This window comes from Papaver somniferum, chromosome 2 (assembly GCF_003573695.1).
Source record: "Papaver somniferum cultivar HN1 chromosome 2, ASM357369v1, whole genome shotgun sequence".
NCBI classification, from domain to species: Eukaryota; Viridiplantae; Streptophyta; class Magnoliopsida; order Ranunculales; family Papaveraceae; genus Papaver; species Papaver somniferum.
The window spans coordinates 122,853,993-122,926,081 of NC_039359.1; the positions used below are offsets into that span (position 1 = coordinate 122,853,993).

The 72,089-nt window shown below is 37.5% G+C and overlaps 2 protein-coding genes across 2 annotated transcripts; both read right to left on the reverse strand.

The window, feature by feature from the left end:
• Positions 1 to 34,566: 34,566 nt before the first annotated feature.
• Positions 34,567 to 36,645, reverse strand: LOC113353886. The gene is made up of 3 exons (XM_026597355.1): positions 35,876 to 36,645; positions 35,263 to 35,772; positions 34,567 to 34,770 (listed from the first exon to the last, which is right to left on the reverse strand). The coding sequence occupies exons 1-3, from the start codon at positions 36,089 to 36,091 to the stop codon at positions 34,627 to 34,629; spliced, it is 870 nt and encodes a 289-aa protein (XP_026453140.1). The 5' UTR covers positions 36,092 to 36,645; the 3' UTR covers positions 34,567 to 34,626.
• A 2,837-nt stretch (positions 36,646 to 39,482) lies between these two features.
• Positions 39,483 to 43,004, reverse strand: LOC113349011 (uncharacterized protein At2g34160-like). Its single transcript, XM_026592936.1, has 5 exons — positions 42,737 to 43,004; positions 42,437 to 42,485; positions 40,456 to 40,518; positions 40,294 to 40,358; positions 39,483 to 39,859 (listed from the first exon to the last, which is right to left on the reverse strand). Exons 1-5 carry the CDS (start codon positions 42,851 to 42,853, stop codon positions 39,761 to 39,763), a joined length of 393 nt encoding a protein of 130 aa, XP_026448721.1. The 5' UTR covers positions 42,854 to 43,004; the 3' UTR covers positions 39,483 to 39,760.
• Between the last annotated feature and the right edge of the window lie 29,085 nt (positions 43,005 to 72,089).

Genomic DNA, 72,089 nt, shown 5'->3' on the forward strand with positions numbered 1-72,089 from the left:
AGCTTGATTAATAGAAGCTACTTGGAGCCGTTTCCTGTTGTTAGACCTTTCCTTAGCTGAACTCTTAGGCCGATATAGTGACAAGGTACAAACATGTAGCAGAATGAGTTGTACCCAAGATGATAAGTTGGCCGGATTAGCTAAAACCTTGTCGAGGCAGGCTTTCAGGACTCTCGAAAAGCTAAGCCTGCACTGATGGGGGATCGACAAGACCGTAGTAAACTTCCTTTGGAAGGCTGCATTAAGCAGCTCTGTGATAGTTAAGAAAAAAAATCCAATTTAATTTTGTTAAAAAAATTTGATTATAATAATTTTTAAAAACAATTTTTTTCTTTTAATGAAAATAATAGGTTTTCTCAATTATGATTAAAGTAATCAGTCATTAAGAAGATTGAAAAATGGTGGATTGTTATGGAGTTAAGTCCAAGTTTTGTTTTCTTTAAGAAGCTTCAGAATTTGAAAATTTTCTTGAAGAATTGGAATAGGGAGGAGTTTGGTTCTGTTAAGAAGGATAAGAAGGAAATGACTTTGAAGATTGATAGCTTGGATCAGCTGGAAGAGGGAGGAAGGCTTACTTCTTTTCAGTTTCAAGAAAGAGTTGAAAGTGCATTGAATCTCAAAGAAATTACCAATATGGAGGCTAGGAAATGGTACACTAGAGCTAAACAAAATGATTTTAAATATGGAGATTTTAATACTTCTTACTTTCATAGGATTGCATTCTCAAGGAAAAAACGAAATACAATTGTGAAGCTGGAAATTGATGGGGAGGATTGTTTTGAGCAGGATAAGATCAAGTTTGAAATGAGGAATTATTATGCTCTTTTGTTTACTGAACAAAATGATGTCTCATTTTCTATGAATAATCTTGATTTTCCTAAGTTAACAAGTGAAAAATGTAATTGGATGGAGAGGGAATTTTCTGAGGAGGAGGTGTTTGAGGTAATTAAACATTTTGGAAACAATAAGTCTCCAGGACCTGATGGGTTTTCCATGGAGTTTTATAAGAGTTGCTGGAATATATTGAAGAAGGATTATGGAAATGATGAAGGAGTTTTTCACTTATGGAGGATGGGATTGGAGGCTTCATTGCTCTTTCTTGTCTTTGATTCCTAGGAAGACTGATTCTTGTTTACCGGAAGATTTTAGGAATTTAAGTTTATTAGGAAGTGCTTATAAGATCTTATCTAAAGTTCTTGCTAATAGATTGAAGAGGGTGATGAATAAGCTTGTGTCTGATTTCCAAGGAGCTTTTACCAAAAACAAACAGATTTTGGATGGAGTTTTAATTGCAAGTGAATGTATTGATAAAAGGATGAATACTAAGGTTCCAGGTTTGGTGTGCAAGATATATATAGAGAAGGAATTTGATAATGTGAAATGGAATACTTTGTTATGCATCTTGGAGCATCATGGTTTTGGTGCAAAATGGATCTCTTGGATCAAATGGTGTATTTCTGCTTCTCACATTTCTGTGCTTGTAAATGGAAGTTGTATAGAGAAGTTTAAGCCTTCAAAGGGCTTGACACAAGGAGATTCTTTGTCTCCATTCTTGTTTTTGTTGGTGGTGGAGATTCTTTCTAAACTGATGAAGGATGCTGAGATGAGAGGAAAAATTCATGGCTTTGAAATGGAGGAAGAGGGATTAGTGGTATCTCATTTGCAATTTACAGATGATACATTGATTTAAATCAATGCAGACGAGGAGGATTTTAGAAGACTTCTTATTATTCTAACTACTTTTGAAATGATTACAGGTTTAAAGCTTAATCTGGAAAAGAGTTCAATGGTTAGTGTTGGAGCAGACAACGTTATTAAAGACTTGGCAATGGAGTTGGGATGTAGGACAGAGCAACTTCCAATCAAATATTTAGGAATGTCATTGGGTGCACAAATGTATGCGAAGAAGTTATTCAAATAATTGAAATGAGACTTGAAATGTAAGGAGAGTTTTGAACAAGGCAGGAAGGCTGGTGCTGATTAAGAGTTGTTTGGCTAGTTTGACATTATACTTCTTGTCTCTGATACATATGCCTGCTAGTGTTAATCTAAAACTGACAAGACTGATAAGAAATTTGTTGTGGGGGTCTGGTGTGTCAAATAGGAAGATGTGTTGGGTGTTCTGGATTAAAGTGTGCATGCCAAAGAGAATGGGTGGTTTAGGAGTGAAGAATCTAAGATACACAAGTAGGGCTCTGAAAGAGAAGTGGATCTGGAGGTATTCAAAATAAAAGATGCTTTGGAGAAAAGTGGTTCAACAAAAATCTAAAAATCAAGAGGAAGCTTTGATTCCAGTAGATGATGGTAAACCTTATGGAAAGGGAATGTGGAAGACTATATTGAAGTCAACTGTGTTTCTACAGGAGCATTTTATTTTCCTGGTGAAGAATGGAAGGGGAATAAGGTTTTGGTTGGACAAGTGGAATACTAATGGACCATTGAAGAATAGGTATCCTGCTGCTTACAGGGCATGCAGTAACAAAGCTTGTTATGTTGCAGAGATGATTCATGAGGGGGTATTATGTCTGAAGTCAAGAAGAAATTTATCTGCTCAAGAAGAATTAGAATGGAATTTACTGTGTAATGAGCTAGGTCATGTATCGGTGTTGGTGGATGATGAGGATATTGTTTCTTGGATGGGAGAGGAGTACACAATGAAGAAAAGTTATGCACTACAGAGAAGACATACCTTATAACTTTGACAAGTTCTTATACAAGGTAAGTTTTATGCTTTGGGAAAACTTCCATGACTCTTTACCTACTTTGTTTATGCTGGAACATAAAGGGGTAAATATACAAAATACTATATGTAGTATATGTAATAGAGAAGAGGAGACATTAGATCATATTTTTCTGCGCTGTGATTGTAGCGCCCCCAAAGTTAGCAACTGACTGATCCAAGAAATTAACGAATAAAGAGGCACTAAGGATCTAAAACATTTACTTAAACATTTAATTAAGAAATGTGTTATAAAAACTTAACCCAAAAACTAGCCCGGTCTGAAATATATATACAAGAACTCCTCTCAAATGATACTTATACAGTAGTCATTTGGTTTACAAATAGAATATACAACATAACAAACATAACAGAAGTTAACCAACTAACGAAATCAACCCTTGAAGCTTTCGCTGCGCAACTCTGATCTGTCTCTGAAACTGAAAGTGGGAATGGGTGAGCACATCATCCCTAAAAGGGGTGCCCAGTAGGAATATAACATTTAACTTTCAAGAAATCATGGCAAGACATGGAAAACATGAAAATGTTTTCCCAAACATCAAAAAGTGACCAAGTCACTGTAATAAACAAACATGTATATGGACAAACTCCTTCTTCAAACAATGTATAATATAGTTGTAATTTCGAACTCGCAAATCACACCTAATAGCTATTGATGTCACCAATTCCTAACTCGCAAACTGATGACCAATAATAAGCATAAAATCTCGAATTCATGTAGATATAAATGGGAAGGAGCGTATCCTATATACCACAGGTGGAAATTCTTATTTCCCATAACAATTCATGACGACAAAAAAACATTACAAGTCCTTTCCAAACCATGGAAAGATTAAAAGAGTCAACAGAACTATCATAATACAAACTAAACAAAACATGGAATGCACAGACAGTAAATACATGAGTTTGTAAAACGTAAACTTTTGTAAAAGAAACAACAATGGTTTCAAAAGAGTTAAATGTAAATTCCCACCTCTTTTGATGACAATCCACGCCTACCTCGAGATCCACGATCCACCGATTCATCCTTTGAATCGATCGCTGTTAATAAAGACTAACTGTTAATCACACAAGAACTCTAAGAATTTAGCCAAAAAGGCTCACAACATAATTTCATACAAGTTCCAGTTATAAGCTAAGTGAACTATCTAATGGTTCTAAGCCCAATTATTATTCTACACTTTTTATTTATCTATCTTTAGTATATCTAAGGTTTACTAATTCAATTAGATTGTTTCTATAATCCAATAGCTAAGTCTTATAAACATCTACAACTTTGTAGAAGGAATCAAAGACTAATTCGGACCATAAGGAGTCCAATCCATCAAACTAGGAAAACTAGCCCTATGTCCAAGTCCTTTAAACCAGCCCATTAACCTAAGGCCCAATCCATTCAGGTTAACTAACGGTCAAAGGATTCAACTAACAGTCCACATCCGTCCAAGGTCAAGTCCAGGGTTAAACGGTCAACGAGTCAAAATCCACCGAGTCAAGTCGGGTCAACTGAGTTAAACTGATTCAACTCAGAGAAAACCGAGTCAGCCAAACTAACTCAAGGCCAAAGCCTTTGCAAAGGCCAAAAGCTGAACTGCACCATAATGGTGCATCACCAGTCTCAACACACTAAACTAAGCAACATTCCTCCCTGCCATAACTTCATTTCTAACTCTACTCCATTAACACTTCAAATCTACTAAACTAAAATTATACATTTATTCTTAAACAAACTTTGAATTTCAAATACAAATACAAACTAAGCTTACATGCAATTGCAGCTCTAAGCTCCTACAAGAGATATTCAACTCCACACACTCATCTACCTTCATTCTAAAGCCTCAATCACATAATCTTCTTTTGCTGGATCAGAAACCTTATAGTTCAATCCACTAACTGCAGGTCATCTACAGAACTCATACACATCCATTCTCTACTCAATTCTAACAACACTGAATTATAACACATCTCAGATTCATCTTCTTTTCACAACCACCATTAACTCAGCTTCTTCTAATTTCAGTTCACTCTCTCATCTGAACTGTCAAACAACTCATTAAACCACAAACACACACACCCAAACCAATTCTAATTCCATCTCCACCAGTCTCTAATTTCTATTTCTATTTTGGTACACAGATTATCCATAAATCACTTTAACTGCACAACAAACCTTGTTCTAGCTGCCACCACTTCATTACCCTGCCAATTTCATTCTCCTTGCACCTCATAATTCATACCACTAACACCACTATGCCATCTCTTAACTCAATCTAAACTAATACAACTCATCAATAACTCAACTCGCAACACCTGCAGTCACAGATACACAAACAACATCATATCTAGCTACTAATCCCCTCTAGACTGCCATTACAACACCAGCAGACCTCCAATGCCATCCCTGCATTCAATAACATCACAAGGACCACATAACAACATCAATATCCCCATACTTCATCTCAGAGTCACATTCAATTCTCAGAACACATATACCCTTCTATAAGACTCTTGTTCTTCACTTGCATAACTAATTTGCATCCACAATCACAATTCCATTCTATAATCATCTAAATCTCAGTTTCATCATATCTTCCTCAACATCCATAAATTCATTTAACTGAAATCAGAAGCTTTACTAAGATAATGAGAATAAATTACGTCAAAACAGATTCTCTCAACCAACTGCAATCAAACCCTTCTTTAATCTGATTCGACTTAGTAATACATCACCATCTCATCCCTAATCCATCAGTTCATCACATTCAATTCCCGATAATCTTTATTACAACAGAGTCAAACCCTAATTCTTCAATTTGGGGAAGAACAGAAACCCTAATCTCCTTAATCTCGAATTGATCTTCAAAACAACCCTACATCTCCAATTAAACAACAACCCAGTTGTTATTTATCCTTCAACGACACTATATCATCATCAATTTTACACTAACCCCAACCTCAGAAACCCTAACCTCTAATTCACTTCCCCCTTTCGAGTCTGAATCATCAACAAACACCATAACCATCACCAACAACTACTGCATAACCTTTTACACCTCCTATCGATCACAAATCTTCCGTTTGATTCTCGAAATCGACTAAGAAGGAAGAACAGGAGAAGAAGAGAGAAAGAAGAAGAGAAAAAGAAGAAAGAAGAAGATAAGAAAGAATACGAAAGAAGATATGATTTATCTTCTCAGTGGTGTCGATAAGACCAAGCCAAAATACTGATACACCCAGCAAATTGGATAAGGGCAGTCCCAGTCGGTCCAGTAGCAAAAAGACTATTTTTCCCTTCAAACAAATCTGATGATATCTTCTTCGTCCATTATCCGAATGACACGTTCGAGTAGTCCATTCTGCGTAACTTTTCGAGATTTATCCATCGGTACTAATTTCACATCTAGTTCGTTGTTAGATTAATTTCTATTAATTAATGTTCTTGTTAAACTAATCGTGTTATTAGCGGCTAAGACGTCTTTTAACTGGTCTAATAGCGTTGACGTGCTTGAGGGTCCTTACAGTGATCTCGAAAAACAGGTTTGGGACTACTTTGTTAAGGCCTGTCATGCGAACTGGAATCTTCCTGCAACAGTTCTTGATTTGTTTCAATATTGGAAAGGTGTTGTTCTAAATGGCAGAAGGAAGGAAGTTTGGGAGAAGCTCATGTATGCAATCTTATGGCATTTATTGAAGACAAGGAACTCCATGACATTCAGAGGAAGGAAAAAGCTTTTTGAAGAAGTGTATTTAAATATCAAGCAATCCATTATTCTTTTCCGCTTTGAGAAAGATGGTTTTAGAGGGTATTCTGTAAGTCCAATTTTATTTTAATTGGGAAACTGTTTTGCACTTATAATGTAGTGTTAAGCAGTTTCCAAGCTTTGTAACTTAATTTCGTTTTTCATCTTAATATAACCTTCTATATTTCAAAAAAGAAAAAAGAACTTTAACAATCACCCATAAAATGGATTATGGGCTTAATAATTGATCAAAAACAGTTACCAAACGACCCTTATATGTATTTTCTAAATCTTTTTTATTTCTCTACTAGGAAAAAATACACTTTAATTCTATAGCGTATAAATGTTGTAATTTCGAGTGAGTTATCACCGTGTACATTGGTCAAGGACCAAAAAAACTAAAGAACTACTCTCATGAAAGCTCTTCCAGCAAGGTCATCATGGATCAACATACGAATAGCATCCGGAGGTTGATTAATCCATACACCCTCTAACTCCCTTGCTGCTCTACTTTGGCTAACCAATCAACCACTGAATTCGCCTCTCTATATCTCTGTTGAAAGATAATAGATTCAAAATTATCTTTTAGAATACTAATATCTCCCACAAAAGCATATAAGCTCCATGGAGCTTGAACTTCCTTGTTACACAGTTGGATAGCGTAAGTCGAATCACTTTCAACTTCTACCTTCTTTAATCCCATTTCGTTAGCCAGAAGCAAACCATTCCTTATAGCCCAAACTTTTGCCACATTGTTGTCATTCTTGTAGATGTGCTTAGCATAACAGGCAAGAAATTCATCCTGATCACCACGCAAAATCCCTCCTATACCTGCAAGGCCTTGCTGATTTGAAGCTCCATCACAATTCAGTTTAGCATGATCTAGTCCAAGATACATCCAAGGTACTGGCACATCAACAGTTCTATGTTGAACCTGCCCCATCCTTCGTGTAACACCAATAAATTCTCTAGCCTCCTTTAAAGCTCTGGCAAGCACCCTATTCGGCAAAAAAGCAATCCTCCTAAATATCCAATCAATATTTTTATTTTGCAGAAGTGACCCATTTAAACTTCTAATCTTAGATGATTTATGCATTTTTCTTGTAGGACATAAGTATTGCGGTAAAAAGTTGTGAAAAGAAAAAGTTTTGCTTAATATTATGAAAAGAAATGGACATGAATACTTCGCTGCAACCACTTTTGATTTATTTAACTTATATTGTATTATTAGATTTTCTACACATGTACTTCTACTTACATAATTTGACCAAAATCTAGTAAAATAAATTCACCAAGATCAAAAGATATATTGATATATAAATGATGGATAATTCCTTTTCATTTCTTGTTTGCAAATAGCAAGCTATTGTCTTCTCAATACTTTCCTCCAGACACCATCGACAGGTCAACAAATCGAGCCGTCAAGAGTTTTGAGATACCGTCAGCTTCTTCATTAGAACAATAAGAAGACCCGTTATCAAAATTCTTCAAGTAACTAGATGGATCATATGATGCCCGAATTCCACGAGTTGAAGAACCAAATATTTTCTTCTTTTCTTTGTTTATTCTTCTCAGCAGTACTCTCCACTTTGGAGTACTGGATAACTGATGGTGATTCAATTTCAACTTATTATAGTCGAACATAACTGTGGCTGAATCATCCCCGGGTGCCATCAAAAAAGTGTTTTGACCTGAGCCGTCCTTTTTGCAGCCAAATAGTGATTGACATATATGATAACTAATGCCCACCATGGTAATGCAAAGAGAGCTAACACTAGAAATACGAATTCACAAAATGGTTATATTGCTGTGGTATTTTGTTGTTGTGCATTTTAGTTAAGTTCACCAGCTATTTATATTTATAGATGTTCTTAATAAAGTTATTGGAAAGTATATTTACAGATGTTCTTAATAAAGTTATTGGAAAGAGCTGTCGAGTCCGCATTGAATTGATCCTCACTTCAATTCACTTTCGTGCAATGAACCTATGTGTAAATTGTGAGGACCTAGGTGAACAAAGGGATTATAATAGTAATACTTTTGGATTCTTTAATTCATTTGTTTATCCAGTGAATTGTTCCGAACTTTACGGGAATAAGATTTTCTTCGAATCGAAATTATATTTGGCCGGCTATTCTAGTTTTGCTAAGGTTAACGAACAAGGTTATTATTGGGGCGTCACATTTTAATAGAGGGGTTTCATTTGGATTTTTAATGTCCAAGAAAATAGTTAGATATACTAACACATATACAAAATGTCTAGATTATCCTTTAACTAGAAGTGATTTTACGTCTAGGTTTGGATTAATTCCAACCGTAGAATTTTATTTGCATTTAATTTTACGTCCAGGTTTGGATTACTTCCAACCGTAGAAGCTCATTTTACGTCCAGATTTCTTTTAATTCCAACCGTAGAATCCGATATTACGTCCAGTTTTCTTTTAATTCCAACCGTAGAAGTGATTTTATGTCCAGGATTGGATTATTTCCAACCGTAGAAGTGATTTTACGTCCAGGTTTGGATTAATTCCAACCGTAGAATTTTATTTGCATGTAGTTTTACGTCCATGTTTGAATTAGTTCCAACCATAAAAGCTCATTTTACGTCCAGGTTCCTTTTAATTCCAACTGTAGAGTCTGATTTTATGTCCAGTTTTCTTGTAATTCCAACCGTAGAAGTGATTTTACGTCCAGGTTTGGAATATTTCCAACCGTAGAAGTGATTTTACGTCTAGATTTGGATTATTTCCAACCGTAGAAGTTTATTTTACGACCAGTTTTTCTTCCCACAAAAACCTTGTCCCAAAATTCACCAAGTATACAACAAAATTCATTAATTTAATTTTTATCTAATTAAATTAAATTAAAATTAACTAAATAAGGGTTGTTTAGTCATTACAAAATTATTAGAAATAAGGGTTTTTGATATTACTTATGAGTGATCCATTTTTATCCTATTAGGTGACGCCTCTCTAATGGAATGTGACGCCCTAATAGCCTTCTTAATAAATTAGATAGTAGTGCCGACCTTATCTCTATAGCTAAGGGTGATTCTAAGCAATTCCTGCCTCTTAGCTTATATGCTAATTACGTAAAGAGAGAGCTAAATTCTTGGGTTGCTACGCATATCAATTTCTCAGATTTAACATCTCCAAGCACCTGGCAGTACTATGTCTCTGGCTGTGTGTGAAACACGTGTAATGAACATGCATGTAATAACCGGAATATGCTTTCATGCAAATCGAAGGAAAACAAGATCGGAGATATGTGAAGTGTGTTGGTACGTCATACATAGGAGTGTATAGGGGCGGAACTAGGTTTCACATGTAGAAGGAGCGTGAACTCAACAAAAATTTTGCTCCCTACTTATAACCCCTTTCTATGTATAACACTCATACTCACTCTGTTTCTTAAGAAAAGATACTTTCACTTTTCAATTTAACTTATTTTTAGGTTAAAATGAAAAAATGAAAATATCTCTTTTTAAAAAATGGAGATAAATTTATTTTATTTATTTAGCACATAAACAAAAATAAAGTAATAGCATTTTCTTTTTTTGGATGGCTAGAGGCAGGGAAAGTCAAGTCCTGATCAGCCACTAAGTGTATATCTAGTTGTTTTTAAATTGAATAACTCTAAATACTTTTTCAATAATGTATTAGTATAAAATAAAACAACATTGATATTTAATGTTTTTAACAGAAATATTTTATCCCACGTTTTTATACAAATATAATAGGATATATTGGATGTTTTTTATCGGTGTCGTTGAAACAGTTTGTAGGGGTATCATCTTCGATTATTGAGATTCAAAAAGGTTAGAAAAAAGAGTTGGAGTGTTGGGAAGTTTGTTATTAAAAGTTAAAAATCTGGTGAAACCTCTGGTTAATAATTAGCATGAGGATACATTCCATAAAATTCAAAAAAATGATTACTGATTTGACCGTCGGATCACACAAATAATATTCCCCTACTAATATGGCACCCACCTTTAGCAATCATGAAAATGTCATCCATCCACGTGAAGCCGCTAATGGATTGATATTCTACGGTGAGTTAAGTTACTTTCTGAATACGAAAATTTCACTTTAAAGTGTCAAAGTTCCTATAAACCAACTCCCAATCCAAAATTAGTAAGGTTTCACCTATTTGTCACCTACATTTTTCTTATTTACTACCCTCACAATTCCATTTCTAAAGTGATTTTACTTTTTCATATTTACCAACTACAAAATTCAAATTTGTTAGAGCGCTGCTCAGTCGAACTCACAAATTTTGCTATCTCAAGCTTGTTGTCAAATTTAGTCGCACAAAACTATATCTTGATTTTTAGTCTACATTTAGTCAAGCCTCGTACTAGGATTAGAAGTGTGTAGTGCAGTATCAGACATCACTGAATCACCTATTGAAGACAGAGATCAACCGAAGACATTTGGAGAACTTGATCAACAAAATCTATATGAAGACTTAAACATTCTATTTACTACATGATCAACATTCTATCTTTATGATACTAAGTCGTATAACTACGTGGACTTTAAACATTGCATATAAGAAGTTTCGAGTCAAGATTGTCTTGTTGAAATCTCGAAATATGATTCAAGCAATAGTCATTAACAACTTAAAAACTTCACTTAGCGATTCTTGAATCCAGGTCCGACTATCTTTTACATTGATAGTTCATGTATCCTGATCTTTCTTTTCTGTTATCGAGGTTTTTGTAATCTCTTTCAGGCGACATAGATAGAAATCAAAAAGTTCTCTTCATCTCAAACTTTGTGATTCCAGAAGATAGATATTCGATAATGATGCTCGTCTAAGATTGTTCCTGTGAGGTGGTTAATAATCTGGTCTGCTCTTCGTAAGTCATAATCACCGGATTTGTGATGTTTGCTAGCTTTTCTACTGCAAACATATTTCTCCACCTTGATCTCATGATATAAACGAAAATCAAATATGCTTATCTGTTTTCTCCGCAATGTGTGCTACAAGAATAAACAAAATTCCTGCAAAATTAGTCCTCTCTTCAATTCTCTCATCATTTATGTCTCTTCTCTTCAAAAAGGAAAAGAAGTTTTTGACGAAATTGAAGAGTGGTGACAAGTTAACAAGAACTTGAGAGGGTACGATGCGATGCAATGGATAAGTACAAGCTATTTTACATTATTGAGAGGAAAAATCATAGTGCAAATACATATTTGTTCTTGATGATGCTCTATTGAAGAACCATCCACCATAACCATGATTCTGCTCCTGCCTTTGAAGATGAACATAGGTAGATGGATAAAAAGCTCAGGGTTAGGTTTGCTTTCTTTCTCTTCGTAGAGGCGATAGATGAATGAGGCACAATCTTTGATTTCGTTTCTTTTGTGATTTTGGTTAAGTAGGAATTGTGAAATTAGAGCTCAGTGAATGATTTCTTTGATTGGATTTCCCCAATTTTGAAACCCTAGAAATTAGACTGAGATAAAAGAGATGGGGAAGCCACTTGATTTAAGAATTATTTTGGGTTTGGAAAAGAAAGAGGAGATGGTTGAGAAATAGAACATAAGAAGGTGGTTGTGATTACGAGAAGGTAAGTGGACGGTTATGATGGTTGTTGCACTGGTAGTGAGATGGTGGCAGAAAAAGAGAAGGGAATGATAGTTGCGGTGATGGTGATGGGTATGTTTACAGCTAGTTGAGATGCCACCTATGGAGGAGGAATGGAACACGGTTTCATGAAGGGAATTTTGGGTAGTAGATGATTTAATAAAGTGAGGGTACAATTGTAAATTAATTAACCATTAGATTTAATTTAATTTTTTGCACAATTATTAACCAGAAGTCAAGACCTAAATCGAGTCAACGCCAGTCAATGACTATTTCAGGTACCAAACACCAAGCTGGACAAATGTTAGATCAAACTCAAAAACTGGACAAAACTTGAGTACCAAAAACAAAATAATCCAAATCTTAATACCATAACATTAAATTGGACTTTAAATCCAGTGTCGTGGGAACTCAAAATCAAAATAAGATAAAGTGTTTACGGACTATTTGTATTGAAAGTTAAAACAAACATATACTGTTGTTAGCAAATCATGAGGTTTTTGAAGTATATCGACACAAGAAATTGACCTTACTTGTTCACAACTTAAATAATGTACTAATGTGACTACAAAGGTACAATATTGTCCTGATCATGCAGAAAGTAATGTCAGATTGTTAATGTATACCACAACAAAAAAAGAACGGTAAAATTTGGAAATAACATACCTCTCACGTTATACCATGGATATTTAAGCTAATTATACTATAGGTATTTGCATTGTTATATGCATTTCAAAACACATATTTAATGAATATAAACGTGATTATCAATCAAAACGTGATTTTCAAAAGACAATAACATGTTTTGCCACAACATTCATACTTATTTGATCCTCTTTTGCAAACTCTGAGTGTTAATAGTTTGAATGACAGTTTAGTGATTAATTAAGCTTTGAAATGTCAAAAATGAGCTAGAATAAGAGAGAATTCATCAAACAAGTGAATCGTCAAGTTTTTTTTTTATACTAAGATGGGAATTTTTATTAACAGTTGGAAATAGTTACACCATTCATGTCATCTTGTAATGTTGCCATTATAAAGTTTGGTGGATGCTGGATCCAACTCCTACTTAAATGAAAAGAGCGTGCATGCTTTGACAGCTTATCTGCTGGTTTATTATGATGTCTATTAATGGACTTGCAAGCCCACAATGGATACTTTCTAAAGAGACTAATAATATCGAAAATCCTATTCCGCAGCTTGTTGATAGTTTCTCTTAGCTGCTGACACCACATTCTGAGCATCCAATTCAAAATACACCCGTTATATGTTGAACTCCTCCGCCCATAGCATAGCCTGCATCATACCAAATCCAGTACACATTATGTATGAGTTTTTATATTTGTTTAATGGAGCCAAATTTTAAGGGGGGAAAAATTCAAACCAAAACTCCCAAGATAACATACACTAGTTTTATAGTTTAACATAAAACCGAAACTCCCAAGATAACATACACTAGTTTTCTAGTTTAATAGTTTAACATAAAAAAAAAAACTTGTTCTCGCTTTATAAACCATATACTAACTTCTCCATACCATGGACTGCGACAACATCTTTCATTTTTTCAATTAATTTCCACCAACATCTCATATACGGGAAGGAAAAAACATATACTCACCAGCTCTCAGTCTCATACTGTAACTCTTTGATATTATTTTAGCCATGACTTATACGCCCAAAACAGTTAGTTTTATAGGATAGCTGGACACGAATGTCCGATTATTATTTTCATTACTTTCGTTGAAATGACATATCAAAGGGATTAATTGTGACTCATACAGACGGCGTGTTATCTACCTACTTTCATGAATGAAACATACTTAGTTATAGTTCTAATCATTTATCTTGGTATGCTGCACAGTTGGAGTATGGGGTAACAAATGTTTGGGTCATTAGTGAGTATTGCAAACTCTGATTAAGCTAAGAACATGAGTGCCAAAATTCTCGAAATTGGCAATTGAAATTCACAAGGATGTTTCATGAACTAAAGAGACGTAGTATGTCGACTATCAATATGTTTTCATTTTTAAAAAACTTCTATAATGGACTTGGTAAAAGGGGGGAAAACAAAAAATATTCCTGTTTGGTATAGTTTTCAAAAACAGTTTTCTGTTTTTAAAAACACAGAAAACAGAAAACAGGAGAAAACGCGTTTGGTAAGGACAATTTCAGAAAATGTTTTCTATCTGTTTTCTGTTTTTAAAAACAAAAAAAATGAAAACAACAAATTATTGTTTTCTGTGTTTTCTCTTTTTTTCTTTTCTTTATTCTTTTCTTCTTTTCAGAACAAAGTAAGAGATGGGGAATGACTGCAAGTGAGTCATGGCTAATATCACTATCTCTTAGACGAATCTTTACATTTGATCCGATTTAGTTGGTTTTCCTTGTTTTCAAAAACAATTTACCAAACAATTTTTAGAAAATGAAAACAAGGAAAAAAGGGTATGTTTTTAAAACAGTGGAAAACTATTTTTGAAAACTGTTTTTCAAAACTGTACCAAACAGGCCCTTAGTATTCTATTTTCTGTTTTTAGAAACAAAACTAGTCATAAAAACCCAAGGTGACCAAACTTGTGGTATAAAAACCCCATTCAAATGTTGGGATCCATTAAAACTCCATCTTAAACAAAATTGATACAAAAATCCCAAATTTTTAAAACTTGATACAAAAACCCCAAATTTCAAAATTGGTTTCATCAAATTCTATGATGTTTCATCAAATTCTTTGGGGTTTTTGTGTTACTTTTGTTTTGATGGGTTTTTTATGGATGGATAGTGACACATTTGGGGTTATAACTCGCGGACCGTTTTAGAAATGTGGAATTATCTGTAGATAATGTGCATAATTTTACGCGTTGGAGAATTGGAAAACCTATGAATAATGCGCAACCTTTTTGGCTCTTCGCCTTTTCAAGAGCTCGGTTAATGTGGCTTGTGGACTATTTAAAACGTGGTTTCGGGTATTTGTATTATTTGAACGCAAGGTTTTATTTTCCGTTTTTCATTTTTAATTTCTTGAAACTGTCCTTTCTATCTCAAAAAGGGACTTCCCTAGAGGTCACATAATGACATGAGGGCAATTCTTAAGGGAGATATAGATATAAGAGTACACAAGTGAAGGCTCAAGGATATTGCGAGGTATCCCCGAAAACACTAGGAAAATCCTCCTTTGGCTCTGGACACTGTTGGACAACCAATTGTATAATGTTGTTTGCGTCCTAAATAAGATGATAAGTAGGTCCATCCGTCGATGAATATCATTTTTCTTCAAGCCTTGATATGGCCGTAAATATAAAATAAGACATAACAACAACAACAAAACTAACCATTTCTGTTTCCAAATGACTTGTGAATTCAAATGACTTGCGAAATCCATTCATGTGTAATGCATTACTTGGTCTGATGACTCTTATGGTAAATCACGTATAATTTACGTGTAAAAAGTCATCTCTCGTTCATAATCAAGTCACTCAACACCAGCCTCATAATTTATCTAAATCAATCTCAGCAGGTCAACTGAACACATTTGTATTCATGAGGATTATGAAAGTTCTATGTTTCTCCGACGATAACATGGTTATACTAATTCAGAGCTGAAATATTCAAGAAACTTTAAAAAATGACTTGGATGCATTACATTGACTAGTAAGGTAAGACAGTCTGTGAATTTGGATTCTTTTAGGATATAATGATATGATATCTTTTCTCCAATTCTGATAAGAATTCACCATTTTGTAACGAAGATCAACGCCATTTCTGATCGTTATAGAGATTATTTACATCTCTAGGTTCCCTGCTCCTTTATTTATTTTCCTCCTAAAATCAAACACTGAAATTCAACGTAATGTTAATCGATTTTGCTATCACGTCGACTTAGAGGTACTATGGGGAACAAGTTGTCACGCTGTGTACGCCCCTGTTTCACAGTCTATCTGTCAATTGCGCAAGAGTGAGAGTTTATCTGAAGTAAAGCAATTTTTGTCATAATCTTTCTTTTTTTTTTTTCTTGATGGGTTTGATAGTTCAGATTTCTAGCAGATTATTATTTTTTTGAACTGTGGGATTATATTTTTGGAAACTTGAAACCAAGAATGACACCTTATTCTTCCTCTGCCACAGGTTTCTGCAGGTTTGAGAGAACTATTGGATGGCGAATCAGTTAATCTCATATTCGGAATCTGTTTCAATAGAAGCCAGGGCTGGACAGGTTTGTTTCGCTATTGCATGCGTAGTAGTGAATTCCTCATATGTTTATAGGATCCATACTAATGTATTTATTTTTTTATTTTTTTTGAATTCAGTGAGGGAGAACAATTTGCATTACATAGACCGTAAGGCAAAAAATAACCCCAACGCTTACGAAAATGCCATAACTATTATCGGCAGAACAATAAATGACATCCATGCGGATAATCAGTCAATATACTGCTTTGGCTTTGGGGACGGTACTGCCTTCGCTTGATGCTTTTGTGATTTATTTTTCGATTTTCTTTTGAATTTTGAGGTCAGTTTTATTTTCTTGTTACAAATTTTCACAGCTACGACACATCACATGGAAATCTTTAAATTTTTTAATGAACCCTGCGAAGGAGTCGATGAAGCATTAACGCAATACAGACATGCTGCGAAAACTGCACGACCTACAGGTAAGTTTCTTTACTTTGTCCATCGTTTGAGGCTTGATCTTCTTTTCCTTTTTGTGGCTAATAGTTTCAATTAACTGCGGCAGAAAGAGTATCCTACGGTTCAATTATTCGTAAGGCTACCTGCATTGCTAGTGAAAAGCGTGACCAGCACCATTTGTTGGTTATACTTGCTAGTGAGCCGGTACGTTTGAACTTTCATCCACATTATACCTTGACATCTGGTGCTTTAATTAAGATCATAGAATTTCGCATCAGCCATACTCCAATGGTGGTTACAGGTATCAAGGAGTTTCGATACGAAGCGTGGACAGCTAAGTCTTGACGAGAAAAATACTTACCATGCAATCGAGGACGCAAGGTTTGTTTTTCAGGACTTTTACCAACTTCTAATCTCCGTTTTCTGCTTTTAGTTTGGTCAAGCCATTGTTTATTTATGGACAAGTTCATTGCAGAGAGTTTCGCTTGTCAATCGTTCTGGTTGGCGTTGGGGAGACAAATGCCAACATGAAAAACGGACTTGGGATCTCTCGTTGTTGTAGATACAACAGTTTCAAGGTATGTAGCCATGTTAGTTTCAGATCGATGTTATATTGCAGTTCATCCATAGGTTTGTCCAGCTATAACTTAATTACTAGCTAGCGAACTCCAAGTTTCGAGTGATCCTCCCAAAATTAAGTAGCTCCTAGCTAGCGAATTCCAATATCAGAAAATACCTAGTGCAACTCAAGGTTTAATTGCAATTCTTATTTATTTTGCAGTTTGTGGACTATACACAAGTCATGAGAGACTCACCCACTGGGAGAAAAGAGATAGATTTTTGTCTTGCGGTCACTGAAAATCTCCCTAGGCATATTACACAGACTGCGAATTTGTCGAGGTAATGATGAATATTATTCACCTGTGTTAGAGTATCTGGGTTCTGTCTTAAAAAGCTTTCTCTTAGTTTAATATTCCCTCCGATTTTGAAAAAAAAAATACTATCATTTTCTTTTTCAGTCCGGCGGTAGTATCTGTTTTCCAGATACGGGGGAGTATTTTTTTTTACGTGAAAGTAAGTTTTGAACCTTGAACATTATATAAGCGTACTAATAAAAAAAAATTTGTTTTTATGTAGATCTAACTTAGTCCCGGTTGAAGTACCTCCATCCAATGATTTTCTACCTTAATTTGACGACTTCGTCAAATACTACCCAGCTTTGCTTATCTGATTTCTATGTATATACACCGTTTTCCTTTATTTTTATATGTCTCTTTATTGCAAGTGATTGATGTAATTACAAGTGACAACAAGTAAATAAGTAAATCGAAATAATGTTAGAGCGTAGTGTAACAAGAGAGTGTAACATAAACTCTTTGCCACAATTTTTTGTTAGTATTTCTGTTAAGATTTGTTTTACGTTTGTTTTGTTAGCTCTCCTAACAGTGACATGTTTGACAGTCTGTCAATTGAGTATGTAATATAAATAATGGACTCTCCCCTCTCTCATTCTTTAAGAATAATGAGAGAAGAGAGGAGAAATGAGTTGAAATAGTTCCCTGATATGGTATCAGACTGTGGGTCCATTTTTAGAACATAACTCTTCTCTGCTTTGAAACTTAATTTCTTAGTTCAAAGGTGAATTCAGATTCTTCTCCAACTTTTTAACATGTTTCTCTAACCTTCAAACCTCCATTAAAAGTTAATTCAACAAACTATGTCTTTCGGAAGTTTCGGACCGCTTCATTACTTTATAGCTATAATGTTTTTCGATTTGTTTGATGGCTCTTTTGTTACTCCAATTAAGTATCTTAAGTCTTCATATCTTGGTTCTTCTACAGTTGAACGAGACTCTACTTCTTCTTATGTTGATGATGAATTTGTTTCAGCTCCTGCGTATGTTTCTTCGCTCAATCAAGATCAAGCAATCTATCTTGGTTAATATCTGCATTAGTTGAAGAGTTTCATGTGCAAGTTCTTGGTTGTAAAACTTTTTGCTACCATATGAAAGATTATAACGTGATTATAATGCAAATACTAAATCTAGATTGATGCAGCTTAAATCTGAACTTTAAAAGCTCAAGAAAGGATCTGGTTCGATGATTTTTTTTTCTTTAATGGAGCTAGATTTGTTTCTCACAAACTTGCATAGATTTATCGTGCAGTTCCTAATGAAGATTTAGTATATCATGTTCTTCAACGCTATTGGCAGAGTAGAATTTTTTCAAAACTTCTTTCAACATTCAATAATTGAAGAATTTAGAACCTATTACTTCTACTAATCTTGGATTACGACATGATGAGAAATCTCGAGTTACATCTTCTATTTGAATCATGATTTATTATTGCTTCTGCTAATGCAGTTCATCAACAATCTGCTTCTACGATTCCAATATCAAATAATTCACCTTATTATCGAGGTAATTTTTAGAGCATCGCTCGGTTGAACTTGCAAGTTTTGATATCTGAAGCTTGTTGTCTATGTTATATGTGCAAAACTATATCTTGATTTCTGGTCTGCTAAAGTCAATTCTCAGACTAGGATTAGAGTATGGTAGTTGAGTATCAGATATCACTGAATAATCCTTGAAGATTGAAAACTGAAGAACATACGAAGATATTTGCGAGAACTTCATCAACAAAGAAGTATGTGAAGAGTGACCTATTTTATTTACTCATGGCATATACCATTTTATTTTATGAGACTATGTCGTATGATTTTAGTAGATTTAATATTGCAAACAAGAAATTTCGAATTCAAGCTTGTCTTGGTTAAACTCTAGAAATATGATTCGAGCAATGAATTCTCATAGATCCTTAGCAATCTTAGTTAGAATTGTTCACAACTATTTTTGTTTCAAGTTGATCATTTGAAAATTGTTGAAGCAACAATGCATATTGTTAGAGCACTGCTCGGTCGAACTCGCAGGCGTTGCTACTCAAGCTTGTTGTCAAGTTTAGTTTCCAAAACTATAAGTCTTGATTTCTAGTCTACTTATAGCTAAGTATCGGATTAGGATAGAAAGTGTAGTTGAGCATTAGACTTCACGGCGTTCATCGATTGAAGACGAAGAACTACTAAGGGGATCTTGTGGAACTTCATCAACAAAAGGTATGTGGAGACTTGAACTCATCTATCACTCAAAAGTTTATCTACTTTGTCTCCTATTTGAGACAAAAGTCGTATAGCTATATAAACTTCGATTATACACATTTGATATTTCGATCAGAGTTTAACTCGCTTACATATTTCTCGAAATATGTGTTGGTAAGCTTTCGCTTTAACCAAATTCATCTTATATTCTTGACGAAAGTCAAAAGATAATCATGTGAAAATTTCCTGGTAACATCTTACATGATTTGTGTAAGACAGTCATTTGATGTAGACTCAGAATGTTTCATATTGATCATTCAATCATTTGAAAATTGCTTTGAAACTAATAGTTTGTGTGAGACAGCTATTGTCGTCTTCCGATAATGTTTCAATGGTTGAAATGAGAGTTTAGAACAATTGGATATAAGCACAGTATGCGTACTTTCATATGTGTAATCCAAATCCGGGAACCATGGTATGCATACCCGTATGCGTACTGATTGGTTTAGTAAAGGTCTGGAAACCAAGTACGCATACAGGTATGTGTACTGGCGTGAGGTTCAAGTTCCGGGACTTTACTGAGGTTGGTGGTATGCGTACCAGTTCGCGTACTGGCGAACCCAAACTCAGCCCGGCCACTAAGGTATGCGTACCCGTTTGCATACTTGAGTGGATTATGTTCTAAAATGGGTTTGTTCATGAACTAATACATTTATATAATAAGGAATGAAATCTTTTGAAAACCGTGGCTATAATGTTCATGAATTGATTCGAGTGAATCAAAATCGATTTTGCTTCAATTATGTCTTGTATACTTCTATGAGAATATAAACAAGAGATATTTTGTAAAAGGGTCGTATGTTTTGTGCCTAATTAGGGTCTGGATCGTAGAAGATGATGTTGATGCATTAGAAGTATTTTGTTTTGCTAAACATCTGGAACATTGGTCGAATTGCGTTGACAGTTAAATATCCTAAATATATTTATCTCTCTAGTCTCTTTTCCATTTTTCTTCTGTTTTTATGAATTCCTTTTCGTCCACTTTTTTTTTCCCTCAGTAACGTGAAAGTTTCAGTGAATTTTCTTCTTTCTTCCCCTTTCAAGTTCTATCATCTTCTTTATTACCGTCACATCGTCACTCCCTTGTCTACTCCCACTACTTCCATGAAATATCAGATGATTCTGAATAATTAAAGTATACCAAAAAAATCAAGATTTAGTAAAGAACCAAACGCATACTTTAGTTCGATCAGATTTGTTTAACAAAAACATAATTTTAAAAAATCTTCTTTTTTTAGCCCTGAATTTCAGCATTCACCCCATTCATAAACCACAAACTAAAGAGAGGGGAAATTGTACTCCTGATTGCATAGATTCAAATTAATTAAACCAAAACCTTACTAGAATCAAACAATGGGTTTTCCTGAACAAGTACCCAATCTTCAAAACCCCATTAAACCAAAGAAAATCATTTGATTTATTTTATCCACAGAGAAGAATGAATGGACATACGAATTTGTGACCTAATCTAGTGCGTAAATACAACGGAGAAAAACATTAGTGAACAATCTTCTTATGGATTCGGTGAAAGAAGATTTGTCTGAAAATGTAATTAGTATGTGTGATGAAATGTTTCTGTGTAGCTTGGTTACGGTTAAGGTATGATGTCAATTAACTATTTTACAAGGGCATTCTAGTAAGCAATTTGGATGGTCAAAGTTAGTCTACAACCCTAATGCATCAACTGCACGTTCTACGACCCAGACCTTAATTAGACATAAAGGTTACGACCCTTTTACAAAATAACTCTATAAACAATTGAACAACTCTAGAACTACTTTCATTTGAGTCATTTGAACTAGTTATGGTGAAGATGAATAAGGTTGATATGAAAGTGTTCATATGGCTGACTTCGGTTAACTATTGTTGAGCTAACAAAGGTGTACACATTTAGGTATAGTTACCCATATCTAAATGAAGTCACTTTTCATTTGTGTGTAACAAGCTAAGTTCGATCTAACGGTTGAAAGATATTAGCTTGAGTCTAATCAGGTTTTCATCTTACTGTGAATATTGAATGTTTTGTTACCAAGGTAACATTGATTGCAAACCCTGATTTGAAGACTATATAAAGGAGAACTCTAGCAACTGAGAAACCTAATCCCCACACCTCCTGTGTGATACTAGTTAGGACTAGAGTCAATTCTCCTTTAACCTTAGGTTTTTCCAAAACCCTGTAGGTTAACGACTTGAAGACTTCATTTGGATTGTGAAGCCAGACCCAACTATTTTCTCTGTATTTGCGTGTTCTGATCTTGCTGTTTTCTATCGTGATTGAGTACTATCTTCTATAAGATTTGCTCGAGATTTAATCTCCGATGGGCAAGATTAAAAGTAGTCACAAACATCTTCGTCTCATCGTTTGTGATTCCACAATATCTTGTTCGCTGTCATACGCTTAATATTATTGTGATGTGATTGATATTTCCAGGCTGTTCTTCGGGAATATAAGTCTGGTATATCAATTGGTTCCTGATCACCTTGATTTATCAAAAGACGGAACAAAACTCATAGGTTTATCTGTGGAAGACAGATTTATCTATTCAATAGACTTTTCTGTGTGAGACAGATTGGTTTATCAATTCTATCGTAGCAACTCTTAGTAGTGGGTGAGATCAGCTAAGGGAATCAAGTGCGTAGAATCCTTCTGGGGTTCAGAGACGTTAGGAACGCAACTGTACCTTGATCAGTGTGAGATTGGTTAGGGCACAACTACATTCCAGTCTGAAGTTAACTTGGAGTAGGCTGGTGTCAGTAGCGGCTTAATACAGTGTGGCGTTCAAATCTGGACTAGGTACCGGGGTTTTACTGCATTTTCGGTTTCCTCGTTAACAAAACTTCTGGTGTCTGTGTTATTTCTTTTCCGCATTATATTTGTTTATATAATTGAAATATCACAGGTTGTTCGTAAGTTAAATCAATTGTGAATCCAACCTTTGGTTGTTGATTAAATTGATTGACACTTGGATATTGGTTTTTGATACCGTCCAAGTTATTTCTTATATTCAATCGGGCTCGTAAATTCCTATTTGTTTGATTGCAGATTGAATTGAGAAATTGAGATATAACTCTTTGATATACTTTTCTTAAGATTGAGTCTGACTGTCTGGTTGATTCTCTTGAAAGTATATTGGAGTTAGTACATACAGATTGGTAAGCGATATATTGGGTGTGGTTGTTAGACCCATGCTTTTTCACATAATGTTTATGGCTATCGCTAATGTTTCAAATTGAATTATGAGAGAAATAGAACCGATTCGGGAAATGCAGCTGGTAATGTTTGCAAACCCTTTACATATGATTCGGGAATGGGGGGTTTGTAGACCCCTATGACCTGACTTTGCGAACTTTACTTTCAAGGTTTGCAAGCCTGATTTGCAAAAAAACCTATGGGCCGACTTCGCGAACTTCCAAAGGTTTGCATACCTATCCAGTTCCTGTTTAGCAGATCGGTCACCAACTATTTTATATGATTATATTCATTTTTTCTTCAACTCTTACATACACTTCTAAGACAACTTTATTAACAAAATCACTTTGGACTTGGATCATTGTTTAGTTTTGAGTGTTATTGAATACCACTATGTTCTTGTAATTTCAAAGACATGCTTGTCGCTATGAACTATCATCGTGCACGGTTCTAGTACCGGACCATATTGCATATTCTTTTGTGTAATTTCAAGGCGGACTTTTCACATGCTTACATGAATTCCTAAAATGAATTTCATCTAAATTGAGAAAGTGCCTTAGATTTAATTCAAAGCTGTATGTAGCCTTGAAAATATATAAATAAAGAGATCATTGCAACACGATTTCTTAATCCCTGTCACTCTTAGATCCTAGTTGCAAAGCTAGAGTCGTCCTATATAACTAAGGTTTCTTTACGAAATTGTATTCTAAGTTCAGACTTTGACGATTTCAATTAGATATTGTGAATCCCGGTCAAACTATATTTTTACTTGATAGTTCTTGTAACTGGATCTTATTCTAATGGTTATTGTTTGAGTGTTTTCCGGTTGAACCCACCAAGCGTTGGTATCTGATGTTTGGTTGTCATATTTTAGTTCCAAAACTTGAGTTGCTTGATTAGATTACTAGAGACAACTTCGTTAGGTTAGACTAGCAATTCTAGAAATGTTGAGACAAACTCGTGTTACTCTGAAGAACCGGAAGATATGTCGATATCAATGAACACATCATCCTTCTGTTCGAGGTTAGTAATACAAGACTTGACTTGTTTCCATTTCTATCTATGTTGCTTTTAAGTTGTTTATATTGAAAACATAACATGTGAAGTTATATATATGAATCTCTAATATTAGAGACTTGATCACTACATTAGAGCAAGATGGAATAAACCTAAAAATAAAATGCAGGAAATTCAGTAAACTCATGGTTTTTATGAGGTGAATTGTACAGTCGATACTTTAGCTAAAATGGGTGCAAGACTCAATACAGATGATAATATTATAGTTTCGGTAGACATGATTCTTTAAGTTTTATAGAGATGCCAGATACAACTTATTACAGATTTTGTAGTTAGACTTTTTTGTTACTTGCTTTTACTTTTCCATGTAATTATTTAGACTAGATTATACTTAAAAAAACTTTTTATAATTCATTTAGAATTTAAATCAATAAATTTTTTGGATTAAGTAACAACAACTAGTAGCCAATATTTTTGAAAGACTGGAACAATTTTGTCCCCAGAAATGGCCAACATTTAAAGGAATTTTATGTTGTTTGCTTGCGGTGCAGTTACGATGTGGTCAGACCACATACTTCATCTTAGGTTTATAACACGTATTAATAACCGACCTTTTATTTATTTTTTCCAGGGCTTTAGAGGAGGCTATTTTATTTATGAAAACTAACTTTATGGTTTTTTATGAGAAAAAGTATGGAATTTTTGTAGTTTAAAACTAACTAATAATATGTGTTGATAAATAAAGAGGGGCCACGTACTCAAAGTACGTATGTGGCCCGACCACATCATAGCCATAGGAGTTTGCTTGCACGAAGAAACTAATATATGAATAGAAGATATACTAGTAGTTCCTGAATAGTATAAATTTGAATTTGAATTTTAGTTTCGAAGTTAAAAGAGAGCACAGGTGCACTATAATGATGGTTTGGTTGGCAGCTTTGGTTCATAAAGGAAATATAGATCTTTTTATTACTATTATTTATTTATTTTGATAAACAAGGAACATTTTGATTAATGGGATTTCGAGGTTACAATGAGTTTAAGATCGAAAATAAGAGATTACAAAATAACAAGAACATACCATAAAAGTAGAATGCCGAGAAATCCAACAAGAGAATGAGAAGGATTGCCGGAGTAAGACAAATACTAAATCGGAGGAAGAATGGTCTTTCTCGGAATTAAATTCCAACCATTTAGTTTATTTTTCTTCTTTAGAAAGATGTGCTCCCAAAATAGGAGTGATTTGTTCAAATCTCTTGTAGCTAGTGATGAAGCTTCCGTCGTCAAATAAATCTTCGGTGAAGATTCTGTCACCGGATAAGTTGATGATGAAGATTTCGCCGTCGGAGAAAACAAGATGAATATTTCGTCGTTGGAGAGTATCACTATTGATCTTAAAACTCAACCAAATAACTAAGAATCGCCATTAAAGCGAAGACAAACCTCAAAAGAGTAGATACAAGCACCATAATAGTGTGGATAAATAGAAAACATGACAACAACTAAGTAAAAACTACTACCTAACCTAGAAAACAAGAAATAGTAAAGAAATTTGCTCAGATCTGGTCCAAAATGGACTAGATCTGATCAGAGAAGTGTTGTTGGTGATGATTTTGTTGAAGAAGAAGGAGTAGGGAGGGGAGCGAGTGAAGAGAGTGTTCATAGGAAATATAGTTTTTACAAAGCTGCTTCATAGTGGCCAATATTTAGATTATACTTAGTAGTGTTAGAGCATTTCTCGGTCGAGCTCGCATGTGTTGCTATCTCAAGCATGTTTGTCAATGTTAGTGATCAAAACTATAAGTCTTGATTTCTAGCCTACATAGTTAAAGGTCTCGGATTAGGATAGAAAGTGTAGTTGAGCTCAAGAACTCCATGGAAATCATCACACAAGACGAATGACTACTCAAGGAATTGGTGGATATTCATCTACTAAACGGTATGTGGAGACTTGAACTTATTAGTCACTCAAAAGTCTATCTATTCTATCTCCTACTCTTGAGACAAAAGTCGTTTTGATATATAGACTTTCGTTATGCACATTTGCTATTTCGAGCCGAGTTTATCTCGCCTATCTATTTCTAGAAATATGTGTTGGTAAGCTTTCGCTTTAGCCGAATTCATCTTTACCTAGTGACGAAAGTCATGTTATATTTCAATCACTTTGAAAATTGCTCTGACGAAAAATGGTATGTGAATAACGACTATATCTGTCCTCTGAGAATGTTTCAATGATTGAAATGAGAGTTTATATTACATAACCATTAGTAGGATATAAGCATTATTGTGGAAACACATATATGTATAAGTCCTTATTCCTTGAACCAAAGTTTGCGAACTTTGTTGATCAAGAGAAATGGAAGTGGCGTGAGCCAAGTCCGCGAACTGGCGGAAGTTCTCGACCCGAGAATTTCTGTTGGAGTTTGTGAACTTCTTCCATGAGCTTAAGTCCGCGAACCCAGTCCGCGAACTTGAGAAGGTTATATCTAAAACCGGTTGTTCTTGAACTCATGTTTATTTAAACTAAGGAATGCTTTTGCAAACCGTGGCTATAAAGTTCATGAACCGATTCGAGTGAATCAAACTGTTTTTGCTTCCATTGTGTATTGTGTAGTTACATAAGATGTAAGTAATTGAAAATCTCTTTAACTAGTTCATTTGAGTCATTTGAACTAGTTATGGTGAAGAAGAATATGGTTGATATGAAAGTAATCATATGGCTAAGCTAACATTGATTGCAACCCCTGATTTGAAAACTATATAAGGGAGAACTCTAGCAACTGGAAACCTAATCCCCACACCTTACATGTGATACTAGTTGCATAGCTAGAGTCGATTCTCCTATAACCTTGGTTTCTTCTTTTAAAACCAGGTTAACGACTTAAAGATTTCATTGGGATTGTGAAACAAGACCGATACTACTTTTCTTGTAGTTGTGTGATCTGATCTTGCATCTTCTCGTTACGAGTACGGTTGTAATAATTGGGCGAGATTTTATATCTCCGATAGGCAAGACAGAAAAGTAATCACAAACACTTCGTCTCATCGTTTGTGATTCCACAATATCTTTTTTCGCTGCGTCGATTAAGATTATTGTGAGGTGATCAATAATACTAGGTTGTTCTTCGGGAATATAAGACCGGTTTATTGATTGGTTCCTGTTCATCTTGATTTATCAAAAGACGGAACAAAACTCGTAGGTATATTCGTGGGAGACGGATTTATCTATTACCATAGACTTTTCTGTGTGATACAAATTTATTTATTAAAGTCTTCGACTTTGGGTCGTAGCAACTCTTAGTTTTGGGTAAGATCAGCTAAGAGAATCAAGTACGTAGCATCCTGCTGGGATCAGAGGCGTAGGAGCATAATTGTACCTTGGATCAGTGTGAGATTGATTGGGGTTCAACTACAGTCCAGACCGAAGTTAATTTGGAGTATGCTAGTGTCTGTAGTGGCTTAATACAGTATATGTTCAATCTGGACTCAGTCCCGGGGTTTTTCTTCATTTGCGGTTTCCTCGTTAACAAAATTCTGGTGTCTGTGTTATTTCTTTTCCGCATTATATTTGTTTATATAATTAAAATATCACAGGTTGTGCGTTGTTCAATCAATTAGAATATCCGACCTTTTGGTTGTTGATTTAAATTGATTGACACTTGGATATTGGTCTTTGGTACCATCCAAGTTATCTCTTTTGATAAAGACTCGCAGATTTCTATTTGCTTGAGTAAAGATCAAATCGAGAGATTGAGATATAAACTCTTTATATACTTTTTATCAAGATTGAGTTTGACTGTCTAGTTTATTCTCTAGAAAGTATATTGGAGTTTTTCCATACAGATTTCTAATCGAATTGTTGGGTGTGGTTGTTGTACCCCCGCTTTTCAATTGGTATCAGAGCAGGCAAACACGTTTATGACCTGACAAGTCTGTGTTTGTAGCGATCTGAGTATGGACGATAGTATCTCTGATAAACGCGTCACCAGAAATAAAGGCTTTGTCTTGTCTATTTCTATTAAAGAGAAAGATTCCTCAATCTCGAATATAGACGAACCATGTGTTCCAACAAGACAAACAGGCTCTGACATGAGTATTTCCGATTACCCTTTAAAAGAGTCTATTTCTCTAAATGAACGGGAAACAACTGAAGAGAGTGTCTTGATTCTAAATCTTGCTAGAATCCAAGCTGATAGATTTAATCGGTTAAAACATCATGTCAATGTTCTACTTGGTGTAATTAGAGACTGTAATTTCATAGAACATACTGAAGACCATTCTTCACGTATGACTCTTGAGGCTAGCCTCAAAAAGGATTCTTTGGAAATTGAACATCGGTTGAGTAAACTCTCTATTCAAGGATGCTCTAAGCAGTCCAAGTACTTCTGCTAATCCTAAAAACGTTCCATCTCCAGAAGTAAAATTGGAATCCCTTCTTGTTGGAAAGAATGTGTCTGAATTACCTATTGATCAAGGATGTTCCACATCACATGGAAGGAAGAAATCTCCTAACGAGGTTGTTAAGACTGCTTTGTCTAATCACTTTTGTGATCAGAAAGTATGCCTTTTTTGCAATGCAAAAGGCTCTGCTAAACAAAAAAGTAACTCTAGGTTTAATAAAACCTCCTTGGTTCATCTTCAACACACCTTAGACTTAATTCTCAAAGGTGTAACTGACATTCGTATGTCTAAACCAGTTGGTTTTCGTACTTTCCCTGTGTATGTTACCAGGAAGGTCAGTTCAATGAGTTCATCAAATGCTCTAAAGCAGAATAATAGTCTTAACAAGAATCGTCCAAGGAAGGATCAAGTCGTTTCCTCTGGGAATAACATTTCCCTTAATGTGAACGAAATTCCAATAGAAAGAAGAAAAATTAATGATAACCTGATAGAGATAATCGAAGGATATAAAGAAATTGTCGACAGGTTGTCATCCTCCGCAAGTCAAAATTCTTCTGGTAAGAACTCTAACTATGTCTCATATTTTGATGACAATAAGTTTTATGATAATTTCTCACATAAAAGGGAATCTCTCTTTAGATTCAGAAGGAAAAAGAGACTCGATCATAAACACAGTTCTTTTAATGAGCTCAGAGCTCATACTTGTGCTAATTAATCACAAGGGTTAAGAACTTGCTCATAAAAATCATGTTGAGCAAGATGTGTAAAAATTAGGTATACTATGGTAATTTGGTGTTCTTCTTAGTTGAGTTATCCTCTTATCGTCTATAGCTAAACTAGTGCATGCAGAAAATATTGCCTAGGATGTATTTTTGTTTTATCGTTTCTCTCTTTGCATTTCTTTTGCATCTTTGTGAGCTGCTACAAGTGTGCTCTAAATTTCTCCTATGGTAAGGAATTTGTTGAGCCATTTCTCATGTAGCAAAAGTTCTTTTGTTGTTTTAGTCTTTATGGGACATGTTGTATTCGTATGTGTACACGGGTTACCATCACGAGTCAACGGTTTGCAAACCCTAAAGGTCTTCTTCCCTAAGAAACCATATAAATACCAAACCTATGAGTCACTTTTGCATACTCTAGGTTATTTTGGCTTATCAAGAATGTCGTCCTCTTCACAAACGTGTAGTTTTGCTAAAGGATTTCTTGATAAAGGTATTGGTTTTGAATCTGAAGGGAGGAAGAAAAGAACCCTTGTATATGAAGATCATCCTAATGCCTCGTGTTACTATGCATATACTCATGAGAATGTTGAGAAGGATGATATGATTTCTGCTGAAGTGGTCCATGACTTCCTTAAGTATTTTGAGGAAGCAAAACTGCAGCTCGTTGATACTCTGAAAAATCTTGATGTGTTGAAAACTGAGTTGAAAAAGGTTTCAAATGACCTTGGTCTCATAAAATCTCACATAAATGATCTTCATAAAGAGAATCTCTTCTCTGAAGATGCGTCGGATGCTGCTAATCACAAGCTCAAAGACGCCAAGACTCATGAGGATCCTGAACCGTCTATTTGACCTTAGTTCGTGTTCGGACATGGCTCTGGAGTCTGCTTTTGTTCCTTAGCTTATTGATTTCTAGTAAATCTTTTTTCTTGTTTTTATTAGAAGAATAACTAGAGTTTGGAATAGCCATTATTGTGATTACACATAGCTATGCCCAACGTTTTCATCTTCATGTTTTTAGATTTATTGGTTTAAATTCTAAACTTGTTTGGAAGATGATTTTTGCAGTATTAATCTTTATGGTTTTATATATTGCAATATTGTTATGGGATGTGTGTGTTTACGTATGTGAACTTGACGTCCCATATCTTGTCAAAAGTAAAGTCTTTCGTAAGTCGATATGCATGTATTGATAAAAGAATGAATGGAATTTTGACAAATACAAAAGTTAATCCTATATTGTCAATTATTGATGGAAGATAGGTTAAAATATTTTGTTTGCAAGGACTATGTCTATTGTATGTCATTGTGCAAACAATGATGGAAAATAGAATGAATCCTTGTGTATTCTGTGTATTCCGCAGTAATTGATCTTCCCTGATCCATATTTTATGTATTATTGTGAGGCTCCGTAAAGTGTCTTATGTTGATCATTAAACAACCAAGTTGATTATTTTTGATTAGCTATATTGTTGTTCCGCAAGGTACTTTATGTCGAGCATTTTCAACTAAGTTAATCATCTTGTTTGGTTATTTAGTTGTTGCTCCGTAAGTTTTCTTATGTCGAGCATGACCGATTAAATTGATTACTTTTGTGATTAATTTGGTTGTGTATTTCAAATAGACTAATTATGGTTTTTTTGTGATTAATCTAATTGTATTTTTTAAGTCTCCATAAGTTCACTTATGTTTGAGCATTTTTCGATTAAATCAATCATGGGTTCTCTTGTGGTTAATTTAGTATAACTTTTTGGATTCAAATTCATACTTGTATGTGATTTTTTATGTCCAAAGAAATCCTTATTTTCTTTCGAAATTAAGGTCGCTCTTGTTGTTCTTTCGGGAATGACATTTAATGGGGGAGAGTTCTTTTGAACTTGCGCTTAATTGCCATATCTTTGTGGGGAGTGCGGTTGTGGAATATTATAGAGGTTATCTTGTATCTTTATAAACTCCTTGATGAATGCATTTAGCTTCGGCTTTATGATTGCATCTAAAGAACAAAGTTGATATTTTTGCTTTCTTTTGGTCAGGAAATGTCTCTTTCGTAAATTTCATTAGGATCTCGTTCTTGTACCTTTGCCAATTTTAATGACAAAAAGGGGTAGAATTAATATGTAGGTCACACTACAAATACATATGATTTTCGGATCATTATGTAAGGGGGAGTGGTTTCCATGTGAGATGGAGTATTGACTAAGGGGGAGTGATACATATCACCATAGTATTGTTGTTGAAGTTGTGATATAATTGAACTTTGATGTTGTGTAATGATACTATGACACTGTATAACTATGATTAAGAACTATTGTTTTCTTATTGTTATAGCTGCGGATTTTCAATAACGATGATGCTAAACTTACAACATTTGGGATCATTGGAGTACTTGGAAGTGACGAAGATTTCGAGTAATGTTGAAGATTAGGCATGTGGAATAGGAGCTACAAAAGTTAACTTATTTATTTTTTGTATTCCATATGTATTAATAGTTTTGCCACTAAAATTGACAAAGGGGGAGATTTTTAGAGCATTGCTCGGCCGAACTCGCATGTGTTGCTATCTCAAGCATGTTTGTCAATGTTAGTGATCAAACCTATAAGTCTTGATTTCTAGCCTACATAGCTAAAGGTCTCGGACTAGGATAAAAAGTGTAGTTGAGCTCAAGAACTTCATGGAAATCATCATACAAGACGAAGGACTACTTAAGGAACTGGTGAATCTTCATCGACTAAAAGGTATGTGGATACTTGAACTTATCTGTCACTCAAAAGTCTATCTATTTTATCTCCTACTCTTGAGACAAAAGTCGTTTTGATAAATAGACTTTCATTATTCACGTTTGCTATTTCGAGCCGATTTTATCTCGCCTATCTATTTCTCGAAATATGTGTTGGTAAGCTTTCGCTTTAGCCGAATTCATCTTTACCTAGTGACGAAAGTCATGTTATGTTTCAATCACTTTGAAAATTGCTCTGACGAAAAATGGTATGTGAATAACGGCTATATCCGTCCTCTGAGAATGTTTCAATGATTGAAATGAGAGTTTAGATTACATAACCATTAGTAGGATATAAGCATTGTTGTGGAAACACATATATGTATAAGTCCTTATTCCTTAAACCAAAGTCTGCGAACTTTGTTGATCAAGAGAAATGGAAGTGGCGTGAGGCAAGTCCGCGAACTGGCGAAAGTTCTCGACCCGAGAATTTCTGCTGGAGTTTGTGAACTCCTTCCATGAGCTCAAGTCCGCGAACCCAGTCCACGAACTTGAGCAGGTTATATCTAAAACCGGTTGTTTTTGAACTCATGTTTATTTAAACTAAGGAATGCTTTTGCAAACCATGGCTATAAAGTTCATGAACCGATTCGAGTGAATCAAACCGATTTTGCTTCGATTGTGTCTTGTGTAGTTACATTAGATCTAAGCAATTGAAAAACTCTCTAACTAGTTCATTTGAGTCATTTGAACTATTTATGGTGAAGAAGAATATGGTTGATATGAAAGTAATCATATAGATAACCATTTGGTTAACTATTGTTGAACCAACAAATGTTAATGTTTGGGAACGGTTCGTAAACCCAAAATTGGACATTTCATTTGTGTGTAACAAGCTAAGTTTTCGATCCAACGGTTGAGAAATATTAGCTTAAATCTAATCAGGTTTTCATCTAATGGTGAATATTGAATACTTTGTTACCAAGATAACATTGATTGCAAACCCTGATTTGAAAACTATATAATGGAGAACTCTAGCAACTGGGAAACCTAATCCCCACACCTTACATGTGATACTAGTTGCATAGCTAGAGTAGATTCTCCTTTAACCTTGGTTTCTTCTTCTAAAACCAGGTTAACGACTTAAAGACTTCATTGTGATTGTGAAGCCAGACCGATACTACTTTTCTTGTAGTTGTGTGATCTGATCTTGTATCTTTTATCAGTACGAGTACGATTGTAATAATTGGATCGAGATTTTATATCTCCGATAGGCAAGATAGAAAAGTAATCACAAACACTTCGTCTCATCGTTTGTGATTCCACAATATCTTTTTTCGCTGCGTCGATTAATATTATTGTGAGGTGATCAATAATACTAGGCTTTTCTTCGGGAATATAAGACCGGTTTATTGATTGGTTCATGTTCACCTTGATTTATCAAAAAACGGAACAAAACTCGTAGGTATATTCGTGGAAGACGGATTTATATATTACCGTAGACTTTTCTGTGTGATACAGATTTGTTTATTAAAGTCTTCGACTTTGGGTCGTAGCAACTCTTAGTTGTGGGTGAGATCATCTAAGGGAATCAAGTACGTAGCATCCTGCTGGGATCAGAGGCATAGGAGCATAACTGTACCTTGGATCAGTGTGAGATTGATTGGGGTTTAACTACAGTCCAGACCGAAGTTAATTTGGAGTAGGCTAGTGTCTGTAGCGGCTTAATACAGTGTGTGTTCAATCTGGACTAGGTCCCGGGGTTTTTCTGCATTTGCGGTTTCGTCGTTAACAAAATTATGGTGTCTGTGTTATTTCTTTTCCGCATTATATTTGTTTATATAATTGAAATATCACAGGTTGTGCGTTGTTCAATCAATTAGAATATATCTGACCTTTTGGTTGTTGATTTAAATTGATTGACACTTGGATATTGGTCTTTGGTACCATCCAAGTTATCTCTCTTTGATAAAGACTTGCAGATTTCTATTTGGTTGAGTAAAGATCAAATCGAGAGATTGAGATATAAACTCTTTGATATACTTTTTATCTAGATTGAGTCTGACTGTCTAGTTGATCCTCTAGAAAGTATATTGGAGTTTGTCCATACAGTTTGCTAATCGAATTGTTGGGTGTGGTTGTTGTACCCCCGCTTTTTTAAGTAGAACTTTTTGTAAGTCACTGAGCGTTTCGATTATACTTAGCATAAATTTTTGTAAGACACTATGAACTTAAGTCAACTCAATTTCGTGATTAAGTAAAAATAAACAATAGCCAACATTTTCGAAATTTCGTCCCTATAGATAGCCAACATTTTAGAAAAGAAGATGTATTATTTCTAGTAGTTCCAGAATGGTTCAATTTGAGTTTGAATTTTGATGTCGAAGCTAGAGTAAGCAGGGGTGTATTATGACGGTGATTGGCGGTTTTGGTTCAGAAAGCAAATCTAGATTTAGCGAAGCTCTTGTATATCCTTCCTTTTTTATCCACCGCTTTCCCTTATGGTATAACACCCATCTAAACTTTGGACCTAGGAAATCAGAAATCCATTTAGGAAGCAATGGTTCCCGACTGAACAACTGTAAACCAATGAGGAAGCAACACATATAAAGTAAAGTTTTTGGAGGGAAAACTTGGGGTACGAAGCACTTTCGTAAATTTTGCATTAGGTAATTACAATTTTCACTAAAGATGACCGCTTTTTTGGGGTTCAACTTAGGGATTCTAAAGGAGATTATGATTCATGGGAATGGATTTTCCTTCCTACAATCCATACATGTCGTATGTTATAGTATTTTTTCGCATTTTCTTGTCCTTTAGGAAATAGAAAAGGCAGGAGAATCTGAAATGTTGTAGGTGTTTTTCTCATTTGATTGTCCTGCAGCAAATAGAAAAGGCAAGAGAATTTAAAATGAGTAAAGGATTCAATTTTTGAGACGGAAAATTTAAATGAAAGTGCGAAAAAAAGAATTAAAAAACAAAGAAAAAAATCAACTTAATTGTGAACAAAATTACAATTATTACAATGCATATGACCAGCAGAAGAAAAGGTAAAATGTGGTTGCCATTGCGCTAATCACACACCAATGCAGACAAGAAGCACCATCCCTATATGCAGGAGAGCACGCAATGTACATGCGAAACAAGAAATACAAACACACAAAATATAGCGGTATTCAAACTAAAACTTGGTGAGGGGAAAATCTAAGGGAAGTGGTCGAAATGGGTCTCTGGAAGTATGACTTTTTTATAAAATCAAATTGGAAAATAGATCTCAATGCATTCGCAAGGTCGAAGACAAAACAGCATAACACCTCCTAAATATATTGGTGGCACCTTTTTCATAAAACTCATTTAATTCATTTCGCACCAGATTAGTCGTGCACGTCTTATCTCCTCGCACAGTCTCCTTTGTGATTTCCTTTATCAGCTCCATGACAGCCTCGTCACTGCTGGAAGAATTAACTATGATCCCTTGGCAGCGGAGTTGGTTAACATCTTTAGGCGACTGGATAAGAGATCCCATGAAGTCGAAATAAGAGTTCAAATCCTTGTTTTTGGTACCCTCCCGACGTTCATATATTATCAAATTGACGAATTTAGGTGCATTCTGTTTGTTGATGTGGATAATAGGAAGTTCAAGAGTTGCAGTGTTCTTATCGAAATTGATGTTGTCGAAGCTCTGAACTCTTACGCATCTGACACCATACTTGTGATAAAGTTTGGAAATAGAAATACATCCATTTTTATCTTCCTGCGGCTGATCCTCCTCCGCACGTTGGCCTTCAGCCAACAATCCCTTTAAATACATGTCTAATAAGTGCAGGCCTGGTTCTATTTTCGGGGCGAACATCATCCACGATAGGATGCTTTGTATGCTCTGCATGAATGTCATTGACACAACCATTTTAAGGCGCTCCTCGCAATTCAGATGTATAATAGCATGCATACATAAAATTTTGGTTGAAAAATATGTGTATTACCTTTTCAGGAAGGCCTTCTGAGACCGAAAGCAACGTCGAGAGTACTAGATAAGGCACTTGGTTTGTATGCATCAACAAGTCTTGCATTATAACCTCGTATATCAAGACATGTCCCTCATGCCCAAATATGGGATCGGTTGCAGCGTAATCAGAATACTTTTGATTACCTCTAGTAACAGATAAGAACTCCAAAAGGAAAACTCCATCCAGCAGCATGAGGATGACAAAGCGATCGTTATCTTGCCAAATTTAGCCAAGCGGACCATAAGATTTCCGAAATGGAGTTGCAAGTTTCACTAGCGCTTGAAGATAGGTACCCACAGGAAGACCTCCCCTCTTAACAAAGTGACGTAGAGCTCTCAATTTGTCGACTTGCATACGATCCAAATGAGGTTTGCCGTAGTGGTGCGGACCAGTGGATACATTTCTTGGCTCATCATATATTGCTCTTGGATTTCTCCCGTTTGAATTTGTTGGCATCTGGTCAGATATTTTTTTAATATCGTTGAGATCACAGGAATAAGAATCCGCATGATCCCAGTTAAGGATGCTGTACAGAAATTCAAGTGTTAAGTAATCAACCTTTGTCGATCCATGATTTCCTGTATTGACCTCTTGAAGATTGTCAAGTCCGAATCCCATGACCCCAGCACAATAAGATGATCTAAAAGTTCACATTAATTAAGAACATTGTATAATGCAAAATAGAACTAGAACTGATTTTGTCCTGTGACATTCAGAGCAATAGGTAACTCCCGTAGAGCATTGAGAATGATTTATATACTGCCGCGTATTTTCATTTTTTAGTTTATCTGTGCCGTAAGAACAGTTCTCTCCTCATTTCTTAAATTTATTTTTGTCTGACGATACTCTAGCAGATATAGACTAACCGAGTCCGGCCAACAGTATCCCACTCTAGCGAAGAAACATTCCAAGTCGTCTATGTATTGGAAGTATGACTATTTATTTTTTATATTGGATGAACTAATGAGAAATTTCCGCGAAAGATCAAGGGTAAACTATTGAGAGAAACTGAATGATAATGATTTTATGTGGAATTGAATACTATGGGATAAGTTTTTAAATGGAAATGGTTTGTCAATGTAACTTGTACGAAATGGTTTGTCATTTTTAATACAACATTACTTTGTCCTTGTCGATATAAACTAATGTATATCGGCAGTTCAGTGGGCCGGTAAGACAAAGCAACTTATTCGAACATCCGATCATCCATGACTAAAGAGCAAGATCCTACAACAAAAGAACGATTTTTTGGGATCATGGTTTTTTTGGTGGGGATAATGGTTTTATCAGGCCATTTTCCCTATAGTTATAAGGGGTGTCTGTCCTAAAGCATTGAAATGACTAACCTATCCTTAACCTAATTTAATTTAAAACCAACCAAATAACCACCTATATATATAACCACCACCACCTCCCACCATCGTCGATTACCACCACCACCACCTCCGATTACCACCACCACCACCAACCACCGATTACCACCACCACCACCGCCCACCACCGCCGATTATCACCACCTCCACCACCTCCGATTATCACCACCACCAACCTCCGATTACCACCACCACTATATATATATATAGCTTAATTTAAAACATTAACAAAGATATTCTCACAAACCCATTACTTGTCATTCGTTTTTGGTTGAATATATGAGAAGTAATCATTAAAATGAGTTGAAAATGGAAGATGCAGAGAGGTTTAATGGAGGGTCTTTTTTTTCAGAGAAAAGTTCGGTTATCACGAATTAATTTTTTCTTAATCGAACTGCGCAAAAAAATACGTTTAACCGAACTCCTTGTATTAGAACAACACAAGTCCATAAGTTCGGTTCCTTCGCAAAATAAGGATATCACCGAACTTTAGTTTACGAAAATAATGAGAAGTCCACAAGTTCGCTTCGTTCGCAAAAATGTTAAGTTTTCTTTGTAACCGAACTCTACCTTTGAAACTTCGTAACCGAACTCTACCTAATTCGCCAAGAAATAAATTTTGTAGTAACCGAACGTTTGCCTAATTGCATATATGCATATATAAGCCCAGTTCGGTTGATTCGCAAAATATGTTGAAGTTTGCGAACCAACCGAACTTCTAACACTAGGTTACTTTTAACCTGCAGTTCGGTTGGGAACTTGGTTGAGTTGAAGTTTGCGAACTAACAGAACACACAAGATGTCCCCAAATAAATTGTTAAGTTCAAAGTTCGGTTACCTACCATTTTATCCTAGGTAACCGAACATTACACCGTACGACCAAAACCTCCATTAACGAGCGAGTTCGGTAACCTGCGTGTTTGGAAAACGTAACCGAACTACACTTTCAGGTGTGTTCGGTTACATGTTCTTGACATATGGTAACCGAACTGGCCCAAATCTACATAAAAAATTTCTTTTTTTTTGAAAGTTTGGAGCAATTCAACCAACATTATCTAAGTTTGAAGCATACCTGGGTACCCAAATACCCTTCCTCCGGTTGTGGTTGGTAAAATCCATCATTTTTCATGTTTTCCTTCTTCATCTTCTCTAACTTTACTCTCTCAATAATTCTACTTCTTTAAAAAAAAAACCATCTGATTTTTTAATCTCACTAATTATCTTTAACTTAATCATCTCATTAATCACTACACTAACTATTATTAACACTAACTAATCATCACCCAAAATTAATTAGGAGGGTAATTTAGATATGAATATAAATATCTAGATAAGGATGACCTAGATTTACTTTTAATGTCTTTACCCAAAATAAAATCATGGTCCCCAAAAAATCGTTCCAACACAACCATAGCTGAAGAAGCAAAGACAGCACCTGGAGGTCCTGGACTCCAAATAGCTACATGGGTAAAGGGGAAACGGAAATCCATCACAAATTTCTACATTAAAGGCGACTCTGCAAAAGCATCATATGGACTATCTTTTGGGAAAAGCAAAGCGTGGTCAACTGGCAGAGCATAGCTATCTTTGAGGCTTCAGCAAAACAGAAAAACCTTAGCACACAGTATGGAGGCTTTTTAGACTTTAAATTCAACCTTGAACAGAGAACCTGATCGCTGATACACTTGACAGTATGATAGCTATGCGAGTTGACTCTGCCAACCAGTTGATACTTGATGCGATTATTGTTCTCAATGTAGGTCATGTTCATAAACCTGGTCTTGCCAAGGATGGAAGATTTTGTAGGTCATGTTCATAAACCTGGTCTTGCCAAGGATGGAAGATTTTGTCAGTTTTCTATACAAAATTCCTCCACTTGTTGATGGAATTTTGTTTTGGAAGGATCGTCACATTTTATTTTATTTTGAATATGGACCGGTTCTTACCTTTGAGCATTTTCTCTCTTTTCTTTTCTGAAAGTAGAATTACTTACTTTCAAGGCACAGTTTCAAGAAAATCTCATTTTCATAATCTCCAATCTCAACGCACGAGGGTAGAAATGTGGGGACTGACTATAAGAGCCCCCTCTTGGAAACAGCTAGATGAATGTAATGTTCTTTTTCTCTCGCAATAACCCAAGTCGTCTGCACGTTATAACCGAGCCAAATTGGCAAACAAACAAATGGAAAAGCTACTAATTAGGTGACATGTTATGGGAAGTGTGGAAGTGTAGACCACTCATTAAGGAGGTACTCCGTAGATTTTCAATTCTGTGGTAGTCAACTATTACTGGGAACTATGAGGAGAAGAAACAAATTTTTACCCTTCTAAAAAACGGAACAAATTTTCAACAGCGAATTGGGATGCTAAAGATAAGAAAACGGAAGTGTTTTGTTTCTACAATAGACTTGAAGATACTATAATCTACCACCAGGCACCTCACAAACTGAAAAAACCAGATATGATCACGCCAGTTCAGTCTCTAACTTCAACTCTGCTCCTCACCATTCCCAGCTGCTTCTCTCTCCTCAGCCGCAGCGGCCATTAACTCATCAAAGTTTTCTGTCTTGCCCAGCAGTATCTCAATCTACCACAGAAACAAGTCGACTGTTAGTACAAACTCCATGCGATAAGTTGTGAGAAGAACTCAGCAGAAAAGAAGAGATTACACAATCAAGCAGAGAACATAAGAAGAAGCAGAACACAACACATGCAATATTCCCATGACATGCTAACAGGAAATATTCTTTCTAGATAAACACTATTAAATTCCATTTGAGTTGGTTAACAGTCCTGACAAGTGATAAGCAACATATAACGAAAGGAAACGCTACAGGAAGGAATTATTAATGATTGTTCTTTCGATACGAGGACTTGTAACCTTCTTTCTATGACAAAAAATTCCTGCCAAACTTTAAGTGGCAGAGTTACGGGAACCACCACTCCCACAAGTAAAAAATTCCTGATAAACACATTCTCCCCAAGTTGTTATATATCAATATGCAGAATAAATTTACATACCTTAGCCTTTTGGACTGGACGCCCTCTAGATTCATCTTTCATATCGACAGTGGATGTCATGATCTCTGCATTTCCAATTGTTCACATAAAAAGTTAAGCCCAAGGAAGATCTTCACAATGAAAATAGGTTAAACATAACTAAACACAAGACAGCAATCTTACTCTTCTCAACTGCAAGTCCATTGTTTTTAAGGATCTCCGCAATTGTGACAACAGTTGCAATTGCTGCAGATACACCAGGAAATATACAGATAAGTCGAATAGCTTTAAAAATACAAACCAGAATTAATACATAAGCATTGTAGTGCTGATAGAACAACCCGCATCAGTACCCAAATATGCACGAGAAAAGGGAATGAGCTGTGAGAAAATGAAACTACTAGTTCTATTGAGGTTACGCAGTTAACCTTGACGCTAGGTGTCACAAGAACATGATAAGTGCTTATATATATACACAATAGATGTCCATACATCAATAGAGAAAATCATCAAGAAGAATAACTAGATTAGATGTTATAAGGTCATATCACGGGGACAAACGAACTCATGCTTTTTACATAAATCAGTGAGACTATAGTTGCCATTATTGAATATCCATACCGTATTTTGGTTCATGTCCTTCAAAACCTCTAAGTCTGATTATAAAAGATATGTGGTCTCTAAATCTGTAATCGAAACACATATAGACACCAAATTTGGCTAGCTTTCGGCTAATTGACATCAATTAATGTAGCCATCAAGGTATTCAGACAAGTAACTTATTGTAAGCATCACCAGCACAACTTATTCCTGTAAAACATAGTCATTCTTATGTTATCGCAAAAATCATGTTCAGCTTGACAGAGATAAAACTTACAATAACTAGTGATTTCTCATTCCCTAGATTTAATATGTGTCTTATTAACCCTTCATTTATGTAGTCCACTAATCTATCTCTTTTCTACAAAGAACTTAATGATTTATCTCTTCTAAAAAACTAACATAAAGAAAGAAAATCAAGATATGCAACTAAGAGTGCAACTGCATGATATAACTAGGAGTGTAACTGTGTTATACAACACATTTTCTCTAATCTTTCAAATAAATTGGGTAAATGAAAAACTTATACAGTATTAAGAAACGCAGTGTTCAGCTTCCCTAAGTGCATTACTTCTACAAAATACACGAAGTTAAACATAATGTTGCATAAACTTCTTTTAGAGACTCCGCTGTGAGAGAAACAGTTATATCCATGACTAAGTATAACAGGATAGCTAAAATTGGTGAATCAGCTGGGATGAATTTCCAATTCCAAGGTGAAACTAAACATGTGGAAAAACTTAAACTAAAAGAAACTACCATTAGTTAGAACACATAAAGCATTAAAAAAACTAAGAAACTGCCATACGCAATCATATGAAGCATAAAGAAGCTACCTTCAACAAGGTAACTTCTTTACTCTAGATCCTATAGAAGGAATTTTTCTTTACTCTAGTTAAGAAAATCATGAGTAGGTGCTAGGAATAGGCCTCTACTCTAGAAAGAGAATATAGGAAGCATCAGATATATCATATACGAAGCAGCTACACTTCCACCAACCCCTTCCACCACTCCCTTCCACCATTAGGTGGCACCATCTAGGCCCTTGACTTCATCAACTTTGATCCCCATGAAAAAACAGGGGGTCTCATTATTATTGGCTTTGGCCAAAACCTACATGACACGTAGGTGGTGGAAGGGAGTGGGGGAAGGGGTTGCGGGTTATATACCATTTTCGTATCATATATAGCTTCTTACAACTAAACCTTCAGTGTCAGAGATAGCTTTAAAAATACCAATACATGGGGTTGTATAGCATCTTTACAATGCCACCTCAAATGGTAAATGGAACCTATACTGAAAGGGTTACAAAAGAAAAAAAAAACTGAAACCATGTCAGTAGACTCAGTACAATGCCATGCCATCATCATACGCTCAGAACCAATTCAATGCTTACAAAATTAAAAACCCCTTATTCCATTTATAAGTGTTGTCCATAATCTCGACTTACAAATGCAGGGTAATTTTTCATTCTCATATATTAAGAGATATGAACAAACGACAGAGTCCACATAAGTTCATTCATATCACATCAAAACAGAGATAAATGTAGAGAATTAATTACCCATTCCAAGAGCAGAAAGCTCCACCTCATTGTGCTGTTGCATGTATCTCTGCAAAAGGTACAAATACATACATGCAATTAATAATTAGACTCTTAATAATGGATTTCCAATCATTTGAACCCCGAAAATCTGAAGAAACACAATAATAGAAAACAATAAAAAGAAATCCTAACCCTAGACCAAACACAAAAACACCATAACACATTGATCAGAAATTGATACACTGAGATCCAAACCAAACGGATACAAAATCACTGCGTAGTTTTAATCAAGTAATAGAGAAGAGATTAGAGGTATACCTTGGCAAGATTAACATAGAAGAAGAGGGGTTTTTTAGTATTAGAGACTTGAATCCGATTCTTCTTGTGTGAATCGTTGATGTTGAGGTTAGTTACTCCATCAATAACGTCCTCCATTGTCGTTGATTAGAAGAGAGAAACCTTAAACCCTAATTTCAGAACAGAATGAAACGTGAAAACGAAGAAGGAGAGGAGTAAAACCTTGGAAAGTTTCTTACGAAGAGGTGTAAAATTTCTCAGTGCTCTTCTTTATCCATAAAACTAGGTTAGTTAGGGTTTCTATTGTTTTGATGAGTGGGGTGTATCTTTTCACAACTTTTGGGGTGTTGGGTAACCATCTCACTAACACCTTTTCTTTGAACACCACGTGGCAATGTACTAAAACCTTTCTAAACAAAATTATTCAAGGAAAATGTTGTTTCACTTTTGTTATATAGGGAGGGAGGTATTGGATCAAGGGAGTGAAAATCTCGTATTCAACTCACCTGATAACACCTATTCAGTACTTTCTTATAGCTCGGTCAGAAATACCCCTCACGCAAAATACCAACTCGCTCCAAAACAAAATGCTTACCTTCCTTCTTCTTCATCATAACCCTAACAAAATACTGACATATATATACCCGAACTCTGATTTCATCTATGGTTCGCACAAAATACCAAATTTGTTCGATCAAAATTTTGAACACTTCAGCACCAAAGCTATATTTCGGACAAAATTTTGAACACTTCTTTTGGATAAATATCGAAATCATCCATAAAAAGAAAAAGATGATTGTAAAACCTTAATTCTTTCGTACTACTAGAAGAGAAATAACGCATTCACGCTCACAATCAAAAAGTGAATACCAAATTTTTCTGCAGTTCAGGTAGCGGTGAAATGTAGTATTTCACTTCCATTCCGGTGATGGTGAAATCACTAAAATATAACGTTTTAATGCCTTTTTTGTGCTCTTCATAGTTTTGATTGTCTAGTCTTATTAATATCATACTTCAATTTGAATGATTTGGTTGTTCTATTTGCTGCTTTCTCAAGTAATAAAGAACCTTGTCTTATGCCCATATATTATTCAAGTACGTAGCTTCACATATTTTCAGGCGTTCACGGCCCGAGCAAACGTGAATGAAACAAACTTTCCAAGGGTCATTTCCAGGTTTTTAGTAATTAAAATGGAATCATAGCTAGAAAGAGAGACCAGGGAGGCAAAAAATGTCCACGGTATCTCATGTTCATATTAATTCCTAAATGCATCTCAAGATTATTTATTAAGTGTGTTCCACAAATTTACAGATTAAAGATGTGTGTATGTACACCTTTCATCATCCTCCACGTGTACAAAAAGAGACACGTGGAAGGCATGTGAAGTGAGACATCAAAACATGGTAGCAAGCATTTCATCAGAAGATGCCATCGGTCAGCAGATCTGACGGGCAGGGACAGAGGACCACAGAGATATGATGATTCAAAGGAGCACCAGATAATACCCCTTGGGTATTAACGCACCCAATCCCGAGGAAAATCCCAGATCAACGACCGAGAGGAAGTTTGGCTGACACAGATGTGACCAGACAAAGAGACACTTGTCTGACACGAGCAGACATCCATCTACCCGCATTAAATACCAAAGAGATATACACGTGTCGATCAGCTTGTGGAAGAAGCGAGGATAACCCTTCGTATTCAAGCTCAGGCCGCGGAATATGCCGAAGACCTCTGCGAATTGGGCACAAAGCACAAGAAGATAAGATTACAACGGCAACTCAGAGATGGGACCCACGTTCCTTCCCTATATATACCCCTCTCCACTAAGAGAGAAGGGGCAGACCATTTTGGAGAGCAATTAGAGGAGAATATAGGAGAGAGAAATAGGAAGAGTAAGTAATCCACCTACTTCCGAAGACCTATGTATATTCTAAAGTCATTCGACTATCTTTGTAACCATTCAGTACATAGTGAAACACCAAACCCCGTGGACGTATGCCTTAGTGCCGAACCACGTAAATCTGTCTCATTTACATTTCAGCACCTTATATTCCGCGTTAAACTTTATATGCTTTATATTTATACTTGTTTCTTGATTTATTTCCTTATACGAACATTATTTATGATAATATTCGACTAGACAATGACAAACCCGAAGGCTTTGAGTCGATGAATTGATATAATCATCCTGTTATGCATACGATGTACAATTCTAGAATTAGGACGTATGCGAATATTGTTTGTGAACACTTGGATGGCCTCGTGATTTATGTGTTCACAATTTGGCGCTAGAAACAGGGACTTTGTCCCGGTAAAAGATTTATCTTATCCTGTGATTTCACCTTAAAACACGCATTATGGTTGTGCCCTTTTCTGGGTTCAGCGTACTTTCAAAACCTTTTTCATTCTAGGTTCATGTTCTTCATTTTCACAAACACCATTTCAAAACAGACAAACCCGCGGCTATCTATCACAGATTTGCACGTGAGGTGTTTTCTTCAACTAAGATTTAATAATCCAGATTCATGAGTCCTCGCGACGGATCTGCCTTTTCAAGAGTTCTTTTTCAAAAAGTAGTCTGAAAACAAGATTCACGATCGTTTATTAGAGGATTTGTATTTCAAAAACTAGACCAGTGAAGTCTTTACATTTCTCTTCTATTAGGGCCCTTGGGCAACTCATTTCCTTCTATTCCAATAGTCTTGCGGGTACGAATGGCGCTAACCCAATCCTCGTGGATATCTTTGTTTCTCCTTATTTATTCCCCTATGCAGGAAAGGATTAAAAATGGAGAACATACTAGAGGCAGGAAAAACCAAAGCCTCATCAAAGGAGACACCGAGGGTTACCTCGGTCATGACCCGAAGCAAGCAGAAAGGAGACAAAGCTAAAACAACTACTCAGAGGCAGGATGCTGCGGAAATCACTTCACCTATGAACACTAACTCCATTGCAGCCTCGGCTCTCAAAGAAGCAGCCACAAAGACTGTTGGCGGCCCTCCAGGCTACAAAAGCTAACAAGACTTTGGTTTCAAGCCAAATCCATCAACAAAAAGAAAGGGTAGCAGAATCTATGACACATCAGCCCGCAGATCCACCAATCTTCGGAATGCCGTCAACCAACGGTCAGAATCAAACCATACCAGTGGTTTTAGTACCACGGGTGGAAGCTCAACCGAGGGGACCAAACTTGGAGATACCAACGATTGAAGTTGATCCTCGGCCACCCTTAATACACACTGTAGACGAAGAGGGAACTATGGCCGTAGGGGTACCAGCCGGAACTCCCAATCAGGGATCAAACCAATCCCACCGACTGATGGTAGAGCTCGAAGAACTGAAAAGGAGCCAGCAAATCTACGCAGATGTTGTAGCTCTTCTGGCCAGGGAGAACCAAGACTTGAAAGATAAGATTGCCCAAAGCACGAAGACTAGCCAACAACTGGATGAAGAAAATTCTAAAGCACCAGAGCCTAATCGAGACCGAAGAATCATCCTAGCAAATGACGCCGGGGGAAGCAGTGCGTCCGATTCGGAATATGCCACCGAAGAGTTAGACTATTATGACAGCGAAGATCGAAGAAAGAAACGGATAGATAAGCATGAGAACGTGGGATATTATCGCGCAATAGAGGAGCTGCGTGATGAGATGATGGCTGAGATCAAACAGTTAAAAGCCAGACAAGGCGTAGGAAGGCATGAAGAGGTGATGCAAGAAGCTAACTCCACGCCCCTAACTCATCGCCTGGCAAATACCCCCATTCCGTTAAAGTACCCTATTGATGAGTGCCAAATATTGTATATATTTATCCCTTTTTGTTGGCATTTTAACTCATCTTTTATGCATTAATTCTACATTTTATCCCATATTCTGTATTTTTATTGTTTTCAAGAATAAATATTTTTATTAATTAATTTTGCATTTTTAGGTAATAAATAAAGTCTGGATGACTTGCGGAGCAAAAAGAGCAGAAAAGTAGTGAAAAGCCGGGAGAAATCACGCAAGAAAGCCGCGAAGAATGGTGCGCACAACCTCATTTTCTACACACAAAAACGCCTCCGTTCTCAGCCATCAGATCAGTTCTCAGAAGCATCCGATGGTCGCTCCTTCATAGAGCATCAAAATCTGAAGTCTCTGCCAAGCACCACAGCGCTGAAATTCCAAGCCTTCAGATTAGATGGTAGTTGAATCCAACGGTTGCTCCCTTTCTGTTCATCAAAGTTTGATATCCCCGCCTTACACTACAGCACCTAACCTAATCTAGCACCGTTCGTTTCGTTGTATCCCTTCATCCGACGGTCGCTCCTCGCTTTCCTCCGCATCACCGTCCGATCTACCTACCAGCTCCACATCCCACGGCTCATCCTAGCTGTTCATCCAATTTGATGAAGCCGCCTAACACCCTAGCACCCGAACCCTATACCAGCTAACCAAACACCCCCCTTCTTCCCAAAACAGTCGACCCTCACCATCACCTTCACCACCACACCCTGTTTGCAGAACCAACTCCACTGCCACCACCGCCGTACCTCCATGTCCGCTACCACCAACTCCCCACCTGCTCAACATTGAAACCCCTATCACTCTAACATGCCTCTCACTTCTTTTCACTGTTTTCCCCTAGTCTAGGGTTTTGAAAATAGAGAAAAAGCATTGATAGACATGGTAGAGAATTAGGTGAAGCTAGAGTGAAATTGAAGGCATGGAGAGGTAGAGGAGGACAAATAGAAGAATGGGTCGAGTTCAAATTGATGTTGCTACATCAAATTAGGTAAAAAAATCAAAACCCTAATTTCAGTTAATTTGGGTATTTTCGAGTAAGCTCTAATTACTGTTAGGGAGAAGCATGGAAGAGCATTATAGAAGATATGGGTCTGATTTGTACTGTCAATTTAGGTAGAAATAATTTACCTAATTTCTATTTGATTTTAGGGATTTTTTGGTAGACCCTAATTGTGTCTGTGGGTATAATAGGAACTTTGGGTGTTGTAAAAACTTTATGCTGGACTAGCCAGTGTCCAGAACTATGTTCTGTTAAGGTTTCCTCTTCAATGTGTTCTGTTCAATTTCACTGCATATGTTAAATGTGCATGTTTAATTTCTTGTTTTCATATCCTGTTGATGTTTGTTCTGTTAACTGTTATCCATTGTTAATTGTTACTTTGTTCTGTTAATGTTCAGTTTTAATTTCCAATCAATTCATGTTTAATGTGTTCCTGTTTAATTTTAATTTGTCATGTTAGTGCCATGTCTAGCTCAACTGTTATGTTTAATTTGCTGTTAGTTGATGGAATGCTAGCTAGTTACCTTTGAAGCATTGAACTGATTGAGTAATGGAAGAAATCAGTGCTCATAGCAAGCTGATTATCTTGCCATTCCTTTTGTATGCTTAGGATGCAATGTGCTGATTGTGCAATGGAAGAAATCAGTGCTCATAGCAAGCTGATTATCTTGCCATTCCATTTTTGTTTGCCTGTATTCTTGCCTTAGCCTTGCTCTGTTAGTTTCATTATCACCCTTGCCCTTGGCCTTAGGCCTTGGTTCATCTTGCTTTGTTCTTTGTTTCTGCCACTGTTTTACTTTCACTTCCATGTTCATTTTGTTTGCTGTTTTCTTCCTTGCTTGTGCTATTGCTGCTACTTCTTTTCTTGTTACTTCCCTTGGCTTGCTGCAACTCTGTGCTTCTCTTATTCCACTGCCCTGCAACTCTGTTGCTTCTCTGTTTTCTTCCCCTCCCCTGCTGCTGCTGCTGCAACACTGAGCTTGGCTCTAACAATCCCAAAAGCCCAAGCTCAGTTTCTAAGCCCACTGTCCATTGTTGTACAAACTGAAGCCCATTTCATTAAGGCTAAAAGCCCAATTCAGTCAACTGTGGGCTTAATCAAAGCCTAAGTTTAAGGCCAAAGCCCATTTACACTTCAAAGACTAACTGAGCCCAAGCTCAGTTCATTTATTGTTATCAACCCATTAGTACTCAAAGCCCAATTTAAGCCAAAAGGCTTCATAGCCCAACAGCAATTTAGGAACCCAATTAGCTAGAAACTTCAAAAACACACCCGATCTCTGTGGATCGACCCGTACTTGCACGAGCTACAACTGACGACCGTGCACTTGCGGTATTACTGTAGGCCCGCGTTTTCATTGCGCTTAATTTTATACATATCTCCGGGCCCACCAAGTTTTTGGCCGGGGATAATTTTTAGGACCTTTTAGAAGCCTACCAAGTTTTTGGCGCCGTTGCCGGGGACCATTTTGCATTTAAATAGAATATCTTTGAGGCCTACCAAGTTTTTGGCGCCGTTGCCGGGGATTGGTGCTGTGTTTTATCTGTGTTTTTCTTTAGCTATTTTGTATTTCATTTCATAGCATTTGCATCTGCATCTGCTTCATTTCATTTGCTGTTGGACCTGCTGATTCTGAACCTGTTTTTTCCTCTGCTGGGACGCCACCAAGGAAAAGAACCAAAACCCAACTGGGTTTTTGCAACAATATCAGAGCAGCTGGGCTGTGCTAAAAAGGTAAGCCTAAACCCATTCCATTGAGAGAACCCAACCTGTGGGCTTCCAAATTTCTTTAATTGTGGGCTTGTAATAATTAACCCAATTTTTTGGGCTTTTTATTTCTCTATTTTGGGTTTGTAATTAATTATTTTTGGGCTTGTTTGTTTAATTTGTGGGCTTGTATTTATTTTGTGTGGGCTTGTTTAAATTCTTCCATTGGACTTGTATTTTGGACTCTGGGTTTAAACCCAGCTGAGCTTATAACCGAATGTGGGCTTGCTTCCACTCAAGAGTAGACCTCGAAACCAAAGTTTTAAAAACAAACGTCGGGCCTTAACCAACTGGGCCAAATTCAACTTCAAAGTTAAAACTTAGTGTTTCGTGAGCCGCAGCCTTCCATTCCATTAGAGGACCAACAGTGGGCTTGCTCCCATTCAAAAACCAAATTTTATTTTCTTTTCAAAAAAAAAAAAAAAAAAAAAAAAAAACCAAATTTTCTTTTGCTCCCATTTTTAAACCAAATTTTCTTTTTCTTTTATATCCCATCAAAACCAAATTTTTCCCAAAAATCCAAACCCATTAAAACCAAATAGTGGGCTTTGTGTCTTTTCAAAATGGGCCAACCTCATGCTCTATATGAATACATGTATCCGTCAATAAAAATTCCATTATCATGTATTGTATTACCTCAAACCAATAACCCTTTTAAAATAAATGCAAGCATGATACAAATACTTCCTATATTTCGAAGGTTCGATTCTGAGAATCCCTATACTCATGTAAGAGAGTTTGAACAAATTTGTCGGACTATGCAACCTGATCATATGTCCGAAGACTCTCTGAAATTGCGTTTGTTTACATTTTCTTTAAAGGAAAGGGCCAAAACATGGTTTTACGGTTTGAGACCACAATCAATCACCACTTGGGAACAACTCACTAATCAATTTTTCCAAAAATTTTTTCCACATCATAGGACCATCGCTATTCGTCAAAGTATCAATTGTTTTGTCCAATTGGATGAGGAAACTGTTTTTCACTATTTTGAACGTTTTAATGATTTTTGAGTGAATGTCCGCACCATGGAATTGAGAAGTGGAGACTTGTCGTCATCCTCTATGAGGGACTAGACTTTAAATCTCGAACCATGGTTGAATCTATGTGTAATGGTGAGTTTATTGATAAATCTGTGGATGATGCATGGAATTTTTTAGCCGAGATTGCAGAGAAAACCCATCAATGGGAATCCGTTAGGGAAACAGGAACAACACCACATGATATGAGTCATCCCCATGAATTAGAGTTTTATTCTTGTAATAGCTCCGACCTTAGATTGAAAATTATCCTAGATTGCAAAATCCCTATCATGATGATGATGATGATTATGATGTTATGTTAGAAGAACATGTCTATACTGAAAATGTTATGGAACCTTTGGGTTCAAATACATTAGGCTTCTCTGCCCCGACCTTAATGCATGATATTTCTTCTAGTATTCCATGTGATGTTTCCCCTGATGTGCCGATACACGAGAATAAATCTGTTGATGATGTTGATAATTCTGATTGTAATCTTGCCAATTTGATTGATGATTGTGAGCATGATGTGACATGTGTAGATGAGTTAGAAGATTTTGATTTGATTGATAATGATATGCCTATTCTTCTACCTAAGTCACAATCTGATGGCCTTCCACCCAACCTAGATTTGGTTTGTACCAATATTGTAAAACCAATTTTTCTGAAAATTCCTAACCTAGGTTTGGAACTGTGTGCTTCCCAAGTCCTCTTGGACTATTTTGCTTCAAAATATAACACTTTTAAAGAGCCACAGTTGGAAATTGCATGTTTGCCCGTCCCTAAAACAGTCCATTATGAGTTAGACCTTTTGAATCCTGAACCCCTAAAATTAAAAGATTTTGTGCTTAAAAGTAAACCTGTTGAACAATTTAGGTTTAGGGGTGATTCATTCGGTTTTTCACTCTCACTCCCATTTAAGTCCAATTTTAGTGTTTTGAAACTTTGTATGTCTTTACACTTTTTCTTTTGGGTTGATCCTCAACTCTTTAGATTGTTAGTGTATGGTGAACTTTTTTGTATATAATCCAGTAGATAAAATTTTAAAAAACCTTTTTGTTCATTTGGTATATATTTTGCTAATCCAATATGACATCGGCTGAAATATGTTGGATTTTTGCCTTGAATAACGGAGTTTTAATTCAGCTTTCGCCGAAATCGGGTATTCTCTCTCCTTTTACTCTACTCAGCATGTCCCTTTCCATATGTTGCATTTTAATTCTTTCCATATTTTGAAACATTGAGGACAATGTTTAGTTTAGGTTTGGGGGTATAGAGTAGATACCATGATAATTTGCCATAATTGAAAACGAACTCCTTCTTCTTTTTGAAAAAAAAATTGAAAAATTCCAAAAAAAAAATTGAAAAATCAAAATTCAAAAAAAAATTAAAAAATTAAAAAAAATCATAAAAATGGAGCTCATTTACCTTGAAATGTTGACTCTTGTGCAAATATGTATTTTTATTAGGAGTCTTAGTCTAGATATTTAGGCACCCTGATTCTAGCACAATTCACATTGTGATAAGAAATTTGCACGCGCACGATCTACCAATACATGTTTGGCCTCGATCTTCAAGGTGTTTGATAGGAAGTTACGATTGCCAATCACTTTAGAATACTGAACGAAACTTGACTAGCTTGTTCTTTGGTTGGTTGGGATAGAAGGTGGAGGTTACATTAAGAAAGACAACCATCGAATTTAACTGGGTGCATCAAAAAGGGCTACCTCTTGCAAAGTGTCATGTAATCTTTTGTTTCCTTTTGTATATGTATCAAAAGTGTTTCCTTCTTCTATTAAAAAAAAAAAAAAAAAAAGAAAGAGAAAAAATATCAGAAAACAAAAAAATCAAGTATTTATCAATTCCATCATCTCTTGTTCCAAAAATAAAAAGAGAGTAGTCAATGTAAATAAGAGTCATGCAAAGAGTCATTTTTGTTGTTTTATTGTAATAAGCAAGGAGGGTGTATGCCATTGATGTACAACGCGAGTAATTGTGAAATACCTCCAACTCATTCACAATTCTCGTAAAGTCCGGACAGCTAGCTAGATTTCGACCTCAGTTCTTAGCCTGAGAAACTCTCTCTTGGTGATTAGTAGTCATGACTTCAGATCTTTCTTTACACATGTGTAGATACACTTTACACTCTTATCACATGTCTTTTTTTTTTATCAGTGCTAGGATTGTGCCTTTGATAGCTAGATTGACATCTCCATTTTGCTGTGAGCTTAAACTGTTTTGCACATGTCACATTTGATGGAATCTGAGCTTATATTTTGACCTAGAACTTTGTAGGTACGTTCTAAGCAAACCTTCACGAGACTTCAACTCGTCCACTAGGGACACTTAGTGGTTTAAAAGGCTTAGTGCATACGCTAAATGCATTCGAGAGACCAGCGACAGTGGTATAGTTAGGATTTCCTTAGTTTTGTTTTACTTGAGGACAAGTAAAATTCAGGTTTGGGGGTATTTGATGAGTGCCAAATATTGTATATATTTATCCCTTTTTGTTGGCATTTTAACTCATCTTTTATGCATTAATTCTACATTTTATCCCATATTCTGTATTTTTATTGTTTTCAAGAATAAATATTTTTATTAATTAATTTTGCATTTTTAGGTAATAAATAAAGTCTGGATGACTTGCGGAGCAAAAAGAGCAGAAAAGTAGTGAAAAGCCGGGAGAAATCACGCAAGAAAGCCGCGAAGAATGGTGCGCACAACCTCATTTTCTACACACAAAAACGCCTCCGTTCTCAGCCATCAGATCAGTTCTCAGAAGCATCCGATGGTCGCTCCTTCATAGAGCATCAAAATCTGAAGTCTCTGCCAAGCACCACAGCGCTGAAATTCCAAGCCTTCAGATTAGATGGTAGTTGAATCCAACGGTTGCTCCCTTGCTGTTCATCAAAGTTTGATATCCCCGCCTTACACTACAGCACCTAACCTAATCTAGCACCGTTCGTTTCGTTGTATCCCTTCATCCGACGGTCGCTCCTCGCTTGCCTCCGAATCACCGTCCGATCTACCTACCAGCTCCACATCCCACGGCTCATCCTCGCTGTTCATCCAATTTGATGAAGCCGCCTAACACCCTAGCACCCGAACCCTATACCAGCTAACCAAACACCCCCCTTCTTCCCAAAACAGTCGACCCTCACCATCACCTTCACCACCACACCCTGTTTGCAGAACCAACTCCACTGCCACCACCGCCGTACCTCCATGTCCACTACCACCAACTCCCCACCTGCTCAACATTGAAACCCCTATCACTCTAACATGCCTCTCACTTCTTTTCACTGTTTTCCCCTAGTCTAGGGTTTTGAAAATAGAGAAAAAGCATTGATAGACATGGTAGAGAATTAGGTGAAGCTAGAGTGAAATTGAAGGCATGGAGAGGTAGAGGAGGACAAATAGAAGAATGGGTCGAGTTCAAATTGATGTTGCTACATCAAATTAGGTAAAAAAATCAAAACCCTAATTTCAGTTAATTTGGGTATTTTCGAGTAAGCTCTAATTACTGTTAGGGAGAAGCATGGAAGAGCATTATAGAAGATATGGGTCTGATTTGTACTGTCAATTTAGGTAGAAATAATTTACCTAATTTCTATTTGATTTTAGGGATTTTTTTGGTAGAACCCTAATTGTGTCTGTGGGTATAAATAGGAACTTTGGGATGTTGTAAAAACTTTATGCTGGACTAGCCAGTGTCCAGAACTATGTTCTGTTAAGGTTTTCCTCTTCAATGTGTTCTGTTCAATTTCACTGCATATGTTAAATGTGCATGTTTTAATTTCTTGTTTTCATATCCTGTTGATGTTTGTTCTGTTAACTGTTATCCATTGTTAATTGTTACTTTGTTCTGTTAATGTTCAGTTTTAATTTCCAATCAATTCCTGTTTAATGTGTTCCTGTTTAATTTTAATTTGTCATGTTAGTGCCATGTCTAGCTCAACTGTTATGTTTAATTTGCTGTTAGTTTGATGGAATGCTAGGCTAGTTACCTTTGAAGCATTGAACTGATTGAGTAATGGAAGAAATCAGTGCTCATAGCAAGCTGATTATCTTGCCATTCCTTTTGTATGCTTAGGATGCAATGTGCTGATTGTGCAATGGAAGAAATCAGTGCTCATAGCAAGCTGATTATCTTGCCATTCCATTTTTGTTTTCCTGTATTCTTGCCTTAGCCTTGCTCTGTTAGTTTCACTATCACCCTTGCCCTTGGCCTTAGGCCTTGGTTCATCTTGCTTTGTTCTTTGTTTCTGCCACTGTTTTACTTTCACTTCCATGTTCATTTTGTTTGCTGTTTTCTTCCTTGCTTGTGCTATTGCTGCTACTTCTTTTCTTGTTACTTCCCTTGGCTTGCTGCAACTCTGTTGCTTCTCTTATTCCACTGCCCTGCAACTCTGTTGCTTCTCTGTTTTCTTCCCCTCCCCTGCTGCTGCTGCTGCTGCTGCAATTGAGCTTGGCTCATAACAATCCCAAAAGCCCAAGCTCAGTTCTAAGCCCACTGTCCATTGTTTGTACAAACTGAAGCCCATTTCATTAAGGCTAAAAGCCCAATTCAGTCAACTGTGGGCTTAATCAAAAGCCTAAGTTTAAGGCCAAAGCCCATTTACACTTCAAAGACTAACTGAGCCCAAGCTCAGTTCATTTTATTGTTATCAAACCCATTAGTACTCAAAGCCCAATTTAAGCCAAAAGGCTTCATAGCCCAACAGCAATTTAGGAACCCAATTAGCTAGAAACTTCAAAAACACACCCGATCTCTGTGGATCGACCCGTACTTGCACGAGCTACAACTGACGACCGTGCACTTGCGGTATTACTGTAGGCCCGCGTTTTCATTGCGCTTAATTTTATACATATCTCCGGGCCCACCAAGTTTTTGGCCGGGGATAATTTTTAGGACCTTTTAGAAGCCTACCAAGTTTTTGGCGCCGTTGCCGGGGACCATTTTGCATTTAAATAGAATATCTTTGAGGCCTACCACCTATCCCAACTTTTGAATGCTACGACGGATCCAGTGATCCCGCGGCACATATCCGGTATTATAACCGTGTCTTAGACCGATGGAGTCAGAACGACGCCGTCCTCTGTAGATATTTCCCATCAAGTATGAAGGGATCGGCTTTGTCTTGGTTTGACAACCTGCAACCTGATTCCATCAACTCCTACGTTCAACTCGCAGAGAAATTTCTGAGGACATACATGTACAACAAAGCTGTCAACAGTGGAATGGATAAACTTTTTTATCTGGAAATTGTCTACAAGGAAAACACGAGGGAATACACCAACAGATGGCACAAGATATGCCAAACCATAGGGAGTATGGACCTAGTATTAAGTATCAACTGCTACAAGTGGGGATTAGACCGAATGAGTCCACTATTTGTTGAGATTCATGGAAGCGTGCCTAAGACAGAAGGAGATCTTCGAATAATTATTGAAAAGTACGCTCGTCTTGAATAAATCCAGCGTGAGAACCCGAGGGCACACACGCAGAGGTCTCACCGTACCAATTCCGCAGAACAAACCAGCGGGGCCAAAAGAAATAGCTCAGTGGAACGGCCACACGAAGATAGGAAGGAACGAAGAGATTAACGACAAAAAGACGATCGAAAATTCGAATATCAGGTTTACACGAAGCTTAATGCTAGCTACGCTCGGATCTTGCGAGAGATCAAAGGAAGGGAAACTTTGGAATGGCCGTGGTCTAAGGGAAAACATCCCTCAAAAACCGAGAAGTCTAAAGATTACTGTGAGTATCACTGCTTCAATGGACACCAGACTGAGAAATGCAAAAACCTCAAAATAATGATCCAAAAATTAATTGATTCTGGCGAACTCAAACATTACATACGAAAGGAGGTCGCCGAGGATAGATCCAAACGGACCAAGCAAGTCCAACTTCCAGAGGGAAACCGCACAATCAACACCATCTCGTGTTCTGAAGCCGCGGGGCCCTCCTTTACAGCGCAGATAGGAAAGAGGCTACGGAAGCAGTTCGAAGACCACTGCGAATTATATAAGATTGATGGCGTAGAGGTGGACGAACACGAAGAGTGGATGGACGCACCAATTATCTTCGATACTGAATATATCGAAGAAGATATGGAAGATCATAACGATCCCTTGGTCCTCACACTACCAGTGGCTGTATGTAACCTCAAAAAGATCCTCATGGACGGGGGAAGCTCAGTGAACGTTCTATTCTACGACGCATTCAAACGGATGAAGCTCCATGATGAACATCTAATGACCTCTTATTACACCATCTACGGATTCAATGGAGCACCCACAAAGCCATTGGGAGACATCGTGTTACAGGTGAACGCCGGACCCATGAAGGTTGAAACACGATTCAGCGTGGTTGACGCCCCATCCCCCTATAACGCCACTATTGGACGGAAGTGGTTACATAAACTCAAGGGAGTGGCTGCAACTTACTACCAATATCTCAGATTCCCTACACCTGAGGGAGTGATGGAAATCAAGGGAGATCGGGTCTCTGCAAAAGAGTGCCGACCACTCAGGATCGTATCAACAACGAACAAGAAGAGCAGCGAAAAACCCGAAGGATTAAAATAAAGAAGCTGCGAAAGAAAAGGCCATAGACCTGTTCCTCAAGGAAACCACAGGGAGGGGTTTGACAAAAATGATAATGTCCTAAACACAGAGACAGGTACTTCAGCAGCCAACGAAGGACAGAAACATACCAAATAGCAATCAAAGAACGTCCCAGTCCTCGGGGACCGAAGCCGGTGTTCACACCAGTAGAGCCCGTAAAAAATCAACATAGGAACGGAAGAAAACCCGAAGATGATCAAAGTAGGGACCATAATGGACGAAAGAAGAGAAGATTCCTTAACCAAATTACTTAAAGAATACGCGGATGTATTCGCCTGGAAGCTAGGAGATATGCCGGGGATTGATCCGAAAATAATCCAACACGAGCTGCGCATCAAACCAGGCACGCCACCTTTCAGGCAGAAAATAAAAAAGTTGCACCGGTATCATAAGGCAGTGGAAAAAGAACTTCGGAAACTACTAGAAGCAGGGTTCATCAAGGAAGTCAAATACCCTACATGGATCTCCAACATGGTCGTCGTTCCTAAGAAAAATGGAGGGGTTAGGATATGCATCGACTTTACTAACCTCAACAAGGCATGTCCAAAGGACAGCTATCCCCTGCCAAGCATAGATCAGCTGGTTGAAGCAGTGGAAGGATACGAAGAGCTGTCATTCATGGATGGATATTCTGGTTACAACCAAGTAGCCCTGGCAGAAGAAGATCAACTACACACAGCATTCTACACCCCGCATGGCCTTTATTGCTACACTAGAATGCCCTTTGGACTTCGAAACGCAGGGGCAACGTACCAAAGAATGGTCGATGCTATCTTCAGGCCATGGATTGGTAGTACCTTAGAAGTCTACGTTGATGACATGCTCGTCAAAAGTAAGCTGCGCAAAGATCACCACCAGGACTGAGAGATATTTCGAAGCAATGAGGAAACATCACATGAAAGTAAATCCAGAAAAATGCACTTTCGGTGTCACCTCAGGGAAATTCCTCGGATATCTGGTAACAAAAAGGGGCATTGAGGTAGACCCAGCGAAGATTCAGGCCATAGTAGAAATGCCATCTCCGAAGAATTTAAAAGAAGTGCAGAAGCTCAATGGGTCCATAGCAGCCTTGGGCAGATTTATTGCCCGATCCTCGGACAAATGCAAACATTTTTTCAATATTCTCAAAAAAGGGAGTAAGTTTGAATGGACCGCAGAATGCGAAGAAGCCTTCCAAAGAATCAAGGAACACCTGGCTTCAATTCCAATCCTGCAGAAGCCTGATCCTGATGAGGTTTTGGCATTGTACATAGCAGCGACAGAAGACGCAGTTAGCGCAGTGTTGGTCAAAACCAATACGAAGATAGAACACCTATCTATTATGTCAGTAAGACCCTCAATTCTGCGGAAAGGAACTACACGAAGATCGAACAACTTATCCTGGCATTGGTGTGGGCTACTCAAAAGCTGAGAACCTATTTCCTAACTCACTTCATCCGCGTCCCATGCAAAGCACCACTGGAAGCAGTCCTCAAAAGCGCGGGAAAAGTAGGCAGAATAGCCAAGTGGAACACCCACCTGGACCAATTCAACATCATTCATGAAATTCAACATTCCCAAAAATCCCAAGTTTTGGCGGATTTCTTAGCAGACCTCCCCCTGGACAACGACGAAGAGATTGGGAATACCAGAAGCCGACGAAGAAAGCAAGGATCCAATTGATGTCCTCGAACCCGCGAGTCAAAGACAATGGGAAGTCTTCGATGGTTCCAAAAATAAGGAAGGCATAGGCATTGTCATCACCACCCCAACTGGAGAAAGGATCGTACAGGCACTCAGGTTAGAATTCAAAGAGCATACTAACAACATCGTCGAATACGAGGCAGTCGTACATGCCCTCCGCTTAATAATAGAGATGGGGTAACCGATGTAAGACTGACAAGTGATTCGCAGCTTGTCATACGGCAAATAGGGTCGAATACAATGTGTACGACGACACCCTCTCAGCTTACATGGCCTTGGTCCAAACATTGGCATCACAAATTCCGAACATCAAATTCCGGCACTTATGCAGAAGGGATCTCAGGCACGCGGATGCCCTAGCATATATATCATCCATGCTGAAGGACAAGAGTATCGAAGCTATCAAAAACAAGGGTATACGAGCCTCGATTGCAACGCAATTTCCTTTGCTACAATCAAGATACAGTGGAAGAAAATATCGAAGATCAGGTGGAGAAGACATCCATACGATTTTGACGAAGAAGATATCCTGTCAAGAGCAAATCAAGACGAAGATTTCAGCAACGAAGATGATTGGAGAATGATGATCCATGCGTTTCTCAAGATGGAACCTTACCCGCGGATCACAAACAAAGGAAAATACTCTCAAAATAGGAAGATATGACTTCGGGATGGGTCCTGTACAAGAAATCTTTCCTCGGACCGTTACTACGTTGCTTATCCAGGAAAGAGGGGCATCGAATTCTAAACGACATCCATTATGGTGACGCAGGAAATCATAGCGGCATGAGATCACTAGCCGACAAAGCAAAAATGCAAGGATATTACTGGCCCACAATGGTACAAGATGCCGCAAGAATGTCCCGACGATGTGAAGAATGTCAGCGTTTCGCCAAAAAGATACATGCACCAGCAACAACGTTGAATTCTGTGGATAGTCCGTGGCCATTCGCAAAATGGGGCATAGATATCGTGGGGCCTTTCATCGAAGGATCAGGGAAAAGACGATTTTTGATAGTAGCCACGGACTACTTCAGTAAATGGGTGGAAGCCAAAGCCTTAGCCAGGATCAGAGACGTGGACGTGTTTACTTTCATATTCCAAAACATTATTTGCAGGTTCGGCATACCAGCGGAAATCGTGTCCGATAATGGTAAACAATTACAGGGGAAAAACATAGACATGCTCTTCGACACTTTCAAAATAAGGAAAACAAGTCCACCCCCATATACCCTCAAAGCAACGGACAAGCGGAAGCTACCAACAACCCTCGCCCTTATACTCAAAAAGCAATTAGACGAACACAAGGGGCGATGGTGTGAACAGCTACACAATGTATTATGGGCATACAGGACAACACGAAGATCTGCCACTGGGAATCCCCGTTTCTCCTCACTTATGGAGCTGAAGCAGTCATCCCAACAGAGATCCTCATGCCAACCACAAAGACCGAAGCATGGGAGAAAAATCTCACAACAGACATGATGTTAGAGAGACTGGACGACCTGGAAGGAAGGAGGGAAGCAGCATTGCAGAAGATGGAAAATTATCAACGAGACTAGCGAGGGAGTACAACAAAAAGGTAAAGCTTCGAAATTTTGTAGAGGGGCAGTATGTGCTAAGAACAATCCCGCAGTATCAACGAGAGAAAAATGGGGAAAGTTAGCACCTACATGGGGAGGACCTTTTATAATACACGACATTGCGGGAAACGGTTCCTACTATCTTCGCAATCTGAAAGGCGAGGTCCTCCGGCACCCTTGGAATGCTAAATGGCTCAAACCGTACTACCCATAGGAGCAGCGCAGCTTTGCATCTGCGTGAGAATACCAGAAGAAGAAGGCAGCGTAACCGCTTTACATGTTTCTATCTCTGGACGAGGAGTAGCAGGCCTCAACCTATCAATCAAACAAGCTTTTTGGGAAATCTTCAAGTAAACAAAATTTATTAACAATATTGGGGAAAGTAGTTAATCTACAATCTCTCAGGGCTCCCCTATCAGTGTCTATGAGTGTAAGACCAGGGGGAAGGCACCCAGCAGAAAGAGATACCCAACCAATTTTAAGGCAGTGGGTCGACGGAATGGGTGCATGTAAATATTTTCAATAAGCATTCCATATCCTAGAACGCTGCCTCGGCCCCCACCGTTTGGGAATCCTCTGGCCCAGGATTCGCCAGCGGGGTGACAGGTCTCAAGACGATCACGAAGGTATTTACCTTCGGTGTCGCACTCAAACACTCAACTTTTTACAAAACCAGTTATTTCTAGTTTAACACTTCACAATACTTTAAAATAAAAAGGAATTGATAACGCAGGTACGCCAAAAGGATGATCCATTTCATAAAGAGTTGATTACAAGATCGGCAAATAAGATTAAAAAGGAACACATCAAAAAATGATCCGAAATTATAATCAACGAGGATCAACTTCTATGACTAATAAAGAAATCTACTTGGACGATACAGCTCCATCAACGGGGTTGTCTCTGCGAGATGAGGTACGCTACCACCTGAAGAGGGCCCAGAAGAACCAGGCAAAGGCGCGGGAAGGGGACGACGCGGATAGTTCTTGACAAGACCATGTTCGACTTTAAGGCCAAGTTCAATCTTATCCAGGACTTTGTTGTCTCTTCAGCCAACTGACATCGAGCCTTATAAGTGATAACAGCGGTCCGCTGGTGGGCTTGAGACAGCAATACAGATAGGCGTTCCGCCTCTTTGGAGGCAATCTCCGCTGCTTCCTCACGAGACGCGGCCAACCCTTTGAAATATTGGTTTGTCCTTCCTGCTGCACTAAGGCAGATTGAGTCTTTTTAAGCTCATCATTTGCTGCGTGAAGCTGTCCCTCGAGTGCTGAAAACAAAAAATACCAAGGGGTTAAAACGAAGAAATAACAGAATCACACTCGATAAAACGAGGTTATACCTTCGACATTAGCCGAAGCCTCCTCATACTCATTGACAACTGCGTCCCGAGCCTCATCAAGAAAGTCATATTCGGTGGATAGTTTCTCATAATCCGTTTGAAGGTTCGTAAGAGCAAATTGACTGGCGTCTAAATCTACCTGCTTCATCGAATCCAAGTGACGAAGATGGTTGACTTCATCATTCACCTCCCCCATCCTTTTATGAAGTCGATACACATTCATCTCAAGATCTCTTTCAGACTCCACTTGGCGAGCAACATCCGCTCGAGACGCTGCTAGGGCTTTACTAAGCACCAACCTCGGCCCTAGCATTATCTCTTTCCTCGGAAAGACGCAGCATACTATCCCTAACCCCGGGCCTAAGAAAGAACGAGCCTGTTGTAACTCTCCTTCTAAAAAGCGCACTCTAGCCTCTAAGTCTGAAGCATGTTCTCGAGCATCACGCAGGTTGTCACGCGTCCATAGCAGCGTACCATTAAACAAACAACGGTCATGATTGTACTTATTTTGCATATCAACCATCAGTGTTCGCTTTTCACGCCACTCAGCTGTTAAGGCGTTGTGCTCATCAGCACGAGCATTCCACTTTCGGCTTCACTCTTCAACTTACCCACCAACTCTGCAATACGGGATTTCTGTCGTTCCCTTTCTTTCCGAAGCCATATCAACTCGGGGACTCCACCCACTGAAGATAGGGTGGGGAGACTCAGACAGAACACCAAAATACAGATAGGGAATCACAAGGAGTGAAAAATCCAAAATACAAACCTGTGAAGGACGAGACACTTCTACGAGTCTGCTCCAATTCGTTGCGGACTATAGCAAGTCTGAACGAAGATCTCCTCAGCATTACCCAGCTGTTCTTTTTCTTCAGACGGCCCCTCAGTTCATTTATTTCCGCTTCAGCCGCAGACAGTTCCTCTTCCCTATGACGAAGCTTGGCCTCCAACTTTAAAGACTTTGCTTTAAAGAATTGGTACATAACATGGTTACAATGTTCGCTCCTCATCATCTACGTCACAAACAACAAACATTATTATACCAAAGGGATCAGATATCACGAAGAACACAATGCGCGGATACCATAAAAAGGGTACAAGGATTTACCTCTAAAACACGCTGCTGGGGAAACCGTACTGGTACCCATCAGCTATGGCCATCATGTCAGCAACAGAGGAGGGAGGGTTAACCACTAAATTAGCTTCCGAAGCTTTAATATCCTTCTCCCACATCTCAGCAACGCGGGCTTCAGAAGACAGTTGCATCATTCGACGAGTATAAGCGTCGGAATTCTTCTCACCAGTGACCACGGGGGCAGGATTAGGGACGAACATCAGGTTCTTCTTCTTTAGCCAAGCCAAAATGGCATCTTCACCTTCAGGCATTTGTGAGAAAGGAAAATCCTCGGAAGGAGACCCAACCGCGGACTTCCCCTTGACGGTTATCTCCTCACCCGCGCAAGTCTCGACATTACCACCCTCAGCATGACCACCTGCATTCTCAGCTTGCTGATCAGTGGTACCTTCTTTGCCAAGGTCCCCAAGCACATCCCAATCATCATGTGGGGAAAGCAATGAGAAGTCCTCGGCAAGACCCATGGCAGCAGTCACATCGAAGGATTCCCCCGCGGAATATATCCTACCGAAAGAGAATTCTGGGGAAATTACGGGAAAAGTACCCGCACCAACAATGTCTTCGCCAACAGGGGAAGATCCACTCTCACCGACTGTAACATTACCCTCAGCCTCACCATCACCACCCGCGGCAACTTCTTCTTCAAGATCACCACCCGCGGAAACTTCAGCCTCACCATCACCACCCGCGGCAACCTCTTCTTCATTACCACCTTCGTCATCAGGATAAGAAGTGTCGGTACGCTCTTCTCCGTTGGACATTCCTTCATCCTCACCATACCCTTGGTTTACGGGACTCGTAACCTCCTCATAACCCTCAGCCTCACTGATAATCGCAGTAGAAGATTGCTTGGGTCCAAGTTTCTTCTTCTTCGACACCTACAAACCAGTATACATCCCACAAAGGCTCATTTTTTCCCTGACTTCAAAAATAAAAATTATTTCAAACAAGGAAAAAGGGGCAAAAATATAGAGAATATAAGAAGAAACTATACCTTGGAAGCAGCAACACTCTTTGATGGATGGATAGCACCAGAACCCTCCTCCTCATCTCCATCAACGACATTAAGAGCATAAGGGAAATTCATGCCCGCGAAATTATGACGCCAAGGAAAGAAATCTCCATAAAGAACAGGAGGAGTTTCACGAGGCTTGCTATTTTCATAAGGACGCCAACCACGTGGACCCGGAATCCATCCGTAAGCCCAAGGACTAACTACCTCAATAACAGTAGCATGCCATTCATAATCATGGTCACGCTTAATCCTTTCACGAGAAGGAAAGAGTTTCCGTTTAGCAGATCCCTCAGTACCAGGAACATACTTCAGCTTGGTATCACTCACCTCACTCAAGAGACGAATTTCACAACGGGGAGAAGCAATATTACGAATACTAACACTCCACGGCTTACGGTTTCTGCTATTGACATAATCCCCAAAAGAACTGTTAAAGTTCTGAGGAGTGTACCACTCTCTCTCAGCAGGATTTGGAACATAGCAGGTCATCATAGTCTCTCCCTTGCTCCGCAGATAACATTCCTTCAGTGAACGAAGATAATTCCCAGATAGTTGTGACACGGAACGATTATGAGTGTTCGTAGAAGAGACTTCGCGACTAGCCAACACGTCATAATAAAAAGAATCACCCGACTTATATAAGGGAAACATAAGACCCGCCTCGAAGGCTCCAACCGTAGTCAACAGATGAAACTCGTCAAACTGATAATTAGCAAGGAGCTCGTAGGTGATATCATCATCAGGAGCATAGAAGAGAACCGCAAAAGCTTGGAGTTCATGTTTTTCCTTGAACATCTCAAGATCAATATGCTTGAAAGTGACCTTCTTCTTACCAACTGAAATGTTGCGTATCACGGGGACAGTTTCTTCTTCGTCTGCGGAATCAGAAGAAGGACCCAATTCCGAAGCTTTCCTTTTAGAAGGAAGATTTGTAGACGGATCATCTCTCGATATAGTACCCTTGGAGTACTTCCCTTTGAAAGAAACCGCAGGAGGAGGCGTCAGAGATTTCTGCGGAGGCACTGAAGGAGGAGCCATTGAATGAAGGGGCGGAGCATCCACCACTTCATTACGAGGAAGAGGAGCCCGCGTACTCCTAGAGTCATCATGAGGAGGAGCCTGCGTACTCCTAGAATCTTCACGAGGACGAGAAGGGACGCGGTTAGCAGCATACCTAGACCCAGAAGGACCCTTCGGCATATCCCCTTTTTTAGAAGGCATAATCTTCACACCGGAGGAAGAAGAAACCCTACGACCCCGAGGATCCGATTGCGAAGACTTGTGAGGACCTTCCCCAAGTGGAGATCTGTCAATATCTCTACGCGGAGCGGATCTTGGCGGACTAGATGGCGGAGTTTGTAAGGAGCCCGCGGACGATCAGACATATCTACAAGGAAACACAAAAACAGTTTAGAGAAAAATACGAGGAGATCACTAAAGATCAAAAAAACCATAATTGAAGGATCATCCAGATAAACATGAAAAACCCTAAGAAACTAAAAAATACTCCATCCGACTTCAGGGATAATACTCATATACGGATTCAAAGACGCTGTAACAAAGAACAGGGGCAAGCATATATGCTTCGACATGTATGATCTTCATCACAAAACCAAGAACACAGCAGCAGGAGACAAACAGATAGATACACAGAAAAAACAATGGTGAACAACTGATGAAAAATCCCATACCTGTATAAAAGAGGACGACAAGCACCAACCGCAGTGGGAGAAAGGAGGATCGGAGATATCGACAGATACAGGGGAAGCAACAATCAAGAATTGAAAGAAGCATAAGAAAGAAACAGAAAAATTGAATGTTATATTCCTCACAAGAACGGTGATAGTAAATGACTAAAGAACAAGAATAAGAGGACAAGAAGAGAATGAACACTGACAAGAAGAGGATAAAAGTTTTTTTTTCACATTCTCTTTCCTATTTATGAATCTAGAGAAGATAATAACTACTCCTCGTACCAAGGAGCAGTTACGGGAGAAGTTAATGCAAAGTGGGAAACGTGTAGGACTACCTTTCTTCTTCAAAATTGCAAAATACGCCCAAGTTAGAAGAAGAGGGGCAAATTGTATGTACACCTTTCATCATCCTCCACGTGTACAAAAAGAGACACGTGGAAGGCATGTGAAGCGAGACATCAAAACATGGTAGCAAGCATTTCATCAGAAGATGCCATCGGTCAGCAGATCTGACGGTCAGGGACAGAGGACCACAGAGATATGATGACTCAAAGGAGCACCAGATAATACCCCTTGGGTATTAACGCACCCAATCCCGAGGAAAATCCCAGATCAACGACCGAGAGGAAATTTGGCTGACACAGATGTGACCATACAAAGAGACACTTGTCTGACACGAGCAGACATCCATCTACCCGCATTAAATACCAAAGAGATATACACGTGTCGATCAGCTTGTGGAAGAAGCGAGGATAACCCTTCGTATTCAAGCTCAGGCCGCGGGATATGCCGAAGACCTATGCGAATTGGGAACAAAGTACAAGAAGATAAGATTACAACGGCAACTCAGAGATTGGACCCACGTTCCTTCCCTATATATACCCCTCTCCACTAAGAGAGAAGGGGCAGACCATTTTGGAGAGCAATTAGAGGAGAATATAGGAGAGAGAAATAGGAAGAGTGAGTAATCCACCTACTTCCCCAGACCTATGTATATTCTAAAGTCATTCGACTATCTTTGTAACCATTCAGTACATAGTGAAACACCAAACCCCGTGGACGTAGGCCTTAGTGCCGAACCACATAAATCTGTCTTATTTACATTTCAGCACCTTATATTCCGCGTTAAACTTTATATGCTTTATATTTATACTTGTTTCTTGATTTATTTCCTTATACGAACATTATTTATGATAATATTCGACTAGACAATGACAAGCCCGAAGGCTTTGAGTCGATGAATCGATATAATCATCCTGTTACGCATACGATGTACAATTCTAGAATTAGGACGTATGCGAATATTGTTTGTGAACACTTGGATGGCCTCGTGATTTAAGTGTTCACAATGTGTACAACATCCGAGTACGTCTTGTAAACTAGAATACATCAATAGGAGCGGTTGTATGTTCTTTGATCCTTGAAGTCGCTATCTTCGCTGGACACCCAAGATACTGACATTGAGGGGGAGTTGCAAAAGGAACCGAACAACCTTACCATTCAAACTAAATATGCAATTAATTGACTAATTAGTAAGTAAAAAATGAAACTGAAATAACAAAAATGGAATGGGAAATGTTTTATATCTCCGACACTAGAGCGGAAGTGAAATGCCGTATTTAACTGCAGTTTGGGTGGAAGTGGAAGTTTGAGTTTCGCCGCACATATCTCGTAGAGAAATCCAGTATTCACTATTTGAAATGTAGACACGAATGCTTCATTTCACTACCCTGGTTCGAACGAACCAAGGTCATACATACTGCACTTTTTTTTATCTATGCATACATAATAACAAGAGAGAATCAATATCCAATAATTTTCGCACCTGGGGTTCTTCGTTTTCAGTAAGCTCATATACATTCAAGGATATAAATTTAGAAAGCATTAGATTTGATTCATTCATCACTATAGTCATGGTCATGCCTTTGTCTAACTTCAGATTTAAGTGATAAAGGGTGGAAAACCTTAACGATTTTCTTAACGAGTTCTAAATGAAATTGGGTTTTTAGGGATCATGTTTTGATTGGTGTGATTACTAAACCTAGACAGTTACCTTAGGTTAAATGAATGAGATAGGCTAGTACATTCAGTTAAACGAGTCAAGTTTAAAGGGTATTCTGGTCACAAATAAGTTAAAACTTAACTCACTTATGAGTATGTGGGTTAACTCTCATTCTTCCACTCCCTTGATCCAAAATTTCCCTCCCTATAACAAAAGTGTGATGTTTCTGGACCAAATCAAAACCACTGAAAATCCTTGGATCAAAAATGGGAAATCAAAGCATTAGAGTGATGGAAAACAACTTACTCGTGGTAACATACATACTATTGTTGTCTGTATTAGAAGATAGCTCATTGCAATGTTATTGTCACAGGAGGAATGAGGTTTTAAGACTCGAGGGTTAAGAAAAAAATTTAAAAAATTTGGTGGACTAAACTCTAGAAAATAAAGGGACTAAATATTAAAAATGAGAGGTTTAAACATGAAATATGAAACAAACTAAGGGCTAACCGGTGATTATTGGGATTTTAGTAGGGTCTTAAGCCAGGTCTAGCCTATTCCTGGTTCCGCAACTGGTTACTGTGGTACAATGACAAAGTCGTTGGATGATGATACCACCAACTTGAATTCAGAACTCATTAATATTGGGGTAGGGACTTTTTTTTTTCTCCTCCCGGCTCTCTAGAGTTGTAGGTAGTAAACTTCTTTTAAAATTTATATTTTAATACAATCTTTGAGCTTTAATCCTTATAGCTCTTTGAGCACGGATGAAAAATGAAAAATTTATATGTTCCTAACGAATTATAAGTGTGAATTGACCTTTTCTTAGTTTGTCATAATCTTGTCGTAGTTAGAGTTAGTAAAGGTTTGGTTAATTGGTTTTAGCTTATCGTATGTAGTTTTCTTTTTCCCTTGTGTATTCCTTTTGGGACTAGTGATTGGGAAGCACATTGAAAGCACATTGAAAGCACATCCCTGTCTATGGTAACCTCTAGTTGGATGGTCCGGATCACCTTATTGGTTATTAACCTAGTTTATCTTCAAAAAGAAAACATCAGTAAGATGCCAAGTGGCACTGTTGATGACATACCTAGCTTGGGCACATTTAGTCATCCAAAGCCGCGGGATTAATAACGCATTTGGATATCAGTAACAGAAGTGTTTTTGCTTCCCCTGAAGTAGAAGTCTGAAGCATGAGTTAGAAGCAAAACTGTTTTGGTTTACAAAAAGTAGACTTTTCTGCTTTTATAAGTCGTTCTGAAATAATATTGTCAATCTGACTTCAGACTTTCAGCTTCCGGAAGTCGAAAAGAAACATCCAAGTGTACACTCAAACACCTTAGGCCATGTCATCTTCACATTGATTTAAGAAGTTGGGGTTGGAAAATTTTTTTAGAGAAAATGAATGTCTATCCTATGTGGATTTAAACATTTATCTTCACATACATTCCATTGGAGAAACTCTTAATTTAATTTTGTAACTTCCTAGGTGGTGGCTATTTTCACCCTCTTTTTATATGAATTTAACCTTTAATGTCAAAGAAACAAAAGAAAAACAAAAAAAAGTTATATTGGTGGGACTCACTGGACTTGGGCAGACGTTAGATTTCATTTTTTACTTCGAGACATGCGCTAGATAATGGGGTACATGTTCGGCACGAATGAAATTAAGTATCATCAGCATAAAACTTACTGTTTGGCTGGAACTCATGGCATCTTGCTGGTCGGCACATTTTATGTGTGGAAAAGACACGTATATAAGCAAATGCCAAATTTGTGGATCCCATGCGCTTCTGATCAGTATGACGTGTCTTTTCCACGTATAAAATGTCCCAACCAGCAAGATTCCATGAACTCCAACCAAGCAGTATGTTTTATGCTCACGGTACTTAATTTCATTTGTGCCGAACATGTGCCTTGTTCTGGCGCATGTCTCGAAGTGAAAAACGAAATCTGTCTGCCCAAGTCCAATGAGTCCCACCGATATAATTTATTTTTCTTTTCTTTTTCTAACATAAAAAGTTAAATTCATATAAAAAGAGGGTGAAAATAGTCATTACCTAGGAAGTTACAAAAATAAGAGCATCTCCAACAGGACATCCGTGTCCTTAATATTCGAATGTGCAAAGAAAAGATCCGTTACTGATATGTCATGAGTTTCCCTTGGTTATAGGAAGTTCATCGAAATCAACTCCAACCATGTAAGTGGGGATACAACCTTCGCACTTTAATAACAGCCTCCATTATTGATTAAAAAGAAGGAAATATACACAAACGTTAATGATTCATTCAAACAGTGAGTATAGTAATGTTCGGTTGATCATTGATTTCTCTTCTTCTTCGAAAGTTTCCTCTCTTCTGATTTTGTTTTAGTTTAACAAACATAACTTATTTTTGTTAAATTTTTGGATCAATAAAATAACCTAATTCTTGTTTTCATTGTTAAACCCATCACTAAAGAGAAGACTCATATCATATACATGAAGAATGGAAGATCAGGAATTTTTCTGGAACACAGAAGCTGAAAAGAGGGGGTCTAACAACCACACCCAATATTTCGCTTAGCAATGTATATGGACAAACTCCAATATACTTTCTAGAGAATCAACTAGACAGTCAGACTCAATCTAGATAAAAAGTATATCAAAGAGTTTATATCTCAATCTCTCGATTTGATATATACTCAAGTAAATAGAGATCTGCGAGTCTTTATCAAATACTAGAGAGATAACTTGGATGGTACCAAAGACCAGTATCCAAGTGTCAATCAATTTAAATCAACAACCAAAAGGTCGGATATTCTAATTGATTGAACAAAGCACAAACTGTGATATTTCAATTATATAACAAAATATAATGCGGAAAATAAATAACACAGACACCAGAATTTTGTTAACGAGGAAACCGTAAATGCAGAAAAACCCCGGGACCTAGTCCAGATTGAACACACACTGTATTAAGCCGCTACAGACACTAGCCTACTCTAAACTATCTTCGATCTGGACTGTAGTTGAATCCCAATCAATCTCACACTGATCCAAGGTACAGTTATGCTCATACGTCTATGATCCCATCAGGATACTACATACTTGATTCCCTTAGTTGATCTCACCCACAACTAAGAGTTGCTACGACCCAAAATAGAAGACTTTAATAAACAAATCTGTATCACACATAAAAGTCTACGGTAATAGATAAATCCGTCTCCCACGAATATACCTACGAGTTTGTTCCGTCTTTTGATAAATCAAGGTGAACAGGAACCAATTGATAACCCGGACTTATATTCCCAAAGAACAACCTAATATTATCAATCACCTCAAAATAGTCTTAATCGACGCAGCGAAAAAAGATATTGTGGAATCACAAACGATGAGACGAAGATGTTTGTGACTACTTTTCTCTCTTGCCTATCGGAGATATAAATCTCAAGCCAATCTTTACGACTGTACTCAAAAAACCAGATATAAATCTCAAGCCAATCTCAAGCCAGATTTTTGTTAACGAGGAAACCGCAAATGCAAAAAAACCCCGGGACCTAGTCCAGAATAAACACACACTGATTATAAGTTGTTACACCAATTTCCTACTACCTATTCGGACTAGATTTAATACCTTCTTCAGCACTTGTATAACTACCAGCAGAATACCGATTCTCTTTAGGAACTCTTCACACAAATCTTCTAGCAGAACCCAAAGTTCTCTTTAGAAGACACACCACACGATTGATACGATTCGATATTTTGTTTGCACAAAACACCGGTTTGATTTCCTTTAGATGTGAATCAAGGTTTTGGAAATCTTGTGTTTATTTTCATAAAAAAAATTACTAGGTAAAAGTAATATGAAAACAAACGTGTAGATTAGGAATTATTATACTCTTCAAATAAAGGAAGAGAAACCTAATTATTCTACCACAAGAACAACTAGAATAAATATAGAGATATCTTGTTTAAAACTTCTCAAGGATTTTTACGAGATGCCTCAAACGAAGTTTTTCTTTCTAGTCTCCGATTTCGACTAACAAGTATTGGTATACGATCGGAAACTGAAATCTATCAAAACCTAGGGTTTATAATCAACAACTCTTGAATGGTTTTATATCAGAAGAGAAAACCTTAGAATAGACAAGAGGTGAAAACCCTAGATTACAAGTTGTATCAATCACGAAGATTAAATCCAACTTGGATTTGTGATCCCTAATACAAATACTGTTATCTCACTCTTGTTCACGAAGAACAGAAGACGTGGAAAACAACCTGCAGAGCTTACGCCAATTTTCCAAAGGGATTAAAAACGTGTAAACTCGCGAACTCCTTATTTATAATTTTCCAGAGTACTTGTTGATGTCTTCTTGTAGTCTTCAATCTTCAATCTTCATCCTTTAAGGATAGCTTCGATTCAACTTCTTAGACCTAATCTAGTCTGAAACTATCTTTAGTATGCTAAATCAAGAATGCATTTTGGCAACTAAAATTGACAACTAACTTGACATACCAACGCTAGTAGGTTCAACCGAGCAGTGCTATAACAATCTCTCCCTTTGTCAATTCTAGTAACAAAACCATTTTACATATGGCTTGTACTTGTTAAAAGTAAAAACGACAATCTTGATTTCCTTGGTTCTTCAACTCTTCATGTGTTCATCCTGTACTTGTTGAAGATCCATCATAGTATTATTACACAGCATCAAAGTTTCATTGTATCAC

Coding starts and splice junctions, on each gene's coding strand:
- LOC113353886 (XM_026597355.1), bottom strand. CDS start 36,091: ATGCTGCTGGATGGAGTTTTCCTTTTGGAGTTCTTATCTGTTACTAGA. Junction 35,773..35,875: donor CAGAAGGCCTTCCTGAAAAG/GTAATACACATA, acceptor ACATTCATGCAG/AGCATACAAAGCATCCTATC. Junction 34,771..35,262: donor AGACGTGCACGACTAATCTG/GTGCGAAATGAA, acceptor TATTTGCTGCAG/GACAATCAAATGAGAAAAAC.
- LOC113349011 (XM_026592936.1), bottom strand. CDS start 42,853: ATGGAGGACGTTATTGATGGAGTAACTAACCTCAACATCAACGATTCA. Junction 42,486..42,736: donor TCTATGTTAATCTTGCCAAG/GTATACCTCTAA, acceptor TACCTTTTGCAG/AGATACATGCAACAGCACAA. Junction 40,519..42,436: donor GCTTTCTGCTCTTGGAATGG/GTAATTAATTCT, acceptor GTGTATCTGCAG/CAATTGCAACTGTTGTCACA.